The 72,089-nt window shown below is 33.7% G+C and overlaps 4 protein-coding genes, 2 long non-coding RNA genes, 1 other non-coding gene and 1 pseudogene across 11 annotated transcripts; 2 read left to right on the forward strand and 6 right to left on the reverse strand.

Moving 5' to 3' along the window:
* Positions 1 to 7,645: 7,645 nt before the first annotated feature.
* Positions 7,646 to 16,992, forward strand: LOC112029589 (uncharacterized). Of its 3 annotated transcripts, none has more exons than XR_010629631.1 (3): positions 7,646 to 7,980; positions 9,319 to 9,407; positions 16,121 to 16,992. It is a non-coding gene; the product is annotated as an uncharacterized LOC112029589 (long non-coding RNA). The 3 variants fall into 3 exon arrangements; XR_010629630.1 differs by lacking the exon at positions 16,121 to 16,992 and adding an exon at positions 10,593 to 10,849; XR_002884769.2 differs by lacking the exon at positions 16,121 to 16,992 and adding an exon at positions 10,596 to 10,849 and having other exon boundaries at positions 7,647 to 7,980.
* Positions 16,993 to 18,482: 1,490 nt separating this feature from the next.
* Positions 18,483 to 19,554, reverse strand: LOC112029592 (uncharacterized). The gene is made up of 3 exons (XR_010629632.1): positions 19,332 to 19,554; positions 18,628 to 18,691; positions 18,483 to 18,527 (listed from the first exon to the last, which is right to left on the reverse strand). It is a non-coding gene; the product is annotated as an uncharacterized LOC112029592 (long non-coding RNA).
* A 9,889-nt stretch (positions 19,555 to 29,443) lies between these two features.
* LOC112036684 (uncharacterized) lies at positions 29,444 to 51,506 on the reverse strand. The gene is made up of 3 exons (XR_010629633.1): positions 50,814 to 51,506; positions 48,657 to 48,736; positions 29,444 to 29,510 (listed from the first exon to the last, which is right to left on the reverse strand). It is a non-coding gene; the product is annotated as an uncharacterized LOC112036684 (transcript).
* LOC111990559 (uncharacterized) lies at positions 29,813 to 31,421 on the reverse strand (annotated as a pseudogene).
* On the reverse strand, positions 43,786 to 47,749 carry LOC111990564 (uncharacterized). 3 transcript variants are annotated; one of them, XM_065775123.1, is made up of 5 exons: positions 47,557 to 47,749; positions 46,304 to 47,239; positions 46,174 to 46,234; positions 45,999 to 46,060; positions 43,786 to 43,953 (listed from the first exon to the last, which is right to left on the reverse strand). In XM_065775123.1, exons 1-2 carry the CDS (start codon positions 47,562 to 47,564, stop codon positions 46,306 to 46,308), a joined length of 942 nt encoding a protein of 313 aa, XP_065631195.1. In that variant the 5' UTR covers positions 47,565 to 47,749; the 3' UTR covers positions 43,786 to 43,953; positions 45,999 to 46,060; positions 46,174 to 46,234; positions 46,304 to 46,305. The 3 variants fall into 3 exon arrangements, with proteins under 3 accessions (XP_065631195.1, XP_065631194.1, XP_023878118.1); XM_065775122.1 differs by having other exon boundaries at positions 46,174 to 47,239; XM_024022350.2 differs by lacking the exon at positions 43,786 to 43,953 and adding an exon at positions 44,105 to 44,337 and having other exon boundaries at positions 46,174 to 47,239.
* A 181-nt stretch (positions 51,507 to 51,687) lies between the features above and the next one.
* LOC136068224 (uncharacterized) lies at positions 51,688 to 57,534 on the reverse strand. The gene is made up of 3 exons (XM_065775103.1): positions 57,248 to 57,534; positions 52,876 to 53,502; positions 51,688 to 51,807 (listed from the first exon to the last, which is right to left on the reverse strand). Exons 1-3 carry the CDS (start codon positions 57,485 to 57,487, stop codon positions 51,688 to 51,690), a joined length of 987 nt encoding a protein of 328 aa, XP_065631175.1. The 5' UTR covers positions 57,488 to 57,534.
* A 2,330-nt stretch (positions 57,535 to 59,864) lies between these two features.
* Positions 59,865 to 65,938, reverse strand: LOC112033727 (disease resistance protein RUN1-like). The gene is made up of 5 exons (XM_024066505.2): positions 65,246 to 65,938; positions 62,183 to 63,275; positions 61,795 to 62,067; positions 60,584 to 61,684; positions 59,865 to 60,505 (listed from the first exon to the last, which is right to left on the reverse strand). Exons 1-5 carry the CDS (start codon positions 65,755 to 65,757, stop codon positions 60,137 to 60,139), a joined length of 3,348 nt encoding a protein of 1,115 aa, XP_023922273.1. The 5' UTR covers positions 65,758 to 65,938; the 3' UTR covers positions 59,865 to 60,136.
* A 1,250-nt stretch (positions 65,939 to 67,188) lies between these two features.
* On the forward strand, positions 67,189 to 67,737 carry LOC112033728 (uncharacterized). The gene has a single exon (XM_024066506.1). The coding sequence runs from the start codon at positions 67,189 to 67,191 to the stop codon at positions 67,735 to 67,737; it is 549 nt and encodes a 182-aa protein (XP_023922274.1).
* Positions 67,738 to 72,089: the final 4,352 nt, after the last annotated feature.

Below are 72,089 nucleotides of genomic sequence, written 5' to 3' on the forward strand. Positions count from 1 at the left end.
CATGCATTTTGTAATGCTTTGAGGAGTTGTTTTCAAAATATGGTTTGTGATTTTCAAAACTGTGATTTTTCTCAAAAATTGTGTGAGCCTCTGCCTGGTTCGATCGATCCATTCTGTTTTTCGATCGATCGAAAAAGTGCTTCAATTTGTTTAAAAATGTCGGATTGATTCGATCGATCGAATGTGATTTTCGATCAATCGAATGTTGCGAATCAGGTTTTTTAAAACACTGTTTTTGACTGATTCAAACACTTTTTCAAAAAGTTTTTTCAAACTTTTCTTCTCTCTCCGACTAGGCAAGACTCCACAGTAAAATTTTTGTCGTTTTCCTCCGAAATTTTTGCAAGATTTCTCTTTCCTCAAGCCGATAAGACTGTTTTGCCCTTCCTTTTGAGTTTATTTTCATATTTTCATGCATTTTTCATGCATTTTACACTCAAATTTTCGGAACTTTCATATTTGGGATTTTTGTTGATTCACGCCCTATTTTGTGAAATTGATCAATGGGTTTTTGTTGGGACATGATATAAACTTGTTCTTGGTAGTTTAATTTGATCAATTTTGGGTTTTGTGAAAAATTGAAATTTCTAGGGCTTGTAACTGATCCGATTTGGGGATTTTTGTTCAATTAGGTTTAATTGATGAAATTGGCTTGTTGTTTTGATGAAATTGGTTATTCTAATCTATTTTCAACCTTGTGTGATGATCAATTCATCAATTTGTTTCAAAATTATCATGTGGTTTGTCAAATTTTTAGGGTTTTTGTTAGAAATTCTATGTTTAAGCCAATTTTGTGTAATTGAACTTTGTTTACTGCATTAGTTCATGCATCACAACATTGTTGTTGTTCATGCATCATATAGATTTTTGTTCTATAATTTTTGTGCTAACTTGCAGTCTGCCCTTGGTTTTGTTTTTATTTTGTTCTTTTGGTTTTCTCTTTGTGTCTTTGTCCTTTCTATAGCACTATGCCTAGAAAGACTAGGGCTCGTAGGACTATTTCTTCATCTTCTCCACCTCCTCCTTCTTTTGACCGTGAGAAGTTTTCGAGTGAGAAAAACTAAGAGATTTTTGAGAAGCTAAACCTTAGGAGAAAGATTTGGGCTGAGCGTTCTGTTCTCTTAAATGAACTTGATCCTGCCATTAGGGCGAACTTTGAGCGTTAGGGATGGTTACCTTTGGTGGATATTTCTAATCCTCCTCCACCTGCTACCTTGATTAGAGAGTTCTTTTAGAACATCTCTATCCGCGTCTATGATTCTAACACTTTGGTAAAGAGTTGGATACGAGGCGAAGAGTACACCATTACTCCTCAAGTAGTGGCTGATGCTCTAGGGGTACCTTTGGTCCAGAATCCTGTCTATCCTTATGATGAGTCTCCCGAGTTGAGTGATGTCTTGTCTTACATCACTGGGTCATCTATCCAGTAGGGTTCTGATCCTAGGATCACCTCTGCTGAGCTTTCTGAGCTGCACTATCTCTTCTTTAGGATAGCCTGTCATTCTCTCTGGCCCATTTCTCATGTTCACACCATTCCTCTCGAGCGGTGTGTATTTTTGTACGCTCTTGTTACTGATGCTCCTATCAGTTTTTCTCATTTGTTTCTTCGTTCCTTGAACGAAGTTTATAGGAGTTCATCTTCTTCTCATGCCCTTGTTCATCCTATTTTCATTCATAGGGTTTTGCTTTATCTTGATCTTAGTGGTTTCCCTTCCTCTGAGCCTGTTCATGTGATTGCTCCCATAGGTGTGTCTTTCCTTAGACAAAGGGCCGCTCATCTTAAAGCTGGTTCTAAACACCCTGGTCTGAGCCTTCTAGTAGCGCACCTCCTCCTTCTTCTTCTACAGGTCCTGCTGGTGAGGATGTTCCTGATCCTGATGGTGATGCTGCTGCTGCTGCTGTTGCTGTTCCTCCACCTCCTTCGGACGACTTTGATGTACGTCGTACCTTGGAGACTGTCATGACCGTTCAAGTGGCTCATGGTCAGATTTTGGTGGACTTGCTTGATGAGATTCGTGCTCTGCGAGCCGACTTCGCGCATCTTCATTCACCCTCACCACCTCTTTTTGATGATGGCTTGTGATTGCACTTTGGCATTCCGTCACAAAAAGGGGGAGTAGAGTTTTGACTTGTAGAGGGGTTTTTGTAGTTAGGGGGAGTATTTTTTTTGTATGTGAGGAGCTAGTGGAGTTTATAGATTGCATATCTAGGTGCTTCACTTTGTATATCATTCTTTTAGGATACTCATATTAGGGGGAGTAACATTGTTTTTGATATACATGATATATACTTGATTCTTGTTGCTTTGTGATTCACTGCTTATTGATTTATATTTATGAGTTGTTCATTGATATATGTCTTTATTGTGTATTGTGTGAATCTTACAAGAATGTTATACCTGTTATTTTACTTTTTTCTGTCACACATGCGTTTATGCATTTGTTAAGTATTTCAAGAATATACAGGTTGATTCAATTGAGCTGCTGTCTACACTTGCAACTGATGGATAGTAGTTAGGATTGAATTTGAGTTTATGAGCATTTTTTTTTAAAGGGCTTTTTACTTGTAAACTTCGAGCTTTTAATTTGTGTTTTGTCACGAATTGCCAAAGGGGGAGTTTGTTAGGTTCTAAAGGTTTATGAATTTATGTATTTAGAACTCTAATGTGTAATATTGGCAAACCATAATCAAAACAATGTGTTTAGTCTTGTTTAGGCTTGCTCAAAGTTGATTAATTATTATAAAGTTGGAATCGAGAGGCTGCAGATGCATTGGTGCATTTCGGCCTTGCTCGATCGATCGAAGGATAGACTCGATCGATCGAATCTCGGGTTAGATGCGTTTTCTGTAGAATTTCCAACTCAGCCCTAGCTCATTAAACGTTTAGGGTTTTATGCTTTTGCCCTAGGTATATAAGGCAAAACCCTAGCCACGTTTTTAGAGTTGCTCCTGTTGTATTGTTGCTCATACATTGCTGTTTTGTGTAAATATCTTGTGAGATCTAGAAGAGTTTTCCTTTACACAAAGCTTAGGGTTTTCAAGGTAGAGATTACTTCAGCATCTTGATGATCAACTCGGTTGCTGCCTTTGGAGCTTAAAGAATAACAAGCGTGGGTGCTTGTAGCTGATTGGAGAATCTAAGAAAGAAGGAGTTCGTAGATTCGAAACTTACACGTGGTCGTGTCAGTAAGTTCTATTGGTAGGTAGCATTAGGAAGTCAAGCGAGGAGCTTGTAAGTCCTTTTGTATGAACTTCGATTCTTTCATAGTGGATTCAAGTTTGCCTTGAGGATCGATGGGTCAAATCCTCCCCAGGTTTTTACCGTGTGGTTTCCTTGGTGATCATATCATTGTGTTATTTATTATTCCGCCGCTATATATGTTTGATATGATTGTATGTTTGTGATAACCTAGAATTGCATAATTTGACTAAGTTAATCACTTGGCTAATTAACTAGGTTAATCCAGTTGTGTTTTAAGAGGTCTAAAACCATTCAACATCAAATATATGAATGTACTGGCTTGAAACAATGATTTTTCAGATGTTTAAGCTAGTATTGATGTTTCCACTAATAAAGTAAAATATAATTAAAAGATGTTAAAAAAAAATATTTAAATAGTCAAGCGAGGAGCTTGTAAGTCCTTTTGTATGAACTTCGATTCTTTCATAGTGGATTCAAGTTTGCCTTGAGGATCGATGGGTCAAATCCTCCCCAGGTTTTTACCGTGTGGTTTCCTTGGTGATCATATCATTGTGTTATTTATTATTCCGCCGCTATATATGTTTAATATGATTGTATGTTTGTGATAACCTAGAATTGCATAATTTGACTAAGTTAATCACTTGGCTAATTAACTAGGTTAATCCAGTTGTGTTTTAAGAGGTCTAAAACCATTCAACATCAAATATATGAATGTACTGGCTTGAAACAATGATTTTTCAGATGTTTAAGCTAGTATTGATGTTTCCACTAATAAAGTAAAATATAATTAAAAGATGTTAAAAAAAAATATTTAAATAATTTACCGTGTGGTTTCCTTGGTGATCATATCATTGTGTTATTTATTATTCCGCCGCTATATATGTTTGATATGATTGTATGTTTGTGATAACCTAGAATTGCATAATTTGACTAAGTTAATCACTTGGCTAATTAACTAGGTTAATCCAGTTGTGTTTTAAGAGGTCTAAAACCATTCAACATCAAATATATGAATGTACTGGCTTGAAACAATGATTTTTCAGATGTTTAAGCTAGTATTGATGTTTCCACTAATAAAGTAAAATATAATTAAAAGATGTTAAAAAAAAATATTTAAATAGTCAAGCGAGGAGCTTGTAAGTCCTTTTGTATGAACTTCGATTCTTTCATAGTGGATTCAAGTTTGCCTTGAGGATCGATGGGTCAAATCCTCCCCAGGTTTTTACCGTGTGGTTTCCTTGGTGATCATATCATTGTGTTATTTATTATTCCGCCGCTATATATGTTTAATATGATTGTATGTTTGTGATAACCTAGAATTGCATAATTTGACTAAGTTAATCACTTGGCTAATTAACTAGGTTAATCCAGTTGTGTTTTAAGAGGTCTAAAACCATTCAACATCAAATATATGAATGTACTGGCTTGAAACAATGATTTTTCAGATGTTTAAGCTAGTATTGATGTTTCCACTAATAAAGTAAAATATAATTAAAAGATGTTAAAAAAAAATATTTAAATATTATAAAACATGTTATTCATGGTAATATATGGGTTAATGTACTTTTAGGCTATTTGAGCTTATAAAATATGTGAATTTTAAAGTACATGTTTATAAATTTATAAAATAAATAAATAAATATAAACACACATATATATAGCAATATTCTCAAAAATGATACTTCGTTATTAACTAGTACCAAAATACTTCATGCACCTAGCCAAAGGGAAACAAAATTGAGGCATTAGTTACTTTTATGGGGGGTTTGGGCTATTGGGGTTTGTAGGCCCTAGGTATATTAGACCTAAATTTTTCTTCTAGAGCTACATATCTTAGAGAGGATCTTGACTTTATATTGGATCTTTTGCGCCTAAGGATACACTTATGTATTTTGAATATATACTTTTGGAGTATTTGATGTGTAGTATTATTTATAACCAACATTACCAGGCCAAAAAGATATTGTAATCAACATTACCAAGTCAAAATAAGAAAATAGATCAATCATACACAATAACACAAACATTTAGCTAAAATACTCCTCTATTAAGGGGAAACCATGGGTATACTCCAAATAAATTCACTCCTATAAAAACAAGTTAAAAATCATTTTCAAGTTTACTCAACTGAGATCTTGAGTTACTCTAGATACAATTTTTCATAGTTGTAGCACCCAAAACCTTAATTTTTCTCATTATATATGTGTCTCAACTCTCATGGCCCAAAAAAAAAAAAAAAAAAACCACACGCTTTTCTTTACTCTCACACACCATATCACAGTACTGTAATACTTTCATGCTGTTTTGATTATGAAAACGCAAAACAACTACATTTAAAGTAATTAGTATTGCAGTAAGAACAAGCAGAAAAAAATGCTCAAATAAGAAGATCAACAAGTGATACCCATTAGTAATGTCTTTCCAGAGAGCTCGGCCACGTCACTTAAAGCCTTTCTCCATATCTGCACCTTCTTCTTCTGAAACGGTTTTCATGTTCAGCAAAGGCCACAGCAAAAGTCTTCTTCTGATGCCGCACAATCTTAGGTTCCACATGGTAGAAAATGGGCAACACTGTCAACCCTCCTCTCCTCCTTGCATTCAAGGATCTTTACAAGTTCTTCCAGGCACCATGTGGATGATGCATAATTTTTAGACAAAATAACGACTGCTATTCTTGATTTCTCGATTGCATCCAAGAGTTTCAGCGAAATGGGATTTCCTGGCTCAAGTTTTGTATCATCCTTAAAGGTCTTAATCCTTTTACCTTCCAAAGCACGATATAGATGGTCCGTAAAATTATTACGGGTGTCTTCACCTCTAAAATTGAGGAAAACGTCATTTTGCGGTTGGGGTTTAGAACAAGGAGAAGAAAAAAGATGATTGGACGGTTTGAGTGGTGGAGCAGGAAGCCGTTGGTACATACTTAATACTAAGCGAGTTAGAGTTGAGATTCTAAGACAGACAATGTCATGTGTATTCGAACGGAGTTGGCAAGTAGCAAACAAACTATACCAACGGGAGAGATCAAAGAGACGATGGGATACTAGTCAAAGCCATTGCACACCACTAGTTAAGCTTCCTATAGATAAGCAATAGTGGTGCTAAAAAAACACTCTCAACTCTCACCTCTCTCTCAATCAAAAAAAGGAAACAAAAACTCTCACCTAGGAACAAAAACTTTCACCTGAGCTGCTGTCCTTCACTACCATCAAACATTTCTTCTTAATCTCCATCTGGACCATAATTCTCTATTTCTTCTTGATCACCTTTCAAAACTCTTTGCCGGCAGAAAACCCACATCAAAAGAACATTGAGGTGTTGATGGAAGGGAATGCAGTTGAATTAACTGAGTGAAGAGAAGGACTGAAAATGTGGAGAGGTTAATTGAAAAATGGACGTTTAGGATTTTAAATAGTAGATGGAATATTTTATGGAATCTTTTAAGGAAGGGTCTAGATTGTCTTTGTGTGGAATGTGAACCTAGCTGGATTTTTTTTTAAAATTTTTTTTAGAGATATCATCTAGAGTCTGTTTGAATAGTACTTATTTTGTTGAAATTAAAAACTGAAAACACTGTAATAAAATAATTTTTAAATGTGTAAATAAAGTCGTGGGACTCATTTTTAATGAAAAAATTGCTAAAAAGTGAAATTTATAGATCTCATGAACAGTGCACAAGACTCACTAATGTGCTGAAAAGTCAACAATATACAGCTACTATTCATAAACAATGCATTAACAATAGCCATGTCCCTTGAAATGAGTGTTGCAGCAGAGAAAAAAAATATAAGAAAAATGCAAACGCAACCGTAGAAAATGTGTATCCAAACCAACAACTAGTAGGAAGCAATTACATTTTACAACGTGTGTGACAGTGGTGGGATGGTTGTTGTAACACCTTGACCCCAATTTTATAGTTAACATTTGTTCAAGTGGTTAATTATTATTTTAATCACTTACTTTCTAAATTAATAGAAGAGTATTTAATAAATACATTATTTTATAATGTCATTGAATAAGAATTGTAGAGATTATAAATATTTGAATGGCTAATTGTATTATGTATATATATTACGTATGTACAAAATTATATTAAGCAGTTTAAGTTATTAGATATATATTTGTTGGTGTTTAATAAAGTGTATAAAGGTAAGGGTACATATATATATATGTGTGTGTGTGTGTGTAAAGTGATATTATTCTTGGTAGAAAAGTGTAAGTGTGAATACTAAAAGCTGAAAAGATGAGTTATCCTTTCTTTCCCTAGCAATTTACGTGAATCACCCAAGATATTTTGCTTGACTTCTTGGCTGCAGAAACTTTCTAGGTCTTCTTGCTTTGCTTCTTTGTTTTCTTCCTTCTTTGTTCTTATTGGCTACACCTTTATGTCTTCTTTGACTTTCTCAAAGAAAGAAGACTCAAGAAGCTCTCTACCTCACCATTTCCCACGGGTCCATGCAAATCAGAAATTTGCACCTTACTTTATTCTTTTTCTCTCAAGGAAAGAGCTAGGAAGCTCCCTTAAGTCTTCTCTCAACCCCACGGGTCAGCATCTCAAAAGGAAAATTAAGCTCCATCTCATTTCTTCTTCACACTCTCTCAAAGAAACTAGAAATTCAAAGACTCTCTCAAGCTCTACCTCTCACACCTACGGGTCCAATATCAAAGAAAGAAAAAAAACTCCCAACTCTTCCCTCCCTCTCTCACTAAAACCATATATCTCACTCTAAGGAAGAAATTAAAAGTTTAGCCCTAAGATTTCAGCTTCAAAGCTGTGGGTAAGTAAATAAAAATCTAATCTTGTCATGGTATTTTAATGGTGGTATGGTTTGCTTTAATTTCGCTTCTATGTTTCTCTAATAGGATTGTTAGAAGTTGGTTTTTGTGGTTTGTAAAATTGGGAAGCTTGTTAGTCTATATATATATATATATATATATGCTGTTTTAAGAAGCTTTGAAACTATGTTTGTGAATTGTTGAAGGTAGATTAGGGTTTTTACTAATTAATGATGGTATATGATTAAGGAAGTAAGGAAAACTTAGGATAAGTACTATTGGTGTTACTACTGGGATTTGTGTGGTATTCAATTTTGCTTTAAATGGTTAAATGACTGTAAATAAGTGTTTTCTAACATGTTTAATGAGTGCATAAAAATCCCCATATGAAAACAACATCCTTTGATAATTGTTTGTGAATTTACAAGAAAATGTTGCGAAGCTGTCACTGTGACAGATTCTGTGTTTATGCATGATAAATTATGTATTAAATTGTATATAGTGGATTTGGATGCTAGGGTTATTTTCTGTGTAAGCTAAGATATATACGGTTGTCATGGAAGTGGTCTCACAGAATTTGGATTAATATAAAAATAATTGATTAATTTCTAAGTTGCATGAAATTCTGTCAGGAGAGATTTGAGTATGCAGTATTGTATGATTTTTAGTAAATTATGATTTTACGATTTGACTATGAAATTTTTATGGTATATAGTGGACATACAGGGGAGTTTCTCTGTAAAATTGCATGAGGTTTGGACGGGATTTGTTGGCCCGTTTGCATTTTATAAGTTATGTATATGCTGCTGGGACAAACAGTGAACAGTAAGGGATATGCCTAACTTTGAAGATTTAATTCTAAAGTTAGGGTGAGTGATTTGAGTTATAATTTATTACACTCATCATTTGATATGTCTAAATCATAGATTAATTTTTTTATAACTTGGTTTAAGGTTTAGAACTCAAAGGAGGGGTTCTAAATCATTCTATTGCATTTTCATGTTGCTGTCTTGTTCAATGTGTTGTATGTTGCCATGCGAGTGTTTATGGTTACATGACAATGCTTAAAACAGTGTATATTTATGCATGCATTATTGTTCTAAGCTCAAAGTACCCTTTGAAATGAAGCTGGCTCTTTCTAGAGTTATGAGATAAATATGAGAATGATGGTATTTCTTTAGGTTGGTACATCATTTGTTGATGTGTGCATAATATGTTTGTGGGAACCTCGTTGAGGTGGGATTAGGATTTCCTTAATTTTAAAAGATAGGCTTTGAGATGAATGTGTAAGTTTATGATAAGGAAATTATGGATAGTAATAAGTTTTGATTTCGGTTTAGGTGTTACCAACTGCCAGGTCTAAGCTCCTTCAACTTTAGGCTCTCCATTCCTCTGCTTTCAAGTAAGGGATAAGTTATATGAGCATTTGGTAAGTCATGAGTTTATTTTAAAGTATGTGATGCATTAAAAAGTTTTGATTAGAGATATGGCATATAATCATTATTCTTACAAAGATATGTTCGTGAGCTTTCGAAACCTTATGTATATGATTTAGGCATATTGATGCTATTACTAATTCCACGAACATGATGTTTAAAGAAAAGAATGGAAATGCTATTATTATGAAATATTATGCAAAATAAGAAATTTCAGTATGATGTAAAGTATGAAATGTTTTCGGGTTATGTCCTCTAGTGATTTGAACTCTGCTAGTAGGGGTTAATTACTAGCTTTTCATGGAAAACATTATCTGATTGGCCATTTTAAGAGGGACTGGCTCTGCTATACCCGCCCCTTGTTGGTTACGGCCAACTTGTGGGGGAAGCCAACCTACCCCCATGGTTGGAATATATGTATTATGATGTGATCCTGGGAATACCTGGCATTGTGGGGAATGCTGGATGCCTAGCACCGTGGTGCTAGAAGCCTCCCAAATAAGTATAGACTTATCAGATATGGAATAATCAATATGTTATGAACAGCTATGTTATGTTATTAATCAGGAGGGAATTATTTTGTTTAAATGCATTGTGAAAAGTAAAAGCTCATGGCAAGAAGAAGTTTCTGATGAAAAGAAAAGCTGTTCGTTAAATATAAAAGTTTCTGAAGTTTTGTTGTGCTATAAAGATAAAGCTTCTGATGAAAGTACAAGTTATGTTTAAAAGTTATCAGATACCTGTTCTTTATGAAATGTAAAACTTTATGACTATGAAATTTATAATATTTTTTGGGAAAATGTTTATAAAGAAAGATTTTCTTATTGGGTCAAGATGTTTCTAGTTTAATACAAAGTTGTCGATTATCTGATTTAAGTTAAAATGATTATTTTGTGATGAGAATATACATATGGTAACTTTGTAGGAAATGAAGTAAGCTTAATCCGAAAGGTTTTGGTAATATTAACCTAATAAGGAAAAAGGAGAACAATTATTTTCTATGAAGAGTGTATAAGCTATTATTATGAATAGTATAAAATACTATGCATGGGAAAAATGTTCTCCTATTCGAATATTCATAGAATGAAATGATTTGATTTACATGCATCCTTATTAAATTCTCATATATCTTACCTTTACTGAGCTGTGTAGCTCACCCCTTCCACTCTTTCAATTAGTAGGTTTTATTTTGGAGCAGAGGGAGCCTTAGTCGAGTTTTAGAAGGAGCTGGTTTTAGTTTTATATGTATAGATTCTAAATTAACAATATGATGTTTAGATTTGTAGCATTGTGTATTTTAGGATCTAATAAAAGTGTATACCTTAAAGCATTAAGAGATATATTATGTGGAATTTAGAATTTGAGTAATTGGTGGATTATGTTATTTTTTGAGTACAGTGTAGATGTTTTGAATGTCAAGTGAAAAGTTATATTATTTTCATGGTTTTAAAAATCGGTACGGTGAAAGAACCGGATTAGGGAGTGTTTACCGGTTTTATGGTCTGATCGGGGTCCGACCAGTGGTCGAATCGATGATGTCATAAATAATAAATAATTATTAATTAGAAAAATAAATAAATAATTTTATAACTAGTCATTTTAACTAAAAAATTTAATAATAGTAAAACATTAAATATTAACTTACCAACTTTTGGACACCACTTAACAAAATTCAACCAAAAAAAAAAAAAGAATAAGTATTATACGCATGGTTTTAAAAATCGATATAGTAAAAAAGTTGAATTAGGGAGTGTTTATCAGTTTTATGGTCCAATCGGGATCCGACCAGTGGTCGAACAAATAATTATTAATTAGAAAAATAAATAAATAATTTTATAACTAGTCATTTTAACTAAAAAATTTAATAATAGTAAAACATTAAATATTAACTTACCAACTTTTGGACACCACTTAACAAAATTCAACCAAAAAAAAAAAAAACCATAAAAAGATAAAGTGTAACAATTACAAACCATTTTTAGTTATTTTTTAATTTGTCAAATAACCAAAAGAAAGTCACCAATGGGTAACAACATCATTGCCCACTTGATACTTTTTTCCCACCTATCCTACACTTACACGTTTATATCACATCCACCACACATTTATTCAAACTTTCAAACAACTCTCTGGACAAATAACTCTAGACTTAAGAGTTTCTTTCCTATTCACTTTTTGCTAAAGTTTCATTTCCAGATTTCCCTCTTCAATATGCTCTCCCTCTCTCTGTTTGCCTCATCAATATGGGTATGTGCAAGTGCAACTATGCAAGAGCAGAAAACAAAGGCTGAAGCGGAGTGTGGACAGATAAAATCATATAAAATTTGCTTTGTTTTGGGGCTCCTTCCTCATCGCAAAGATAAGAGATCTGATGTTTTTGGAGTCACTGTTAGTGTCTTAGGCTTCACCACTTCAAGCTTGAGAACATTTTCAAAATCAAAATCTCTCATCTCAAATCCGAAACAAAATCTCTCTCTCTCTCTCTCTCTCTCTCTCTCTCTTAAAAAAAAACACAGCATCTGTAGTTTTAAGGAAGAGCTGCTAAAAACCGATTTAATCGTGCTGATTTTCGGTTTTCTCGGTTAAACCGGCAGTTTTCGGTTTTAAACGGTTTTTCTTCTATTTTCGGTTTTAAACAATAACCGGACCGGATTAGTGTCCGATTCCCGGTTGAACCGGCCGGTCCGGTCCGATTTTTAAAACCATGATCATTTTAGCAAAGAAACAAGAATGAAAATGAAGAGGAAAGCTTTTGTAAAAGCTTTTTCTGAAAGTTTTGTAAAAGTTAAGTTGATTCTTGTTAACATCAGGTTTAAGCTTGATATTAGCATGTCGGTCATGGTCACAAATCCGGGTATCGGGTTTGGGGCGTGACAGTTGTTGTTGATTGTAGTGGATTTTTTTTTTAAAGAATTAGTCGATATATTATTTTATTATAATAGATATATTATTTTATTGTGTTATTTATATTATTTTTTTGTGTTGAAAGCTAAAAAAGAAATAGTGCCAACAAAAAAAAAATTGTTTTTTAGTAAAAAAATTGTATAAGTATAATTTGGGGTTAAAAAATCACTTGTTAATACTAGACAATTATTTGCTATCATGTGGTGGTGGCAGCAACGGTGGAAGAGTCAGTGGCGGTAGCAATAGTGGCAGCGATAGCCGTTATGGGTGGTTGTGATTGTTGTTTGTAGTAGACATATTATTTTATTGTGATATTTATATTATTTTATTATGTTGAAAGCTAAAATAGATCCACTACTACTAGATGTTTTGTAAAATGAGTAGGTAAAATAGATAAATAATTTTTTGTTGTACCAAATTACTAAATTTATAATTCCACCGCTATGAATGCTCTAAGGAAAAAAAATATCATGCCCTTTGTACGATAATTATTGAAAAGAAGCGAGAAAACTATTTATTAAAAGAAAAAAAAAAAAAAAAAACTTGGAGAGTGTTTGGTTTGATGAGCTTTGAGTTATATAACCAAGACTCAAAAATCGTGGGCCCTACTTAAAAGTAAAGTAGGTTGTTAGGCTTAGTTTTTGAATTGAGTTTTTATAACTCATAACTGAGTTAGGTTGGGTTTGGATTGCACTTTTTTGGGTATGACTTTTTTTTTAGTCTTATGTATTGTTTGTGGGACCCACAAGTATGAAATTTAATAAATTTTAAGTTAAAATTGGGTTTCACGATATAATTCACACATTTAAAAATTATTTTGTTATAATATTTTCAATTTTCAATTTCAGTTTTCAACCATAAGCGATATCCAAACAGATTAGAGTAATTAGAATTAAAAACAAGTTTTAAGAGTTTTTAAAGAGTGTTTGGTACATGTATTTGAAAATATGTGTTTTATTATTTAAAAATATGTGTAAAAATACGTATAAATAAAAAAAACATATAAAAATATATTTAATATTATTTAAAAACTGAAAAAATATTTCTGAGTAGATATACCAAATACCCCTAAAATTATTTAAAATTATTGAGAACTGAGTTGTAGGCATTTTCATATATTTGGTAATACATGGGACCCGTAGTTAGACCACACGTGTGCTCCACCACCCTTTTTATCTTTTTTTTCTTTACTTTTTCTCCCTCCGTGCTGATACTTCTCTTCTTTCTTTCTTCTCTTATTTTTTTTCTCTTTCCTCATTTATCTTTTCTTGTTTTCTTTTCTTCTACACGCTGGGCTCTTTTCTTCTCTTATTGTTTTTATCTTCTCTTATTTTTTTTCTCTTTCCTCATTATTGGCTTTTTTTTTTTTTTTTTTTTTAAAAAAAAAAAAAAAAAAAAAAAAAAAAAAAAAAAAAAAAAAAAAAAAAATTTTTTTTTTTTTTTTTTTTTTTTTTTTTTCACTCTGGTTGCTTCTTATTCTTCTTTCTTTCTTCTGCCTTCACACTGGTGATGGCAAAGATGGGGATCACACTAGTGATGGCAAAGATGGCGCAGAGATGGCGGAGGCCCAATAATGATATTAGAGTTTTGGATTAAAGTCATGATTTTCGTTTTAATCGGTATAAGATTTGCTTTTTTTACTTGATATTTGATTTTAGATTTTATGGGTTTTATGGGGTAATTTGCTGAAATTTAATTTAGAACAAACTTAAAACCCAAATCTCATCCTTTCCTATAAAAATAAATAAATAAAGAAAATCTATTTTCCCAAAATAGATTTCATGATTTTTCAATTGTTCACTCAAGCGAATTCTGCTGAGATTTCTTAATCGTTTCAGCAACATCGTCCAATCGTTCGCTCCGCCACGCAAGCCACTGGAGTCATTGTCGGATCCTACGTTTCTTGATCTCAAGGTTTATTTCTCTTGATTTTTTTTTCCCCAAAATGGATTTCGAGATACTAACTTTTCATGTAATTTTGAAAATTGGCTTTTAACCCTTGTCATTTAGATGTATCTACTCTATCTTTTGATGTGAGAAGTAGATAGATTTTCATGAAGTTGTACTAGTTTTTGTGGGTTTGGATCCATGTTTATGTTTTGCGCAAATATGCCTTTTACTTTTCTTTTTTTTTTTTCACACGTTTAGCTGGGATTTTTTAGAAAATAACTACAAAACCCAAACAATATTATTAGTTAGGCAACGTTTCAAACATATTGCATTTCTAACAATTCGACTTCAGAGGAGTCGATTTTACTGTTCATATCACCTATTTTTTTGGGCCACGTAGATAAAGAAATCGAGTCCTTTATTCTCATTTTTTATACATAGAAATCGACTACAGGGAAGTCGCTTTCAACACAAAGAAAACGACTCCAGTGGAGTCGTTTTCTTTGTATTGAAAACGACTTCACTGAAGTCGATTTCACTCTGTAGAAATTCAAAGATCATTCACGTTGTGACCTTCAAATCCAAAACGGACCCGAGCGTGTTGGTCAGAATCGGCGCCTGGATTCTTCGTGCTTCGCCGTCAGTATTGCTAGGTTCGTCGGCGCCTGGGTTCGTGGGTTCGTCGACGCCTGCTTGCTCGTCGGCGTTGCTCGTCGGTGTTGCTCGTTGCTGGGTTCGTTTTCTTTGTATTGAAATCGCCTCCACTGAAGTCGATTTTTATGTATAAAAAATGAGTATAATGGACTCGATTTTTTTATCTATGTGGCGCAAAAATAGGCGATATGAACAGTAAAATCGACTCCTCTGAAGTCGAATTGTTAGAAATGCAATATGTTTGAAACGTTGCCTAACTAATAATATTGTTTGGGTTTTATAGTTATTTTCTAAAAAAAACCCGTTTAGCTCAGCAAAACTGAAAGTACAGCTACTATTTAGGCACTGTTTATATAAATAGTAGTTATATTATTTGACTTTTTAACTCATTTTCAGTCACATCGGTGGGTTCTATGCACTGTTTACGAGACCTATAAACTTCACTTTTCAGCCATTTTTTTTTTATTAAAAGTAGATTTCACGGTACTATTCACACATTTAAAAATTATTTTATTACAATATTTTTAGTTTTCAGTTTTTAGCAAAATAAGTTGTATTTAAACGGACCCTTTATTTAAGTTCTTCCAATCTTTCTATTTGTTGGGTGTATATTGCTGTTAATCTAATGAATTTTGAGTTCTGTGAAGCATATATTAGCATGGAATAAAAGACAAACTATGGATGATAAAATCTTACTTTTTGGACAAAGATAGACTAAACATTGGCCTGAATTAGTGTTCTTTGAAACAATGAACCCATTCACACGTATATATGTCACACCCATAAAGTAGGAATTTTAATATTAGTCAAAAGATCTGTTGGTTAGTGCAAGAAATTTTTAATATCAGTCAATAGTGCAGGAATTTTTTAGCATGGGCTCAAGGCATTTGGCCATGATTGGCCTCAAGTTTATTGATTAATTGGAGCTATTGGTTAGGATCCAAAATTCAAGGATTGGCCATATAATCTTACTTTGTGTCAAAGCCCTTTACAAACTCATTGAAAAGTTGTACTAGCATTTTTAGCATGTACAATGATCTCTCTGTAAATTATAACATCATGTTTATTGTGGGTAAAGAAAATGCAATAGAATTATAAGTTGATAACTGACAAAGTTTGAAAATTCTGGAAATTTTCCCTTTCATCTCTTTTCCTTGGAAACCCAAATTCTATGGATAAGTAACATAGAAGACATTATTTGTTATTTTCCCACTCAGCAATATGTGGCTCATTCTTTTTTCATTTTTTGGTAATTCAGGTATTTTTTCAAAAAACATACAAAGAGTCTAAAGATTCATGTCAGGACATTACACCCTTTGCTACAACTCACCAACCAATCTAATGAACAAGATTCAAATGAGACAAGACCAAGCAAGGGAGAGACTATAAGTAGAGACAAGCATGATCACTACCTAGATTAAGACAATTATATACCAATAATGAAATTTACAAAACTCATTTCATGAAACCCCCAAAATACAACAAAAATACAGTAAACCCACTTAAATTTCCTCTTAAATAGAGCAATTCAAAAGTGACCCAACTGAAAAATCTTACAAATCATGTTAAATAAACCATAAGTCTTAGATGTTATCAAACTCTAAAGTCACCATCCTTATCTCCATCTTTGTGCGCACACAATGAACCACCAAGTCACCAACCCATTGCCACAAAAAACCCATCAAACCCACAGAAAACTTATACCCTCAAACCCCAATTAAAAACCATACACAACATATGTTGTTGCTGTGGAGAGTGGGATAGTAGAAAGGACGATGACAATGGCAGGAAATTTTGCGGCTTGTGGTGGCATATGGCGGCCTATGGTGGCATATTGCAGCATGGGTAGTGAGGTGCTAGGTGTACTTCTTTGTTCTTGAAGACTTGAACAATAGAAAGAAGAGGTTTGAGATTTTGATTTGTTTTGATTTCTGAAATAGGATTATGTGTAGAAAGATGTATTTAATTTTTTAGTTAAAGGCTGACGTGGCGTTATATTATTGGTGGCATGATTCAAGGGGTTTATGCCACATTCGAACAGAATTTAAACTCTTCTAATATATAGGAGTACTATCTTACATGATCTTATGTTAGTATCTTAATATTCTATCCTAATTGATTTTTAACTTCCCTTTTATACTCTTGAAATTTTTCAAAATTTTCGTATTTTTTACGCTTTAAATATGTGTCCATATCATGAATGTAACAAAATATTTCATTTCTCTAATGTAACATACATTAGTACATGTCGTTGTCGGGAATTGGGAGTTCACACGCCTTAATTCAAACCTAGATCCTTATCTCCCTCATCACCAGTATCATCTGTACTCAACTCAACATGATCCTTAAGTGAGACATTGGAAATTAAGTAGGTTTTGAACCCATAACCACATCATCTACCTATTCTTATGTAAAAAGAAAATATGAATTGAGATAGAACTCATTGGCATAGTTGAACCTTGCAATAAGTAAAGTACCATGGCACGGGACAGGATCTAATCCAAAACTATGCACATAAAAACAAGCTCAACTTGGTAAGAGCTAGAAGTATATGTAAATGGAACAAAAACTTGGAAATGTGACACAATTAGAGATACATGTAAACACAGAATAAAATGCAAAGAGAGATGATATATATTATATAAATGCAAAAACCATATCATTATGGAATTCATAATGCAAAATAACATTCAAAGTAAACATATGATGTGTCATGTGTCATCCTGAACCTATAAGCAAATTTGGCCTACCAAGCAAGAGGATTGCAAATTACAACTTGTATCTTATCTCTTGTCCAATAAAACAGACAAGAAAGGAGTACAGTCATCTTAGTCTCACTATTAGTATAAAATTAACTAATCTGATCAATGGAGGCTCCAATTCCCCAGTAGTCTAGAAAGCTGATTATTTTCCTACTCTCTACATATTGCATGATTAAGTATTTTCTGAATGCCTACATTAATTAGCTCAACTAAGAGTCAGTTAACAAAAAGGGTTTGAAAGTTCTAAAGTTAATTTTCCTAACACTTAAAAAAATGTTTCTTTCCCACTCTTCTTTTTATGGAAGGGGTCCAAGAAAGACCAACACATAATTAACACAACTGCCAATAATAATCTAGAAATTTTATAACGAAAGAGACATTGTCCTGTTTAAGCTGAGTATCGCAGCAATTACAATCTCTTGGAATATGTCGCTACTTATGATCAAAATTTAGACGCTACAACATGATTATCTATTTCTCAGTATAACATTGATGATAAAAGTATTTCATGAATAACAAAAAGTAGATTCATAATATAAAGAATGTTGATTTTTAACTGTTTACTTTGAGATGAAGTTTATTTCATTACCTATATATACTATACTAGTATGAAAGAATGAAAGAACTGAAAAAGTGCATTTGAGCCAGAGCCTTATAAAAAAAAAATATCAAATAGCTGAAAAGCATTGCTTTAGAGAGCTTACTGCACGTAGCAGAGTCCTCCAGTCTCTTTCTCAAATATCCTACAACAAAATCACCAAATCCATTAACTTTTAACACGCAAAACCAAGCCTTATCTGCACTATTCATACAAATTATTCGACATAGTGGAGAGGAAAAAAATAAAATAAAATAACCACCTCGTCAAGCAATTTTTGCTTGGCCTCTACTTCTGAAGAATCTCTGCGAGAATAAACACCATATAAACAAAATTTCATACACCCGCAAAATAAATAATGAATATATAAATACATATCAAAGCAATAAATTTACCAAACAAAACCTTCCCACTATACGACCCACACAGCAACGGCATTTTGCGCATACACTCTTCTCCTTAGCACAACCTACATCCACATCAACCCAATGCCTAAATTCTAGATTAACCAAAACCCAGTAGCAAAAAAATAAAATAAAATAAAAACTTTGTCCAAAATTCAATTCAGTCCAATAACTTACAATTTATTCATTTCAGTCTTATTACTTTTACTTTTATTCAATGTGTTCATTTGGTTAGTTGTTTTGGAAGCTTAAAAGAATGTTTTTAAAACTCAAAACTCTGTTTTGCAACCACAACTCCTCATAGTTTTTTTTACAAACGCATCCGTAATCTTTTTTTTTACAAACGCACCCATAATCTTTTACTAGAAGTTAGAACTGAAATGAATAAATCAAAACACAAAAGTTATAAGACACTTGAATCTTGGGCAAAATCTGAGAGTGCAATTTGTAATTTAGCAAAACATATATTAAAATAAAGTACATTGATTCAACAAATCAGAGCTACAAATGGGCTATTTAGTTTGTATATTCCAACACAAATTTGAAAACTTGTAAACAATGTTACTATTTTTTCTGTGAAAGAAACACAAACCACGACAGAGATTATGGTAAGCCTAACGATCGGCGCGTTTTGTCAAAATGTGGCAGAGGACTTGTACACGAACTATGAAGACAAGAAGAAAAAGAAAAAGGGAAAGGAAATACCATTTGGCAGGGGACTTGTACTTTCCGTAACGGCGCTTCCATTCGATCTGCTCTTTACAACATAGACACACACCCGTAATCTCAGAATACGGCCTAAACTTTCTGCCAACTTCCTGTCATAAATATGAATTAGTTTTCCTTGGTAAAATGTTTTCCAGAGAAAGAGAAATCGACTGTTTGTTGTAGGCGTTGGGTATCCAAGTGAATTTGTTTTGGTGCTTTGGGGGGCCCTGCCTGCTGCTCATTTTTTTTTTTTCTGAAAGAGCTTCTGTTCTGGTCTTCTGAGTTTTGGTTTTAGAGTACGTAAAACGACGAGACGTTTAGTCATTTACTATGGCTGCCAGGATTTTTTTTTTTTTTTAATTGACAAAAAAATTATAATTATTTTACATCTTATGTACCAAATACTTATCATGAAAAACTAAAATATTTTCTATTTTCTCACTTTTAGTTTTATGTATCTTCTCAACATTTTTTATCTTTTCACTTTTTTATATTCTCAACTAAATAAATTCTATTTTTTTTTAATAATAATAGATCGATAATTACAATGAGATAAATTTTGAATTCTAACAAGTTAAAAATAGTATAAAAAAATTACCAATTAATTTATAAGACTATGAGAAATAGTAGAGAAAATTATTGATATGTTGGCAACAACACCACTTCGTAACTACAGAACTATTTCTTAACCAAAATTCAAAAACCAAAAAAGGGTCTCTCCCTACAGCTCTTTTTTTTTTTTCTTTAAAAATGAGATTACAGAATGTCATTGGGTGCAATAATCAATAGTTATGTACTAGCACTTTTAAGTTTTAAGATTAAAACTTGAAAGTTCACTTTGAATCAAAAAATTTATTAAATTTTAAATTTTTAACTTTTTACTTTTTTTTTTTTTTTTTTTTTTTTTTTTTTTTAAAAAAAAAAAAAAAAAAAAAAATTATTTTACATCTTATGTACCAAATACGTATCATGAAAAATTAAAATATTTTCTATTCTCTCACTTTTAGTTTTATGTATCTTCTCAACATTTTTTATCCTTTCACTTTTTTATATTCTCAACTAAATAAATTCTATTTTTTTTTAATAATGATAGATCGATAATTACAAAATTTTGAATTCTAACAAGTTAAAAATACTATAAAAAAAATTACCAATTAATTTATAAGACTATGAGAAATAGTGTAGCAAATTATTGATATGTTGGCAGCAACACCACTTCGTAACTACAGAACTATTTCTTAACCAAAATTCAAAAACCAAAAAAGGGTCTCTCCCTATAGCTCTTTTTTTTTTTTCCCATTTTTATTCTCAGTAAAAATGAGATTACAGAATGTCATTGTGTGCAATAGTCAATAGTTATGTACTAGCACTTTTAAGTTTTAAGATTAAAACTTGAAAGTTCACTTTGAATCAAAAACTTTATTAAATTTTAAATTTTTAACTTTTTACTTCTTCTTCCTTTTTTTTACCTTAAACCTTTACTTTTCACACTAAAATGGTAATTGCATAATGCCAACTATTGAACCATCCAAATCCCAAAATGCTTAGGGGCCCATACCATTTCTACTTGGGCAAAAGACTCATTTGGATATAGTAGGGATGGGAATGGGACATAACGCAGCCCAAGAAGTCACATTATGGGCCAAAAAAATTATCTTGCCAAGGGACAAAATCTGAAACCCATACAAAACAAGAAGGGTCCAGCAAAGATCCAGTTTTTAAAGTAACATGGATGTTTCTTTTGCCACCAACAAAATAGCGTGTGCTTCATCTCTATTTGCCAATCCTCTAACATGAGAGCTGGTCCAATAATGGCAAATGGGCATTTGAAAATAAGATGCTTTAGGGTCTTTAGCTCTATCTTGCATTGAGGACAGATGTTATTATCTACTCAAAACCTGGTAGAAGAGAAGGTATCTCATGTGCCGGGTGCATACAAAACTTTTGTCCCAGTAGACAGGGTGGCTTTAGAAGAGAGAATTGCTAGAAATTGCTTAGTATTAGAAGATTAGACCATGACTCCTATTTCTAAGATTCAAGCATCCCAATTACTGTTCATTATTGCTTCAAATATTTACGATCAGTAAAAAACAATGTAACCAAAGGAACTATTACAACTTCTCCAATTCCTACATACTACATAGTAATGACACGAGATGTGTGCATCAAATGTGCCCTTACGTCAAGATAATACAAATAGTCTACATCTCTCTCATCTTTTCATCTTTTTATTACCACCAAAGCCTTTCTCAAAGCTAGGAAATGTCAAGCAGTCCTCACACGGAGAGTAACTCCATGTTCAGGTACAATAACCAACCTTAATGCAAGGGAGTGTTGGTATGCTGGCGATAGTGAGAAGCAAAACTTGGATAGAATAAGAGATAAAATCACCTTCAGTTCTGTCATGGCAAAGTGTTGGCCAGCGACAAATCCACGAGACCCTACTCCAAATGGCATATAAGCCTATGGAGTCTTGCAAGCCCCAACAATTCCATGAGCAAATCTTTCCGGATTGAATTTGTGTGCATCAGGTCCCCACAAATCATAGTGCTGTTGCAATATTGGGATTGGAATCGGCATGCTTATGCCTTTTGAGATCATAATGTCTTTGAATGTTATGTCTTCCAAGGCCGTTCTGACCACAAAAGCCGCAGGTGGGAAAAGACGCAATGTCTTTGGATCACCATTGTCAACTGCCATCAAATACAAGGTTAGCGAACCTATGTTAATGTATGGGTGTGTCAACTCTCATGAATGAAATTTCATCAGTGTCGAGTACATGGTTTAAAATTTGTGAAGCATTGCCGTTAACATCTCCTTGTAATATTTGGTAATTGATGTGTTAAGTTCATTATGTGTGAAATTAAATGAAAAGATGTTTTGAACCTCAATGGCATTATTATAGGAAGAATATTCAATCATGTTACTAACCGGCCACTAGAAGTCACTTTTCAATTGATACCTCAATGGGGCATGAAAATTCATTCTTGAAGGTTTTTTTTAGGCACCACCTTAAATTCTAAGGAAATCTTGCATTTATATCAACAGAAGCATCATATATAATGCTTCTACATGCATTTTCTTTTCCTCTTGTTTGCTAGGATATACTAAATTGTCATGCATCTATATGTAGTGGAAGTTTTTTTCATAGATGATAATTTGATAAAATCCAATAGAGACATAGCAGTATAAAATTCTACAACAACCACCACCAAGCCTAAATCCTAGCCAAGCCATAGTCTGAAGGGAATTGTTAAATGGGAAGTTATAAATAATGGTATGCCTAATTAATATAAAGCTTAATACGTTGAAGCACAGAAATAAGTTCTAAACTTACTCTTTGTTAATATTCCAGAAATCCACATATTAGATGATGAAATAATTATCATTTGTGAGTCAAGGATTTTATTCTTGATGTTTGTATTCCCATAATTTTAGGTAGAGTAGACTTTTTTTTTTTTTTTTTTTAAATGTAAATAGACTGGACTTACTGTAACCCTGTTGATATTTTGAATTGATAAAAGATACCAGACTTGGTTCTGTTGTTTTTCCAATCCCGTGGAGGGTTTTCTACATAAATTTTTGGTGTTGTATTCCTGTGATTTATGTTGGTTATTGTGCTTGACTAGTTTCTTTAAAAGTGTCCATTAAATATGCACCCAAAAAAAAAAAAAAAATTTCTTATATATTACTCTCTTCCTCCTCCTGTTGATCATCCATTGGCCTCCCCTCTGGCTGCCTGTCCCATCAGAGGTCATATCCATGCTCAAGTGGTTCACCCTGATCGATGTCGCCCTGCCCAGGGGTTACATCCCCATTAATGCGGCCAGAAGGGTTAGGTGAGCGTATTAAGTGTGAAGGTGACAACTTGCTCTGGGCTTGTCCCCACCTAAAATTATCCTCAGTATGCCGAGGACGAAGAGGTCCTCGGTGTGGATCCAAAAAAGAGTCTCCCTTTAAATTGGCCTCGGATAGTCATCCTTCCTCGGCATGGGCCATTTGGGCCTGGCTTGGAGTGGGCCAAGGCTACTCGATTTCCTGGCCCCACAGTTATTATACATTATATTTTCATAATTTCTCTTGGTGCCACTAAAATTTTTAATTTTTAATTTTCTCATTCTCCTAAAGAGATTATCATGATCATCAAACTTATCACATAATTAGAATTGCATTATGCATCAATGCTAAAATTTTTGCATTTAGAACATTTGATGTGAGAGGTTTTTTGGTATTTGGTGTGCCAAATGCCAAAAATTTGGCATTAATTAGTACTTTATGCCAAATATATGCTTTATACAATAAGTTTGACATATTAACTTTTAAAACATACCATTTTTACTTTTTATTTGTTAAAGAAAAAATAGGGCTTATGTGTGTAATCATCACCTTATGTCCTATGGTATATTGTCACTTGGGCATTTTTGGTAATTCTATGGGTACCACTAGCGCACAATAGAATTTTACCACTATTCAACCTCATTTTTACTAAGCTAATTGATAATATTATTATTTAATATATTATAATGGAAACAATTACTTCTTATATAACAAGTGTATTATAGTAAATTTTGACCAACTACTTTTCATCATATCATTTTTTTATTAACCAAACAAATAAAATTTATGACAAAATTTATATACAGTACCTTAGGTACTGTTTTTTAAGTTCCCCTCTTAAAACTCTACTATGTGGCTACTTAACTTTAAAAATACATTTATATCCATAAGAAAAACGCCACATAGCAGAATCTTAAGAGAGTGACCTAAGGAATAGTACAGAAACGGAGCCAGAACTTTGAGTTAGGGAAACCTCTGAGTCTACTACTTTTGTAGGTAAGAACAAAATTATTTTTGTTTAGAATTTTTTGAAGGGCCTGTTATTTATTTTAGATAAAATTAGTTGATTGAGCTTAATTTTGTTTTTAGTTTTACTGGTAATTTTTGTTGTTGAGCTTTTTTTTTTTTTTTTGGGGGGGGGGGGGACTTGTATAGTTTGTTTTAGATATTAGATCTATAAACGTTTTTATGGTCACTAAAATGAGGAAAATGCTAGAGCTGCAAGTTTTTTATAAATTACTTATGTAATAAGTAGTTACCTATAAGTAAGAAAAAATGATGTGAGTGGTGTGCTCATATGTGAACCAATAAGAATTTGCTACTAAAAAAGTTTGTAAAATTGTTATAAAAAATTTATGAGTATAACATTACTCTTAAAAGAATCAATGGTATTATTAAAGGGAAATAAAATATAATTTTATAGAACAAAATTGTTAAAATTAACACACACACACACACACACACACACATATATATATAATATATTTTTAAAAAAATTTAGGGGGGGCCATTGTCGCCCTAGTCCAAAGGTAATTCCGCTCCTAGAATAGCACTTAAGTACTATACCTAAATCTTGCTCTAAATATATATATATATATATATATATATATATATATATATATATATATTCCATTTTATGTACCAAACACCCATGTTGAAAATTTATTATTTTACTTTTATTTTTTCAACATTTGTCATTCTTAAACTTTTTCATCATCTGAGATAATTAGAACTTTTTTTTTTTTTATATAAAAAGAATAATAATTTAATAATTATAACGAGAGAAACCTATCATCTATATTGAAACCTATCATCTATATTGAAAATTCCAAAAATTGTCAACGACTGCAAATAATCCCGAATTTGTGTGTAGCACTAGTGTATTGATATGACACCACTTCTGTTTTTTTATTCCACCACTGTTCTCTGCTCTCTGGAGTCAAAAAGAAAAAACACCGCACCGGTCCGCACGGTAAAAAGGAGTGCCTCTGCAACACGCAGCAACTATAAATTCTCCTCATGCCAGACCCTTCTCCAAATGGCATGTAAGCCTGTTGAGTCTTGCAAGCTCCAACAATCCCATGAACAAATCTTTCTAAATTGAACTTGTGAGCATCAGAACCGCACAGATCACATTACTGTTGTAATATAGGGATAAAAATCTGCATGTTTATATCTTTTGAGATCTTAGTGACTTTGAATGTTAGATCTTCCAAAGCCTCTCTTGTCACAAAACTATAGGTGCAAAGAGGCAATATCTCTAGGATGACCATTGTCAATTGCCATCAAATATGTCTACCATGTATGCAATGTCGTCAATGTTGAGTACATCGTATCAAAATTTGTGAATCATTGATGTTAGCTTGTCTCTGTAAAATCTGTTGGCTTTGCAAAGGCAACATTGGATACTATAAAAGCTATAAGGAAAACACTTTCAAAGAAGATGAGAGAATGAAGACTAAATTAAATACAAAATGCAAACAACTTTCATTTGAAGACAAATGAAGAGCAAGGTTGCTGCCTGCTACCTTTTACATGAGAATAGAGAACTATCACTTCCAACTCATACCTTCAAACTATCTCGCTACTCCCTCTATGTTATTACCTAACCAGTGACACACAATTTGTCCCTATTCTTGTAACTGTTTCTGTTTACTACGTAGAGAATTCTAGAACAGAGAAGATCTAAAGACAAACTGTTATGGAAGACCAGAAGCAGAGGCACCTTTTGGTTTACCGATATCAACAATTTCATGTAATTGATGTGTTAAGTTCTCTATTTGTGAAATCAAATGAAGATAAGATTGAATCCTGATATGGAGTATTTCACAAAGAATATTCAATCATGTTACTAGAAGTCACTTTTCCTAGAAGATGTTAGATGATACCCTCAATGGGCATAAGAATTTTCTGGCAAAGACTTAAATTCATAAGGAAATCCCTCTATGGGACATTTGCTTCCAATCCCATAGATGTAGCAGCCTGTCCACCCTTTTTTAAAATGCTTATCTCAAAGAGTTCACAAAGCAAAGATCAATTCAACAATAATCTTCCAACTTTGATGCATATTCCAAACAAAAGCATCACACCAGATATGTTTACCAAACTAGAAGCAAAAAAATCCAGATAAGCAAATCAGATTTTAAATAGTCCCAGTTCCCAAACTCATCAGGACCACAATCTCTTCTAATTCTACAAGTCTCTTAAAAATAAAGTTAACAGATTAAGTGCATTCATCAGTGTTCAGATAAATAAAAATAAATAAATTTAAAAACAAGACCCTTGGAATAGATCCTTTCAACACCAGACAAGACCTTATGAAACAAACCCTTCAACTTTTCTCGTAAGCATCTTCAACATTCCTTTTGTCTGCAGCAACCATCATCAATTCATCAATATTTCCCCAGCAATATTTCATTAATCTGAGAGCATAAAAAAAATATACACATGTTATGAACCTCTTGAACATAGAATAATAAAAGAACTTGCAATTTCAGTTCCAATAAACAATGGGAAATTCAAATGATTATATATTGATTATACTTGAACAGGACTAGTTCTATAGGCTCACGCCTCACCATGATTACATATTGATACAAAGAATATTTTTAATTATTGTATCAGTTTAATGCAGTTCCATTGAACTATTTTTCAACCATCACAAAATATAACATATTGTTATCAAGCAACCCAACCACTAAAAGGTGCTCTATACGACAAGAGTTACAACATAAATAGTCAACGATTACTTTTGATCAGGCTCATAAACAGTGGCCAGACCAAAGTCTCCAAGCATAAGAACTTCGTTATAATCAATTAAAGATAAAACACAAGATATCTTGGTGCAAGACACTAGGACTATGGCAGTGCTCATGGCATACCTTCACATGATGTAACATGATCCTGTCAAACGTTACATTAAGCTTACTTATCCCCCAAAAAAATAATTTACATTAAGCCATGCTTAATGATGGTAAAATAAGCTCTCCTGCTTACTGGTACATCTGCATATTGATGAATGTGATAGGCAAAACTAGATTCCTAATCCATTTCAAGACCGATAATCTAATTAATTGATGCCCTAATCCAACAGATACTTAATGATTTCATATATCCCAAAAACATTATTCTTATCAAACACCGAGGTTGAGACATTGTTGCTGTAAACAATATATAAATTATCTAAAATCAATAACAGAATGTAACAAGTGAATCAACCAATGGTTTCAAAGCTGAAAATTTCTCTGCACGAGGTGTCTAGGACACCCAATTCATTACACCCAAAATTCAGCTGAGTATTATATGAAAAATCATGTATACATCAATACAAAGAGGTGGATGTCAAATAATTTATCAACCAAATAACTATAAAAAAAATACTATATAACATTAAAAGAATATCATCCACGAATCAATATCGAAATATAATACTTGGTTTAGAATTATTATCCCCGCACAAGGCTGAAACCCAAATTCAGGCAGTGACACTTACTATGTGAGAAGAATTAAACAGGAGCTTTATGCCTTTATACTTAGAATTCATAGGATTGGTGGAATCCGAGCCCCATTCTTAGTGGAAATCACTTGAAAATAAAACACAAGAATGAGAACTACCCTTTTGGGAATCCATTAAATAAAAAAAAGAAAAAACCAAAACCAAAAAAACAAAAAAAAAAAACAAAAAACAAAAAACGCCACTATCTGCAACACCATGCAATCCTTTTCTACCCATAAATCCAAACTAAGTTATTTTCCTCATGTCTTTCTTTCTATCCAAACAAACACTGTGCAACCCATGAATCCTTTTCTACCTATAATTACCATCTGGCTTTGTTGAATAAAATCATTTACTTAGCCACCAAAAAAAAAAAAAAAAAAAAACTTCTTTCCTTATAATTATAATTTCTTGAGAGGCTTTGTTGAATAAAATCATTTACTTAGCCACCAAAAAAAAAAAAAAAAAAAAACTTCTTTCCTTATAATTATAATTTCTTGAGTTTTCTTTCCTCCAGAAAAGTCTAAGGTTGGCTATCAATGTGTTTATAAAATCCAAACTCAGCCTAACAGTGTAGTTTTCTTTCTTTTTTTCTTCTTTTGAGAAAAAAAATTGTAATTCTCATTGATAAAACTTTGCTAAATCAGCACCACCTACTTTTACATTATAAAAAATTCTAGTACCAAACACTTTGCCACAACTCTCTTATGTGACTAATTGAGAGTGGTGGAAAAAAAAAAATAATGGGCTTATATAAAAATGATAGGTAGCTAATTATAGTCTGCCACATAACATAGTTGGGGCAAAGTGTGTGAAGTAGGTTGTGGCCCTAGAATTGTTATTACATTATATATTCATTTGCCAAACCAAACAATTGACACCTTCAAACTCAGCCTAATGGTGTAGTTGACTGGTATTAAAACTAGTCTTATGGCTAAATATTTTACTCAAGAGTATGTCAACCATAATAAAGAGACATTTCCACTGTTGAACAAGTAATTTCCCCACTATAGTTAGCCTAGGGTTACTTTGTCAATGAATATCTTGTGTTACAGTTTTATGTGTATTATTCAATTCAGTTATGCTCTCCTTTTAAAATAACAACTAGTGACTTCTTTGGTTCACTGCTGGAAGCTAGCTAGCTTTTAAAAATTACAGAAGTTATTACAAAGATAACAGAAAATTAGAATTTAATGGCAAAAAGATAATAGAGAACTGCATTTTTCTTATAATCTTTTATCAGTTTGTTGGAAAAATAGTATGGAGTGAATAAGAAATTGATGTTTTCTATGTTCACTTGAAAATGTTATTAAAAGTGGTGAAAATCCTGAGTCCCACATAGGAAAGGAAATAGATAATATATGAGTTTATATGCTCATGAGTTGGACATTGGGTTGAGCTTTTGGCATATAAGGACTGGGCCTACTCATTTGGCATTGACAATATAGAGAGTGAGATTTTCCTGAATTCAATTTGCCAAGGATGAAGTTTGCAATTAGAGAGAGCTGATCAAATTTCTTTAGTATTGAAAATAATATTTTATACGGAACTTAGATTTGGATTTGAAATTAATAGATTTGAAAATTGCTTTCAGGATTGTTTTCTCGTCGATCATGGTCTGGACCTTCAAGACCACCTCCTGCCGCTGCAAATTCAAATCTTTTACATGAACTACATAATTACTTGCTTCTCCAAATTTATATCTGCATAATAATTTATTTGCCGTATTGCTCTTTAATACTTTAATGACATCATCATGAAGCCAGAATCTATTGTGTCTTCTAAGTTCCTCTGATTCCTCACAGATAATTTCTCGATCCATTTTTTGTAGTAAATCATAAGGACTATAGTTGTACAAAGAAAAAGAGAAAATAAATCAAGGTGTAAATGCACTTTTTGTCCCTATATTTTGGGGTCATTTCTATTTTGGTTTCTACATTTATATTTTACCACTTTTAGTCCCTAAACCAATTAACGTGTGTTATTTTAGTCATTTTCATCAGTCAACAGACGGAAATAGCTAATATGACTAATGGACTGATTAAAATAATATTAAAAATTTACTATAGCTCTCATTACTCCTGCCACGTTAGATTATAATTTAAAATATTTATTTCTCAATTTTAACAAAAAGAAAAAATGTGAGTTAAAAATTAAAAAAAATAAATAAAAACCCAAGAACAAGAACGCAAGGTGGAGAAGGGGATCTGGTCGAGCATGAAGAAGATGAAAAAGAAAACCATGGTGACTCCACCACCACTTCCTCCTCTTGTTTCTTCTTCTTCTTCAACTCAGCTTCAACTTCAGCTTTCTTCAACTTCTTACTCTGCTTCTCTATCTTCAGCGGTGCGTTAGCCAAGCTTTCACAAATGGCTTGGAGCTTGGCGTCCACCGAGGAATGGAGAGGCTGGTACTCATCGAAATCGCCGCCAATGCAAGAGCCATGGTGACGAACGTTTGAGAAGTTGAGCTTGGCAAACAAGAACCATGTTGTGGCTATTGATTTTGTGGGTAAAAGTGTTGGTTTTGGAGGTGGATTTGGGTTTGGATCTAGCGGATCTGAGATGGGGTTAGTTGGTTTAGCCCAATTGAACCTAGTTGCTCGAAACCTATAAGGTTTTGAGTCAAGAACCCATTTGAAAACATGTGGGTCATCGAGGTGGAGCAACGATCTGAGCATGAAGAAGAGGGCTACATTTGGGTTGGGACTGAGGGAGAGAAAGAAAGATAGTTGTTGTAGTTGTAAGAAGGAGAAGATCTAGGTTTATGAATTCAGTTTCTGGATTTATGAATTTTATTTGCTAGAGGTTTTGATTGAAAGATGAGAAAATTCGTGTTTGAGTTGTGATTTTATATATCTGGGTTTTGTGGTTTAAGAAAATCTGAGAAGATATGATGTTAGGTTTGTGTTTGTGTTCTTGCTGGAGATCGATTTGTGTTTGTGTTTGTGTTTGTGTTTGTGTTTAGTTGACAAGAAAGGGCAAGAAAATTTGGACATGTGTTCTTATGTTTAAAATCTGGGTTTGTGTTCATTGGTGTTCTTGTTGAAGATGAACATAGATCTTGATATATTTTTGCATTTTAATTTTGTTTTTTCTCAATTTTAAATCTGTTAAAAATTAAGAAGGTTAGTTTTTTTTTTTTTTTTTTTTTTATCTAATAAATGCTATAGTAAATTTTTAATAATTTACTTATATTTACTGTTGTGGATGTGTTTATATTTGGCTTAGATTTTTTTATCAATTCTATTATAAGTTTGTTATCATATTCCGCACATTAATTGTTTGATATAAAACTTGAATTGGTATTTTATATCTGGAGGTCTAAACGTTCAAGGATGTTTCATACTCATATTGAACTTTCAAGCAAAATTGCATTCCACCTCTACTTTAGAAAAACTGATGCTTTGACAGAAAAGCAACGCTTCCTCATCACAAAAGCTGCTGTACAAAGTTGATTCAGCTTCTTGTCCACACGGTCACATAAAGCAGCTAGCACTTCACCCTTTTGTTTCGGATAATCATGCCAAAAACCAATGATGCAGACTTCTTGGATTGGGAAATAGCCACATTTACCTTGTGAATTGAGTCTGACCTTGGAAGCTTCCAAGTAGCTGTTGACTTACCTCCTACTTGCATATTTCTCTCTTGCACTTCCATAAACTCCACTCTGTACAAGTCTGCCCGAGACCAAAGATCTTTATGGGAAGGTGCATAGTTGTTAAAGACCAGTTTATTTCTGTATTTCCATATCATCCAGCAAGCTGAAATCCCTCAAGTGTGAAGATTGCAGCCAAACGGCTTGGGCAAAAGAGCACTCCAGGAACTTCTACACCATGCTGAAAATTTAACTTCCTCTTCAATCTCTGAAAGCCATCTCTGTCTAGCTTAGTCTCAGAAAGAAAGAGAAATTTGGAATCTTCTTCGCTAACCAAACAGCGGAGCTCCTGTACTGCCTCTGGGATCCAAGCCGAGGGCAGTTGAGGCTTAGAATTTTCATGTGGGGTAGAAAGAGCAGGTGGTATCTCCAGTGAAAGAACAATCAACTGAGGTCATTACACACTCTATAGCTTGTTTTTTGGGAACCTGTGATTCTTGTAAGGGACAATCTGTGAGAGCACGTTTGATATGATTCAAGGGGTTCATGAGCTTTAGAGGGTGAAAAAGTGTTTGGATGTCGCAAGATTCGCTTCCACGAACGTAGAGATCTAATCTTTTCGTTCGGATAATCCTCAGCAAGATTTGGGGATATTTCCATCTCCATATCATAATTTGAAAAAACCCCAGATAAATCTGTTGTACCCAACTCAGCTGAGGTTGTTTGAATTTCGCCCAGAGACGATTTTTTCTCCTTATCCTTAGTTTGTGACTCCAAGGATTTATCCAATCCCTTAGGTGTCGGATAAAATCTGAATTCAACATTTTCCTTTGAGCAGTTATTACCCAAAAAGCCTCCATTCGTGATAAGTGATTTTTCCGAATCATGTGAAGGTTGGATCTTTATCAAAGCGGGTTTTGAATTTGAAAAAGAGGTAGGGACAGCAGCACTACCAGGTTTCAAATTTAAAATTTGATAAAGGGTCCGTTTGGATAGCACTTATTGTTGTTGAAAGTTGATAAAAACTAATTGTTGCTGAAAACACTGTAGCAAAATAATTTTTAAATGTGTGAATAGTGCCGTGGGACCACTTTTAATATTAAATATTGCGTTAACAGTGCGTAAACAGTATGTGAACAGTGCACGCACAGTAAATTTTGTCCCAAAGTCAAAAAAGCCGGCCAAAAAAAAAAAAAAAAAAAAAACAGAAAACGCAACTTAACTTTAAGTAGAAAAAGTGCTATCCAAACCTTACCTTTGTGGTTCCGAAGATACCTGGTTTCCGAAATTCTGGGAGGAACATCCAAATTGGTATTAGCTGCTTGTAGATGAGAGTTCTTTGTTTTCCATTTAATTGTTACTTACTGACATTTGATTTATGGCGTAAATGACACTTATAGTTCATATATTTTAAGGTCATTTTTATTTAGTTCCTACATTTATATTTTATCACTTTTAGTTCCTAAACTAATTAATGCGTGTTATTTTAGTCCTTTTCATCAGTCAACAGACGAAAATAGCTAACGTGGCTAACGGTCTGATTAAAATATTATTAAAAATTTACTATAGCATTTATTAGATAAAAAAAAAAAAAAAAAAAAAACTAACCTTCTTAATTTTTAACAGATTTAAAATTGAGAAAAAACAAAATTAAAATGCAAAAATATATCAAGATCTATGTTCATCTTCAACAAGAACACCAATGAACACAAACCCAGATTTTAAACATAAGAACACATGTCCAAATTTTCTTGCCCTTTCTTGTCAACTAAACACAAACACAAACACAAACACAAACACAAATCGATCTCCAGCAAGAACACAAACACAAACCTAACATCATATCTTCTCAGATTTTCTTAAACCACAAAACCCAGATATATAAAATCACAACTCAAACACGAATTTTCTCATCTTTCAATCAAAACCTCTAGCAAATAAAATTCATAAATCCAGAAACTGAATTCATAAACCTAGATCTTCTCCTTCTTACAACTACAACAACTATCTTTCTTTCTCTCCCTCAGTCCCAACCCAAATGTAGCCCTCTTCTTCATGCTCAGATCGTTGCTCCACCTCGATGACCCACATGTTTTCAAATGGGTTCTTGACTCAAAACCTTATAGGTTTCGAGCAACTAGGTTCAATTGGGCTAAACCAACTAACCCCATCTCAGATCCGCTAGATCCAAACCCAAATCCACCTCCAAAACCAACACTTTTACCCACAAAATCAATAGCCACAACATGGTTCTTGTTTGCCAAGCTCAACTTCTCAAACGTTCGTCACCATGGCTCTTGCATTGGCGGCGATTTCGATGAGTACCAGCCTCTCCATTCCTCGGTGGACGCCAAGCTCCAAGCCATTTGTGAAAGCTTGGCTAACGCACCGCTGAAGATAGAGAAGCAGAGTAAGAAGNTGACAAAACCCTACAACAGACTCTAGACTTAAACGTGAGTTGGGAACAGTTGGAAAACTCACTCACACCTAACTCTAGATTCTGTAAAGCTCTTGAACATATGAATAAGTAACTCCTGAAACACAATAACATAGCAATATCATTGTATGCAGAAAACTTAATATGCATATGGAGCAAAATAAGCATGATCAAGCAAAAATGAACATAAGCATAAAAGCAATAATTCATGGCAAGATCAACACCAGTAGTCACTTAAGCAAAAGTGATTACTATGTTCATTCACACAAGGAACGAACATCCAGACATGCAAAAATGATGAACTCAATTGAAGAGTATCATTTGCAAGTCCAACACTCAACCAATGCATACAAACATATATGCATCTAGGAACAATCCTACACGGGCACAAGAATGTTGTACTTAAGATAATGCAAGGCATTAACAAGTACCAAAACACAAAGCACAAAGGCTGCATATGCAAAATTTTGCAAATACATGGCACAAACCATAAAAGCCTACAAATAGTGCATAAGAACAAGAAACAACCCTCAAAACTTACAAAAGCAACAATGGGTACAAACATACAATCAAACAGTGCTTAAAGCTGAATAACATCATACTATATAAGTGCTGAAATAAACAACTACCACCACAGTATTTTGAGTTATCAAGGTTTTATATACAGAAAAACAACTTAAAAAAAAAATGATGAAGAAATCTCCCCCTCAAGAGCTGCCCCCAAAGATTCTTCCCCTTTTTGACCGGAATGGCCAAAGGGTCACTGTTTTAGCTTTGTGAAAATGCCATCAACTTGAGCTGCTAACACATCAATTTGGTCCTGCATGACAACCAATCTCTCCGACTGCTCTTTCTAGCCATCTCTGAGGGTCTTTTCCATTTCCGTAAGACGTTTGTGAAGATTATCAAAGGGCATTTGCAACTTGTCAGGCTGAGGGGCAGACTGAGGTTGTGTAGTGCCTGGTTGCTCAGAAGTAGAGGAAGTAGGAGAAACTAGATGTGCACTCTTTGGAACTTTGGATGAATGACTCTTGCAGGCCTGTAGAGTGAACATAGAGATTGGTCGAGGACGAGCAATCATGTTCTCAATTGAGGGAGGAGTAACACCTTCACGTAGAACGAAGTTCATAATAAGACTACAGAATGGAAGGCACCCTCGTGCTACTGTTCTGGTTGCAAATATGGGCACAGATGTCAATGGTGGTGCCAGTGATGAGATCACATAGAAATTGAGCCCTTCTAAGATTTATATACACCGTGTTGGTCAACAAATAAAGGTTTGAAAACATAATCAGTTTCAATGTTGTCAACTCAGGTGAAAACTTGGTAGTATTAATTAATATGCCTGTGCTGGAAATGTCATGGTCAGGACCAAGAATTTGGAGAATGTCCTGAATCGCTGGAGTACGATCATCATACGGAGTAAGGTCGGCATCCGCAGGTCATGTGATTTTGAGGAGTTCAGCTATGGTGTCTGGATTAATGATGAACTCCGTTCCTCTTACCAGACAATGTAGTTCACTTTCAAGATCAACTGTGTTGGCGAGACATTCCTTCACTAGTTCAATCATCGAATCAACAAAATTTCCGAATAAACCTGCCCAATCTTTTGTCTCGAAGATCCGAGGGACCAAAGTTGTGTACAAAGTGTCAAATCTGACCTCCCGTTCCACTATAGGAGTTCCCCGGTCAAAAATGTTAAAGTAGGCATCTTGGTGCTGAGGAGTTCTGAATAACTCAATATTGAGTTCAGTAGATGGCTGTGAGGAAGACCGTGTTCTTTTTGCAACAAGCACTATTTCTTCTTCTGACATCACCTCTTTTCCTTTCGAGAATTGTCGAGACATTTGTAAGATAGCAAACACACAGAAGAGTACCAAATGCAATACCACAAAGAATCAACAACAACTTGATTAGATTCAGTTAAGAATGTGAGAAAATTTCACTTTAATCACAAACACAAGAATCAGATCAACAACAAGATACCAGATGTCTAAAATGAAACACACTCCACACATAAGCACAAAAACTATAAAGACCATAGAACCATAGACAAATGACCCACGGCCACATATAGAGAGTACCACATAAATCTCAAACCCATATGTTTAAAGAGAAAGAGAAACTCTATCAAACGAACAATGCTCAGACTAGAGACAAACATGCTGAAGTACAAACAAGATATAAAATAAACTCAGCAACAAAAGAAAATAACCTCAAACAAACAAAATCACCATTTTAGGCAAACCCATATTTGAACACAATATATCGCATAGTACATGTGCAATGTTCAACACAAGAAAGTAATGGTTAACATAGTAAGAATGAAATGAGGGAAAGAAAACCCATACCTTATTCTTGGAGTTTTATGCAGAAATGATGCAGAGATAAAAGATTTTTCAGTGAGAAACGAACTGTTTGAGAGAGAAAGTGAAGAAGATAATGAACAATTACTAAAAATCGAGGGAAAACTGAAAAGCAATTTTAAAAACTGTCTTCAAAAACGCAAAACACGCGTTTTTCGCGACTTAACCAAGTCGCCAATAAGTCGCCAAGGCAAGCCGCGAAACACTGTGAAGGTAAGATTCTAGAAAAATCTTCTAAGTGTTTTTCGCGACTGGAAGGTTTAGCCGCGAAGGAGTCGCGAGCTGAGCTGCGAAAATCTCTGAGTAACCCTCGCGATTGGACTTTCCACCCGCGAACAAACCGCCAAAATGAGTCGCGAATAGAGCTAAACTCAAACTCTAAAAATTTTCTAAGTCTTTTTCGCGACTAGAATACTGACTCGCCAGTAAGCCGCAAAATATCTCTGATTGAGCTCGCGACTGGGGCTTGCGACTGAGCTAACCCGCGACTTAGTCGCCAAAACAGGGCAACACTGTTTTTTGAAAAAATTTCACATTTTTGTAAAAGCAAAGTACTTTCCAAAAACAAAACAAAACACTCAAAAATCTTTTTGTGTTTGACCAACAAAGATTGAGCATGTGAAAACACATTTAATCAAGTACAATCACACAAATGAATATGACATTCATTGAACATAGACTTGTGTGTTGTGTGTGGATATCAAAAATGAGATAGTCCTTAGTCCAATGTGAAGCTTCAATGATCAATTCAATCAAGGCATACATAACTAGCACTAGATAATGTGACCTATCCCAATTATAGAAGCATGCATATATGACCTCCCACAAGAACTTGATATCAATACTTTGAAGCTTTTCATTTTGGCTCCATATTCAACATATCATTTGCCATTTTTGAGCAAAGAAACTCTCATTGAGAGATAGATGCCTGAAATTTTTGATATTTCAATTGATGAGTTAGCCTTTGGTTTTTTGAGCATCAAACATTTTATTTTGGTCGTTTTCCCTTTTTCCTAGTCAAATACTAGTATGTGCGACAGGCTTTTGCAACTCTATATCTCTTTTCATTTGGATTTTTACATTTAGAGAGCTCTTTAAAAACATAAAAATAAAAGTGGGAAGATATATAAGCATGAGTCTATGCATGTCACAATATCAACAAAACCATTCACTAATCATTCATGACAAGGTTGAAGATCTATTTACAACAATCACATAGATTTCAGAATTTCTTCCATAATGATATGAGTGCATGAGAGACAAGCTAAGCTCGTTAAATGCACAGAGCCATTAGTACAAAGATACAAGGCTAAACATGCTTTGAGACAGAAACTCAACAAAGTGATCAAACTTTTTGAATTTTCAACTTTTTATGTGTTTTTGGATTTTTGACACGAAAGCAGTAGAAGAATGATCAAAAACAAGAAAGATGTAAAAGCATTTTAAACACAAACAAACCACAAATTAAACAGATACTCAAAAACACAACGCAAATAACCAATCATATCCACAAAGCATTGGAAGAATTGATGCATGGACATGTTATAATGCTTATGCATGAGTACCCTTTGTCACCCACACGTCACGTGCGTTTGGAGTGATATCCTTGACGGATCGGGTACGAGAGTTAGGACTTTCAAACCTCCTGTTGAAGCTCTCCAAGCAAGTGGTGAAGGCGCCAATCATTTTCATCACGTCCGTCATTCCGGAATCACAGTTTTGGCTCCTTGATTGCTCACCACCCCAAGACCTCAAATCGTTTCTTCTTCCTCAGGACTGAGGTACACTCTCATTGTTGTCTACTCTTAGCTTTTGACAGTTTGGTCTAGTGTGTCCTTGCAATATGCAATAGTGACAAATATAGTTTATTCTAAGACCCTGCTGCTGTCTTGGGAGAGATCTTCCTCTAGCTCCAAATTTGACTTCAGATTGATTTTGGGATTTGTAAAACATCCGTTGATTAGCCATATTCTTTTTCTTTTCAGCCTCAACTATCTTTGGAGTAGACTTTTCAACAGCCGTCTCTTTGTTTTTCACAAATTTTACTTCCTTGGTGACTTTGGCTGATGAGCTGCTCCCTCCAGTATATCCCAACTCGGACTTGTCTGAGGCATGTCTTTGAGATGAAATAACTTCATCTAGCTTCCTGGAGGAGACCCTATCTACCTTGGCATGAGCTTGTACTACCTCTTGCTCGAGAAACCTCACCTTCGTGTAAGCTTCTGATAGCTCACCATTCAGTGCTTCAATCTCACACTTTGCCTCCTTATATCTAACCAGCAGGCTTTTGAAATCTTCCTCAGCTCTCTTCATTTTCTTCACGGCTGCCTTTGCCACTTTTGTATACTCTCCTGATTTCTCAAGAAGTATTGCGTAATTCTTTTGAAGGCTGGATCGTCTTCTTCTTCTTCTCCCTCTGATTCTTCAACAATCCCAATGGACTCCTCATCAAAACATTCACCCAGCTCATTCACAAGAGTACTCAAATCATCTGAAGATCCCACATGTGCAATGGTCATGAATGCTGAGTAATTTCCTTCTCCGTCACAGCTTTCTTCAGAGTCAGATTTTGATGAGTCTGAGTCACTTAAAGTAGTGGCATAAACATTTCCTTTTGACTTCAAATAATTTGGACATTCCTTTTTGAAGTGTCCATGTCTGTTGCACTCGAAGCACGCAATGTCTGAAGGAGATTGAGACTCCTTCCCTTCTTTCCTCGTAAACTCTTTCTTATCACCTCTTGAAGATGAAAATTTCCCTCTATTAAATGGTTTCCCACTGCCCTTCATCTTCAGAAATTTTCGGAAGTTCTTTACAAGATATGCCACTTCCTTGTCCACTCCATCTTCTTCGGAGGGATCATCCATTCTTTCAGTGATGGTTTTGAGAGCAAATGATTTATTCATCTTGTGTGAAGGCAGTCCCAGTTCATATGTTTGGAGAGATCCAATCAGCTCTTGAATTTTGATCTCATCCAAGTCTTTACTCTCCTCTATGGCTGTGACTTTTGCTCTAAAACTTTCAGGCAAGGACCTCAAAATTTTTCTCACCACCTTGGTATCTTCAATCTTCTCACCAAGATTGAGTTTAGCAATGACAATTTCGTTGAGCTTCCCATAGAATGAATCAAACGATTCATCTTCACCTATCTTGAGCTCTTCAAATTTGGTGGTAAGCATTTGAAATTTTGTATCCTTCACCTTCTTAGTCCCTTCATAAGTTGTCTCCAAAATTTCCCAAGCTTCCTTGGCCACTGTCATGTGAGATATCCTGTGGAATTCATCAGGAGACATAGCACAGAAAATAGCATTTAAAGCTTTACTATTTGCATTGACTACTGCAAGAGCTGCCTTATCCCAATTGGCCTTAGGAGCCTCTGGTTTAGTCCAACCTATCTCAACCGCATCCCACACAGCTTCATCCATAGAACACAAAAACGCCCTTATTCGGACTTTCCAAAAAGCATAGTTATTATCACCAAAAAATGGTGGAGCAGTAAGAGATTGAGATCTATCCATCTCAACAAAGGGTCAAGGATCACACTTAGGTATTAAAACCACAACAAGTGTACCCGCTCTGATACCAATTGAAAGTTCAATATGGGTATGAAACACCATTGAACGTTTAGACCCCCAGATACAAAATACCAATTCAAGCTTTATATCAAACAATTAATGTGCAGAATATGATAACAAGCTTATAATAGAATTGATAAAAAATCTAAGCCAAATATAAACACATCCACAGCAGTAAATATAAGGCAAAGATAAAGGAAAGAAAGATGCAAACACATGGACAACACACGATGTGTTATCGAAGAGGAAACCAAAGTCCTCGGCGTAAAACCTCTCCGCCGCCCTCCAAGCGGTGATAAAATCCACTAAAGAATATAGTTGGGATACATGAACAGCAGAAAACCATCCAAGCCTAATCTACCCAAGTACCTAAGCCCTCCAAGCTTCTTGCTCTAACGAGGTTACGCCGAACCTATTTCTTCTTTAACTTGCCGGATTCCGCTACTTGACCATAGCATCAACCAATGTATATTGGTTCCTTCCCAAACTACTTCCCTAAGCACCAAATGGACCTTCTCACAGACGTGGGTGTGGTGAGATAAGAGTTTGGTAAATGACCTCTCAAGGGTATGACAATGGAGAGGAGGAGAGTAGAGGAATTTGTAGAGTCTCTTTAGGTGAATATTGGGGATAAGGCAATCTTATTTTTCTCTAGGTTTTCTCTCACAAAATTCTCTCTAGAAGCTCTCTAAATATGATGGGTATAAGGGTGTATATATAGTAGGGTGAGAAGGGAATGCAAAACGTCAGTTTTTTGCCAAACAGGGCAAGTTGGCGACTTAGTCTCACGGCTTGTCCAAGTCGCGAGTTCAAGTCGCGACGTAACGGCCTGGCTAGTCTAGAACTTTTGTCTTGTAGTGTGACAGCTGGCGCGACCCTTCAGCTTCCCAGTGTGCCTCTCACATGCCAGCTTTTGGCGGCTTGCCAGTCGCGATCCACCCGCGAGCCCTAGCCGCGAACCTCTGTTTTTCTTGCAGACTCTTGAGCTTTTCTTCACAATTTCTCACACACTACCCTTACAATTTTTCCACCTAAATACAGGGTTGCTAAATGCTAAATTACAAGCAAATTGGTCACGGAATAAAGTCAATTAAATGGTTGATTAAATTCAACCTTACATTGTTGAATCCTGAACTTGTGGAATTGTTAAATTCTGACAGGATTTGCTCATTGGAGGTTGCATGGACCCTTGAAGATTTTTCTTGTATTAGAGAAAGTTTTGTTTTTATTTCTTTTTCTAATATTTATTTACGATGTAATCGTGTTGCACTAACTCTGGTTAGTGCTGCAAAAGAGGAAGAAAAGGTCATTGTTTGGTTAGAAGAATGCCCCTATTTTCTCTTCCCCATTGTACAAAGTATTTTACAGTAATAAAGCCTACTATCATTTCTTCTCAAAAAAAAAAAGAAAAAAAAAAGAATGGAAAACAAAGAGATTATTAGGACTCAAGAGGAGTATAAAACAAAACAGAAATGACCATACCGTGTACATGCTGAACATGGAATTGCTACCATAAAAATCTGTCTTTAGGACAACAGGTGATGATTAGCTGATGTTGTTTCTCGTCTTTTTGGGTGATTATGAAGGTATTACTAATTAAATGCTCTTACATCATTTCACTTTTTGAATACTAAAATTCTGTTTACACATATCACAGTTTTAGCAAGTGTTCTTGACCATACATACATTCATCTACTTGGATGCTTTTTTCTTGGCAACTCTACAATTAGCAATGCATTATTCTCACAACAAAACTCAGAAGCATGGCATTGTTGAATTTTGATGATTTTCCCCTTCAGTATTTTTTTTTTTGGAGAATATCCCCTTCAGGAATTTTGATATTGTTTATATGCGGAAAGTGGTCAAATTTTCATGACCTCTCTTTTCCTTCTTAGAGCATCCACATCAGTGCAGCTGAAAATTTAGCTATTTGGCACTACAAAAAATTATTTTATCTATTTTACCTACTCACATCCTACAACAGTGGATCTATTTTAGCTTTCAACACAATAAAATAATATATCTACTACAATAAAATAATATATCCACTACAATAAATAACAATTACAACCACCCGCAACCGCTACTGCAGCCACTATCGCCGCCGCCGCCGCCACCACCAACTCTTCCACTGCCACCGCAATCACTACCTCTGCCACGAACGCCGCCACCAACTCTTTCACCGCCAATGCCACCGCCGCCATCACCGACTCTTCCACTGCCACCGTCTCTTCCACCGCTGCCTCTGCCGCCACCACATGATAGCAAATAATCATCTAATGTTAACAAGTGATTTTTTTAACCCCAAATTATACTTATACATTTTTTTTATTAACTAAAACAATTTCTCAATCATCATGATAGCAAATAATCATTTAGTGTAAAAATAATATTTTATTTTAACCCCAAATTATATATATACAAATTTATCTTTTGATTAAAAAAAAAAATTCAATCGTCATGATAGCCTATTATCGTCTAGTATAATAACATTATTTTTTTTTTTAAACCAAATTATACATATACAAATTATTGGTTGATTTTTCTTCTCTCTCTCATTATTTTATTTTAGTCTCTCTCTCTTCCTTCTATCTTTTGTTCTGCTCTCTCCCCTTCAAACCCAAAACCCATGGTGGAACACCATTACCAAGCCACCATGGCCGAACCACTATCACAGGCCACTGCAACCCACCACCATCACAAGCCATTGCAACCCACCACCATCATAGGCCAAACTTCCGTCTTCTCTCCATGGGTGGATCTGTCGTTGGTCTCTCAAGTCTAGCTCTCTCCTCTAGCTCGTAGGTCTCTCAAGTCCGCTTAGTCTGGCTATGATTCATGGGTTGTGACTCTCTCAGTGATGGATGTTGGCCATGGGTTTTGCTAATGTTTGCTTTATTTATTTTTTCCTAGTAGTGGTGGGTTTGATGAGTGTGGGTGTGGTTGGGTTTGTGACTAATATGGTAGTGGTAGGGGTTCCCGTGGTGGTAGAGGTGGTAATTGATATTGATGGTGGTGGGTTTGATGAGTGTGTGTATGGTTAGATTTGTGACTGATGTGGTGGTGGTGGTGGGGGTTGTCGTGGTCGAAGCTGGGTCTATGGCAGCGTGTGTAAACAGCGTAGGTCGGCAGCATGGGTCAGGGGGGCGGCGGCTGAGAGGTCAGAAAGTTAAGAGAGAGAGTTGAGAGATTGTGAGAGTTCTAAGAAGAAAAGAAAAAAAAAAAAAAGGAAAAAATAATATTTTAAGTCGGCTGAAGGAATAAAATTTTAAGAGCACATTCATAGATAGGTGTGCACTGTAGCAATAAAACTAAAAAAAATAGGTTTAGCTCCACTGCTGTATAGCTGTTTTTGGTGTTTTGGTGGAGCCAAAATAACTACGTAGCTATTTAGCTGCATTGCTGCAAGTGCTCTTACAAGGGCATTTTTTAACACCTATTATCATATTGTACCCCACAATATGAATTGGGTCTATAGTTAACCTTTTTTGTTCAGGCCTGGTCTATCACATAGCTAAGGCTATAACCCCCCTCTATATATATATATATATATATGCGTGCGCACACACACACAAATATATAAATATATATATATATTAGAAATAATTACAATATACTGCTAATCCCGCACCTCAAACCATTTTCTCCCTCAACTCCCACACACTTTGTGCATGAGAAGATGCCAATTCAATTACAAGGCCTTTGGCACCCTACTCTATATTACTTTATTGAATTTAAATTTTAACAAATTTACCATTGGATTACATTTTCTTTTTTATATTCTCTATTTTTGCAAAATTTCCAAAAGATCAAAAATCAGTAGCTATGTCATTAATCAAATGTTTAAATTTCATGTTTTTGTAGTTTAAAATTATACACAAAAATATGTTTATAAATCGAATAGTAAATAGCATCTAATTAATACGAAATTTGACATGTGTATTAAGAATTAAGTTGAGTGGCCCCTTGACTTGAGTAAAAAAATAATATAGAGTTTTTATTTAAAGAAATATGAAACTATGTAAGGAAAAAATGTATGTCATTTAATGCTAATCTCATTCATACAAGACTTTTAATTACACAAATTTAGATTAAATAATCAAATATGAATATTTATTATACTACGATAGTCTTTTAGAACATATTTGTTAAAAGCAATATCCATTCAATAAAAATTTCTAAGAATGCTTACAAGTTACAAATATCATCCTTCAATAATAACCAACCGAGTTTTGCTACAACATTGTAACAATATTTAATTTTTTGCAATTAATGTTGTCATATGCTATAATAGAAGCTCTTCATCAAATACCTGCAACCATCCATAACGAAATTTTTGTTATTCATACTACCTTCTATATCATCTTACATTTTAGCTTACTTAGTTTTAGTGAACACCCTTTTAAGCAAGAAAAAAAATCAATGTTAGGTAACAAATAAAAGACCCTATATTACCATTTCAACTTTCCAAGCATGACTATCAAATAAAATTCTAAATAAAAATAAAAATTGAAACAAAAAGCAAACACCCAGTTTAGATATGTTGAAATAACACAATGAAGCTAAATTAATTGACACAATCACATGGTGAACCTGAAATAACACTTGCAAAAATATGATACACTTAAATTGAAAAAACATATAAAATTAAATCCAATCAAGCAAAAGAAGTAGAATCCATAACTTGGAGTGCAGCCTGCATGAAGATTTAGAGGAAAAAGTTTAAAGTTGCGCATATTTGCAATTTTGAAAATCAAAACTGAGAGGTTTTATATATACCATCATTGAAGCAACCAAAGTCCAAAATAGCTTTCATATATGCAAAAGACCAAATTAGAATAATTTCTTTATATTTGAGAAAGATTAGATATCCAAGAACTTAAAATTCATATCCCTAATCCTTTTTTCTCACCTTTTTCTCAATTCCTTTGAGAAGAGAGGATAAGGAGTATGGACATTTTAATAAGCTAACAAATACAAAAAATAAAATTTTGAAATCACTACGGTTGCTTTTATGATGTCTACCAATGGCTTAGAGTATCTGTTGTACGCATCAATCCATATTCTCAGAACTAATACCAACTTTGAATTTTCCTTAAAATTACATCAAAATATCAATAAGGTGATAAAGAAAATATAAAAAGGGAACATTCTGTATTAGTAGTGACCATGAATATTGATTACATGAGATAGTGAGAAAACACTCACCTTTGTCATTTAACACTCCACCAAATGCCAATTCATATAACAAGTCTTTCTAGAAGATAAGCAAGAAAACAAACTTCAACTAATGATTCTTCATAACAACTGGGAGGCACGACAACTCTACAAGCGATATTATTATGCATTATATTATTTGCCGAAGTGTAAATTAGTTGTATCTTGTTCTAACCATTGTGCATAAGTAACTCTCAATTTCGCTCATGGACAAATCTAGATGTTCTGACCGTGCGAAATCTTGCAAGCTTAAGGAAAATAAGGGTTTGTTGCTCTTTTCCACTACATTTATTGCATTTCTTTTTTTACTATTAATGCTTGGGTCCTTTTGTTCTGTCAGGTTTGTCATAGAAACTCTGAAAGTTTCTTTTGGTTGATAATTGCTAAGCATTATGTTTCTGGTCTGGTAAAGCGGCATAGAGTTAGTTTGTTCTTTATTATAAATGCAGTGTGTTCTAAAGTGTAATAATTCTATTTTCAAATTGATAAAATTTACGTATCTATCATTTATGAAAAAAAAAAATTGATAAGACTTGGCAATTCAATATGTTCAAAAATTTTATGATTTTTAGTGGCCAAGATGTTGTTCATCATGGATGAAGACATGATCTAACAAAGGGAGCTTAAGCAAGAAGGCTAAAGTACTTAAAGAATTGTTGGACAAACAACTTATCAACACATTGTGGACAAGCTGTCATGAACTCAATGACACGGCCTAAGCTTCACAAACATGACAAACATGCATATAGACCAATATCAACAATTTATCTTCTTTTTTTTCTTTCTTTCTTTTCTTGAAGAATTAAGACATTATCCTCAAAATGCAAAGCTCGGCCAAGCATGGCAAAGCATAGCTATTGCCATGACAAGAAGCTAACCAAATCCAAACACATCAAAAACATTACCATGACCTATTACATAACTAAGATAAGGAAAAATTATGCATAGAGAACAAAAAATATAAAATAGCCCTTTTTGGCATTTTCACAAACATGTAAATGCATAAGCACTCTTACAAAAAACTGAAACTTTGAATGAAAAAATTTTGCCCATCCCAAATCCTATTTACTAACTCAATCACATGCAATTCAATATTATCTTCTCAAATCATAAAATCAAAAGAAGAAAGAGGAAAAGAACCTTATGGACATTTGCTTTCATGTTCTCGAACCTTGAAAATCTGACCTCATCAGGATGTTGTTCTATTAAGAAAAAACAGAACAGGAAATTGGAAAAAGTTTATCAAGAAAACACAATCAAATAGAAGGAATGAATGAATCAAAGTGGGAAAAAAAAAGGTTACCAAGAGATTTACCTGTTGTATGTGTGATCGGTAGTCTTTAACCAATCCCCTTTTTATTTTTTTCCTTTCTTGACTAAACAAAACATACCCTTAAGTCTTTAGTCGAGAATACAGAAACAAACCAGAAAGTAACCAAATTTACCTTTACTTTTTTACTTTAGTATTAATAAGCGAATCCAGCCTCTGCAACTTCACCTGCTGCTTAAACTTATTGATGAAATCATCAACCTTGGCATCCAATTCTTCATCCTCAGTTACACTAACTTTCCCTTCTCTCACTGTAGCAGGCCTGCGACTCTGAATATTGTTAATATCTTCCTCCTCTTTATAGTGAAAAGACGCTAACTTTACACTCGACTTCTTTATCTTCCTCGTCAGCTTTGATGGTACCTCCCCAGAGGTTGGCGTTGCATCAGACTTGCTCGTGTAAACATTAGCCCCCTTTAGCTGCATGTATATCTCATCCAGGCTCCGTTCCTCTTCTTCTTCTTGTTCCTCATCTTGGGATAGCTCATCCAATTTTTCTAATTCTTCTTCTTGTTGCTGATGTTGTTGGAAAGTGTAATGGGTGTCCGAATCTTGGGTTTTGTGCAAAGTGGTGGTCTGGGATCGTGAAAAGTTGGAGTCTTGGAACAAGTAGTTGTACAAGTTGATGGACCGAAGCCTGCGAATCAGAGAAGGAGATCTGGCAGGAGATCTGGCGAGCTTAAAATGTAAAGACTTCTTTATCTTCATCGCCAGCTTTGTTGGTACCTTCCCAGAGGTTGGCGTTGCAACAGACTTGCTCGTGAATAAATTAGCCCCCTCTAGGTGCATGTCTATCCCATCCAGGCTCCGTTCCTCTTGTTCTTCTTCTTCTTGTTCCTTATCTTGGGATAGCTCATCCAATTCTTCTAATTCTTCTTGTTGCTGATGTTGTTGGAAACTGTAATGGGTGTCTGAATCTTGGGTTTTGTGCAAAGTGGTGGTCTGGGATTGTGGAAAGTTGGAGTCTGGGGACAAGTAGTTGTAGAGGTTGATGGACCCAAGCCTAATTTTTTCGCTGATGGACCCAAGCCTGTGAAGCAGAGAAGGAGATCTGGATAGAAAGAGAGAGCTTCAGTTTCACAACTCAAACTCTCAAAGAAGCTCAACAAATCATAATCATAGTCCATAATCGCTAGCTGAATAGCAAAAGTTAAAAGGTAATAACATGTACATGTCAAATATCAATTACATGGCATAATTTTTCTATTACTAATTGAATTGAAAAAACCCAAGAATTTTTTTTTCCCAAACAGATACTTGACCTAGAAAATATTAAAGAATCCATATTTTGCCCCCTAAAAATCAAACCCATGAAAAGGAAAATAGGTTTTGAGGAGAGGTGTGGATCTAAGACTAAGAAATACCAACCTGAGCATTATTTTGCCATGAAAATCACTGCTTTGTCTCAGGTTGTATGATTTCTCCTCTCTCTATCTCCCAAGGTTTTCTTTTTTGGATAGAAATTTGATTTGAGGGAGTAGGTTCTGGAACTCTCTCTCTCACTCCTTTCGCTCTCAGTTTCTCTCTCTTCATTTAGTTATCATCCCCAACCAAATGCACCGTACAAAAACTTAACTAAACCAAAATTACTGTAGAAAGAGCACTCACTCTTTTTATATAGTTAGTAGACATAAATAATGCTCCCTCCGACTCATTTTTTTTGTTCTCTATTTTATTTTGAGATGTTCCAAAATATTGTCCTATTTCTAAAAATAAAAGTCATTAATTTACTAATGTTCTTATTATACCCCTATTAATTTACTAATTCAATTTTTTAATATATTTTTTTAAGGGTAGTTTTAGAAACTTATACATTTTTAAAAGGTAGACAAGACAATGAATAATGTTCTCTTTTCAAACAGGACAAAAAAATTAGGACGAAGGGAGTACTTAATTCATTAAATTTTCAAAATATATAGTCATGTTAATTTTTTTAATAGGAATTGTAAGTTACAACCAAGTTTGTAGCCAAACTTTATATTATATTTTTTAATAGGACTTATATTTTTATTCTTATTCTTATTTATGATATCACATTTGCATTCTTAAAATATGGAACCTCTTGAATATTAAAATTTTTTTCAAAAACAATTAACACATTTTTTTCTTTTGAAAGAAGCACGTAAAATTTTAAGGATACCAAAGCTAATTATATCATAATTTTAATAATTTTCTTAAGAAAAAAAAAGTATTTTCTCAACCAAAAAAAAAAAAAAAAACAATTGAGAGGGGGGCACCCCATGTGGTGGCTCCACTCCTGTCCCAAACATATTCCTCTCTCTCATCAACTGCACAATTTCACGTATACATTATGGGTTAAATAATTTAACATAGAATGACAATGACGTGTATAAGCAGTATATATTTTAATTTTTAATACAATCAAAACTTAAACCAAAAATTAATTAAGTATTGCGGTCAGAACAAGTAAAAAAGGATTCTCATTAAAAGAAAATCAGAAGTTTTACCCTTTCTCTAAATGCTCTCCAGAGATTTTGGTCAGTTCTTTTGAAGCAACTGTCCACTTGTCCACCTTCTCTTGGTTCTCCTGGAAACGTTTTACGTGTTAGGAATTTAAACTAATGCCTAGAACCAATAAGACGTGAAAACAGAGATTAAAAAAATTGCGTAAAGAAATAATTGCACACACAGATTTACGTGGTTAAGCAATGTGCTTATGTCTATGGAACTACAAAGATTTTCACTATGTCAAAGAAAAATACAACAGTGACATTACAAATTTCAATTCATCAAACCCTAATTCTCAAGCAACATTATTTATATCCTAAACAATAGCATAGCTAAAAATGGGCCAAGCCTCCACTCTATAAACTAAGCCTCACATTATCTCCCATTTAAAACTGTAATATTTCCAAGTCGAGTTAGGTATTAATCGGATCAAAACAAAACTAGAATCCACATAGCACAACACATTTATTTATTTTTGGGTAGAAAATGGGCAACACTCTTATCCCTCCCTCCATGCATCAAACACAAATTCTCCCGAGCACTACGTGAAAAACTTTGAAGAAAATGATGATCGCCGTCCTCCCCATCCTCGATTTCTTAATTGCATCCAAGAGTATCTTAGAAATGGGCTCTCCCATCATAACTTCTTTATTGTCCTTGAAGGGGATAAGCTCGTGATCTTTCAAGGTATAATATAGATAGTTGGTAACATTATTATAGGTGTCTTCACCTCAAAAATTGAGCAAAACGTCATATTATGGATGTTGGTGCTTGTTATTTGGTGGTTTATAATCAAGCAATTGTGATCACATATCGGAATTAATTTGTAATTAATCTATAAACCGCTACAAAATTAATTTGGACTCGTAAAATCATCGATTCTCCCAAAAGCTTAAAATCTAGGTTGCACGGACACGCCATTTTTGGCGTCGTGTCGGTGTCCGACACGTATCGGACACCGGAACGGCCACGACGCGCCAGATTCCGGTGTCCGGCGGTGTCCCTTTTTTTTTTTTTTTTTTCGCTTCTCCGACACGGCTCCGACACGGCTCCGACGCGGCTCCGACGCGGCTCCAACGCGGATCCGACGCGTCCGACGCGCGGCAGTGAAAAAAAAAAAAAAAACTCACAGATTCTGCCCTCTCTCTGACCTCTGCCCGCTGCCGCTGCCCTCTGTCCCTCGCCGGAGCTAGATCGGGCCGATCGGAGAAATCCATAGACGTCGACGCGGTGCCGGCGTACCCTGTCCCTTCCGATCGGCGAGCTCCTCCTCTCTCCTTCTTCTTCTTCTTCTGCTTCTTTTTCGTTTTCTTTTCTTCGCAGAACCAGCTGCCTTCTCTCTTCTTCTGTTCATTTAAACTTTTATAATACTTTTTTATATATTACCTCTTTGTTTTGTGTGTCACCTGCCAACCCACGTGAAAGCCACTTTCAAACTTTCAACTTCAAATTTTATATTATTATTTTGACTATTATTATTAGTATTTCACCGTAGCCTATTTAAATTTTTAGTTTGTATTATAAACATTTTATGTATATTATTGTATTAATTTGAGTGTTAATTTATTTATTTGTAATTTTTACATAATTTAAATTCTAGATATAAATGTATTTTATGTTTAAAAATATTAAAAAATATGCCTAAATATAAAATTTAATTAATTATTTAACCGCCGTGTCCCCGCCGTGTCGTGTCCTTATTTTTCAAAAATTGCCGTATCCCCGTGTCCGTGTCCGTGTCGTGTCCGTGTCCGTGTCCGTGCAACATAGCTTAAAATATTAGGAGATAGTGAATTTTTTCATTTAATCTTTATTCATTTAATCTAACAATCCCCCTTCAAATTACCAATAAATGGGAGGTATGGTGGACACAAGAGATTGAACCCAAAACCTCTTTCTCTGATACCAAGTTAAATTACTGATTCTCCCAAAAACTTAAGCTATTAGGAGATGATGAATTTATTCATTTAACCTAATAGGGCTAAAAAAAACTAGTCCTTTCAATATTTTTGGGGGTGAACCATCTTAATGTGCTGGTTATTTAATAAATAAATCAGAAGCATATGTCAGCATCAATTTCATATATCCTAAACAATCAGGTGAAATGTATTTTGTCTAATGAATGAGAGTGAGAGAGAGGGAGGGAGATGACTTACCAGCAGGTCACTTTGGCCAAGTTGAATTTCAGTTTCATCAGTCTTCGGTTGATCAATTAGCCTTGGAAATATTTTACCTTCAAAGTCAATGTTAGAAAATATTTTTCTTTGAAGTCCTTCATCAACATGGTATTGTTCATTTTTTTTTTTTTGATCCTCTTGTTGTTTACAAACAAGCTTTCGATTCTCTGAAATCAAGTTGCTGCAGTGTCTTAGTTCTTGCTCAAACTGCACTTGATCCTGCTGGTACAAAAGTTGTAACGCGCATTTCTGCACTATCACACCTGACCAATCACTCACAAATGAGGCCTCAATGTGGCTGCAGTGTGGCAACATATTCTTAAATGGCTCTCCTGGTACGTAGCATATCCAAATGAATTCACCTAGATTAAGTAACCACGTGATTTCTTCTTTATTGGTGGAGAAAGCAATTTTCTGATTGTCGACATTAGCCATACTCGTTTGGCATTGACAATATAGGAAGTGAGATTTTCCTGATGCCAGATTGCTAAAGATAATGTTTGGATCCCCATGGATGGAGAAAGAAGCATACAGAACAAGTCCCATCCAATTACTATCGTGGGACAAATTTGAGGGTAGGTCAATTGTCACCGAGTGTCCATGATTCGGATGACTAAACCAGTCTTGAATTTTACTTGGAGGGAAACAAAAATTATACGAAGTGGATGGATGAAAGTCCTACAAAAGAGTAATACCGCGTAAAATTAGAGAGAAAGCTAATCATATTTGTTTAGTGTTGGATATAATATTATATAATCCTTGTTTGGTGGCATGTTTTGTGCGAACAAATCCGTATAAATACACTTAGCAAAACCAATAGTTCATATAAATGTTAAAGGTATTGCCAATTTTACTATAAAATTCTTACAAATTTAGGTGACAAATCTGACGATAGCGAGTCCTTGCTGAACCACTCTGAGATTTCACTTTGAAGAATACATTGATTGAAAATGCTACGGTTGTTATAGCGGTCCTGCAAGACATATCAGAAATGATAATCAAGCTTGACTAAGTTTGTGTGATGGTAATATAGTTATGAGCCCAACAAACACCTTGACCAAGAAAATTTTACCCACAACAAAAAGGATACTACCAAGGGTGGCATTGCTGTTACTGAAACCAAATCATTAATTAGAAGACGATAGATTCAATTTGTATTTAGAAAGACTTAAGTTGTCAATAAATGAGGCTCAAAAGTCATAAATGTTCCTTGTCATATTCTAGTTTGAAATCAAAGTTCAAAAATAAAATATATTACTAATTAAAGAAAGTTTATATTGCCAAGAGTCTTATAGCTCAACTTATTGGTACTTTTTGGTGTTTTCATGAAAGCATCCAAGATTCAAATCTCCCCTGTTCCAATTATCAAATTATCAAAATTCTAAAAAATAGTGTAGTTGGAGAAAAGTATATATAATTGAAGATTTATTATTATGGAATTTAGGATTCATGTCAATAACATAATAAGTAAATTAGCTTTAATTACTTTTTGCGTTGTATTTAAAAATCAGTGATGCTAGAGTCTTCAAATTGATGCATCTCCCATCATAAAATAGTAATTTAATATTTATAACATTATTGAGATGGCACCAATGATCAATCACATTCATTACTACATAGTTTGTAGGCCTTTTTATAAAAATATTTGTAGTAGTTTTAATACTTTTCTTTGACTAGTGAAATATCAATTTATAAAATTTATGTGATAAAATTTATAATATCTCTAACATCATCAAAAGCATATTTCAAGGAACATGTGGTATTAGGTCTTATAAAATTTTCGAAAAAACTTGTTACACACACCATTACACACGTGAAAAAGCAAAGTACGATTTCCACAATTGGGAAATTGTTTCAATTGGTTTTTTGCACAGGTAAAAGTGTGTGTATTAACGTTCTTGTAATAAACATTATTCTAAAATTTAATATGGATCATGAAGTGGGAAGCCAATCTCAGTGGAATAAGATCAGGTTTGTGTTAGAGAAAGAAACCAACACCTTTACGTTAATGTTATTTGCACTATTAGTATAGAAATCTTACCAAGGCGGCAGTTTTGTAGAATTGACCATAAGAATAGTGACCAGAAGTTCCACTAGAGCCACCACTGCCACTGAATTGATGAGGATGATAAAAGGGAAATCTTTCATAAGATGTGAAAGGACCATCGTATGAGGTTATGCATTGTACCATTCTACGTGTAAATTCTAATTTTTGCCGGTATACAAGATCGACCCCACACTTTAGCGCCGATACAGCCGAACTATCGCTCACAAATGAGAATTCAACCGAAGTGCATCGACTCCATTCAGGTGAAAGAAACCAACATGGAATGAATGATAACCAAAGGAATCCACGCTGATGTAATGATATTATTACGTCCTCTTCACTGATGCTATATAATGGATTCATACAACCCAAGTTGGTCTTCAAATGACAAACGATGATAAAAGAAAATTCTGAACCTTTCATAGGAACGGAAGTAGGATGCTTTTGAAAGGAGAAAACAGCACAAAATGCAAATCCCATCCACTCAAGATTGTCATACAAATTTAGAGGTAGCTCGATTGTTACTGATGAGGATCTAGCAATATTTTCATGTTTAAACCACCCTGGGATTTCACCTTGAGGCAAACATTGATTGAAAGTACCAGGGCCCTCGTAGTGGTGCTGGAAAACATATCAAAAATGTTAATCAATTATGAGTCAATTTGTATAAAGAACATTTAGTTTGTCAGTAAATGAGGCTCTCGTAAACGTTGCTTCTCGTATTCTAGTTTAAATCCAAGTTCAATGCAGAAATTTATTGTTTATAACAAGGTAAATTATATATATATATATATATATATATATTAATTTTATAATTTAGGACACATCAATTTTTAAGGGTCATTCAGAAATAATTAAACGATAGAAAGTATTAAATTTGTAGAAATTTTTTAAATGTATTAAATTAAAATTAAAGGCCACAATTAATTTAGTAATCAACTAAAATTAAAATAAATGTATTGCATATGGAAATATTTAGTAAAAATGACTAAAATATCTTTAAAAAATACAAAAGACTTTCAAATAATTTTCTTGATAATATATGTTAATAGTTAATTATAAAACATAAATAAGCATAAAATTTTTATAATAATCATTCATTTAAATTTTTTAAAATAATTTTATAATAATCTTTACTTGATCGATTTAATTTTTTTTTTAAATTCACTTTAAAAATAAATCCTTAATACTTAAATTACAAGTAGATTTTACAAATAAAATAAATTTATTAATATTTAATATATTGAGAGAGAGGTGATATAATAAATCAAAACACTATTAATCTCCATTAAAAAAAAAACTAAAAATCATGTAAAATTAAAATAAATATAATAATGCTTTCCTTCTTTTTCTTTTTCTTTTTTCTTTTTTCATTATAAAACCCAACAACTCTAACCGGTTTGTTGGTTACTATACCAAACATTGTTCTTGATTAAGGGGTCTCAGGTTCACAATTCACGACCCATATCTCAATTATTAGAAACCCTTGACCCAATTGAACCATAATTATTTTTCAAAAAAGCCTTGACCAAATTGAACCAGCATACCATTTTGATAGTTTTTTTATTCGACCACTGGTTCAGGAGGTTCTTTTCAGATTATTTAAATATCTGGTTCTCTCACATATAAAAATAGCATTGTCAATTCTCAATTAATCTGATCAGACCAACTAGTTTGGTTTGGGTTTGAAGACCATGGTTGTGGGAATCTGTAGCCAATTAGGGGTGGGTCATGGTGGTGCGGAGATATTTGTGTGTTTTTTCTCTTTTTTCTAGGTTTTGAAAGCTAGATTTTCTTATGGGTATAAAACATGAAAAATGAATTTTTTTTATTTTTTTACTTCAGAGTTCTGGCTTGACTTGCAGCAATGCTTCATTAGTTTGGTCAAGTGGGTCAAATTTTGCTCAGTTTAAGCCAAATTAATTCAACATGAAAAATAAATAACTAAAAACTAAAGATAGAGAACTTAGAAGTCAACATTTAGGCTTAATTAGAGTTAGCACCAAATATTAGAAACCTACACCTACAATTTGCTGGAGTGTACCAGACCATGAGGCATTTTCAATAGAAATTTTATTCATTAATATAAACCTCCTAGTAGGAGTACGAGACTTTTGTTATATATATAGACTTCTAAATCCTAATAACCCTGGGAAATAAAATATAATAACTTAATAAACTACCAGGATCTAAAGAATATATATATACACACACACATATATAGACCAATAAAAAGACAATTGAATTACAAAATAAAATAAAACTAAACTAGTTTTCTTTTTAAGCCTCCCACATCATTGAGTCAATGGACTTTAGATTGTTCTTTTTTTTCTTTTTTTTTTTCTTTTTTTGACAACTATAATATTTAAAATGTAAGCATAAAAGACCAAATTGTAGTTATTTATTTTAAGCATAGGTTTTTATGTGTGCACTTGAACCCACAAAAGAGAAATAATTTAATAAAAGTCTCGAGTTAATTTAATCCAGAATCATTAATTCTTAGGGACATAAAAATTTCCATTTTTTTTTGCAACTAGTTTTTTTTTTTTTTAGAGAGTGAGAGAGAGAGAGAGAGAGAGTTTTCACAACTAGTTAGGTGCCCATGCAATGCACAAATAATTTTGTGAAATTTTATGTAAAACAGTTTTGAAGAATGTTGTACATATATTATTAAAAAAAAGTTAACTAAATTAAAGTAAAAAAACATATACATTTTGACATATCAAAAATTAGTTTAGTAGCTTCACTGCACATTTGTAGCCTTCTCAAGGTAAGATTAATTTTTCTAAAAAAAAATCATGAAACAAAAAATAAATGCAAAAGAGTAACAAGATTATAAAAATCATCTAATTTGTGTTGTGATCACATTGCATACCATGAAATAAAAGTATGCCCAACTCTTTCAACATCTTCTACTCAGCGATAGTGCAATAATAAGAAATGGTGTGGGCAAGTGTGTATGAATGTCACTTATAATTGATTTAAAACCATGGTAAAATATGGCTTTACATTTCGCACCAAATTAATATTTTCTCTACTTATACACTGAATACAAAAACTATTCAATCAAATAACCCAAGCCTAAATCATATTTAAGCCCCTAATTTAAAAAGAAAAAAAATTACCCGTTGGGATTTCAATGGCTTGATGGTGATGGAAGACCAGTATAACGAAGGTAACAGCTCCTCATATTCCTCTCTCTTCTCTTAAAAATGATTTTTCAATCTCAGGTCTGTTATTTTGGTAATAGTGAAACAGTGCATTTCATTTAACAATCTACAACATTTTTATGTCTTTCTATCTTTCATTAAGACCTTATCTAGTTAGTTATTACTATTAGTTCTTAATTATTATTATTTTTTCTTTTGTTTTTAATACTAAAATTGTGGGTATACTAAAAGGCTTTTTTTTCTTTTTTCTTTTTTTACAAGATAAAATTTCTACTTTAGCCTAATTTAGGTGTATATATGTGTGAAACTCCCTTCTGGAGACTTGAACCCCGACCCTTACCCCCAACACCCCATAAGCATTTATACTTATGGAGTGATCACCGCACCAAGGGTGTGCGGTGGTTATTAAAAGACATTAAGAAGAGAGAAATGTGTGTCGTAAGTTCAGGAAATTAATAAAAGATTAATAAGATAATGGTAAAAATACGTTAATATGAACTTTTGGATAATAGTAAAAAAAATTTAATGAAACGAGATAAAAAAATGCTAAATACAAAATTAGAGCGCCATATGGCAGGACCTCGTGCATTCTCAAATGAGATCTCTGCTTATATATATATATATATATATATTGAATCTCAGGTTTTTCATTTTGGTAATAGTGAAACAGTGCGTTTCATTTAACAATCCACAACATTTTCATATCTCTCTATCTCTCCTTGGGGCCTTATTTGGTTAGATATTACTATTAAACTTTTATTATTATTATTATTATTATTATTATTATTATTATTATTATTTCTTTTGTTTTAATACTAAAATGGTATGTTAATGCGTTTCATTTAACAATCCATAACATTTTCATATCTCTCTATCTTTCCTTGGGGCCTTATTTGGTTAGATATTACTATTAAACTTTAATTATTATTATTATTATTATTTCTTTTGTTTTAATACTAAAATGGTGAGTATGTTAATAAACATGAAGAAGAGAGAAAGGTGTGTTGTAAACTCAAAAAATTAAGAAGAGATTAATGAAATAATGGTAAAAATACATTAACATGAACTTTTGGGTAACAGTAAAAAAAACTAAATGAAAAGAGGTTAAAAAAAAAAAAAAAAACTAAATGTAAAATTAGAGAGCCACATAGCAAGTTCTTGGAGAGAGAGAAAGAGAGAGAGAGAGAGAGAGAAACCTGCAAATATGGCCTATGTTTTAGCCAACATTCAAGGCTGCTTGATATCTTGCCTAAATAAAGAGACCCTTGACTTGAACTTTTTGAAGTGCCTGCAGCTATTACTTGATTTGAAAATATTGTTTCTCGTGAAGTACACTCCCCTTGTATAGTTTCATTACTTGGTAGAAGCTCTGTCACGGGAGTAGGCCTCCTGCAAGCATCAAAAAACATATCTATGATTTGACTAACAATTTTCATATCTACTGCATCGAAGTGTGGTAACAAAATACTTGTTGAAATCCTGCTTGTCAGGGGCGCCCAATATTATTTGGAGCCTTCTTAAGGCAAAAAATTTATTCAAAACTTTTAATATGTATATATTAATTAAATAAAATTATTTAATTAATACTGATCAAATCAAAGTTAATTTGATATATTAAATACATAATTTGATGAATAATACCAACTAAACTAATGTTAATTTCAGGTAGAAAATTAAATATCATAGTTGAAATATAAATATTAATAAAAATATATTACGATTAAAAAAATAGTTAGGTAAAGTTAAAATCTAATTTTTAATTTTATATCTTATTTTTAAGAAAAGTGTGGATATTATTTGGTGTGTGGCTTTGTCGGATATTAGTTTACAAAAATTAAAGTCTCAAACTATTAAAAGAGATTAATCTATAATTAATGATTTAACACATTTGCAACATTTTTTTGAAAACATTTTTGAGTTTCAATTAAGTTAGGGTTCTATTGGTCTTGTACGTTGAGTGGGGCCTTTAGCCTAGGCCTTGGGCCGGCCCTGCCACTTGTAATTGAAACCATCATTTTTCATCTGAGTTGTATACAAAGCAAATATAGTGAAACCCAACCATCTTGAATGATCATGCAAATCTGCAGGTAACTGCGTTTTTATGGCGGGCCCATTTTGATAAGCAAACCAGCGTGGTGGAGACGCAATCTGAGGAAAGATATAATCAGGCAGATGGTTTCGTGCCCAATCCACGTGTAAAATTCAGAAATATATAGCCTTCAAATGTTCAATGGATGAAAGAACAAAACACGTACAAAAATAGTAAGTTTAAAGATAAAATTTTTTTCGCAATTGCTAGTTGGCGTAGGCTTTACATGTGTGAGTGGAAGTCTCAGGCAAAGAAAATAAGGAAATGCTAAGATTTACTACACCTACAAGTGTGTGAGTGGAAGTCTCAGGCAAAGAAAATAAGGAAATGCTAAGATTTACTACACCTACAAGTGTGAGTGGAAGTCTCCCGCAAAGAAAAATAAGGAACTACTAAGATTTACCACATAAAGCTTGCAAAATGATATGGTAATAAATATAATCAGTAGGTTTCAACCAAATCATAAATAAATATTTGAACATATATCTAAAAGCTAAAACATAGCGTTTAATATTGCTACGCTCCTGTTGAGTTACATCAGCGTCATATCATCAACTTATATTTAATATTTTTTCTTTCCTTTTTAATTATTATTCTCCTTATTAATTTCCCACTTTACAATTACACATTCTCTAACATTTACTTACTTTTACTTTTTTATCTCTCCATTACTCTATACTTTAACCTTATGGTTTGTCCATCTTTCATTTTCCTTTTATTTTGACTCTTCTTCTTCCCCATTTTTTTTACTATAAAAATTTGTTATTTCCTCTTTCATTCAATCCATATTTTTCTCGCACAAAAAGGTGAATACTCTCTCTCTCTCTCTCTCTCTCTCTCTCTCTCTCTCTCTATATATATTCCTTCTCTTGATGGATTTTTAATTCTTTATTACACCTCTAATTTATATTGATGAATTTTTATGTTTAATCTACTATAGGTTGATATGATTGGTTTATATTTTAATTTTTATCTATTTTTATTTTATTTCTTTTGTTTGTTACATGTTATCCTATGAAATTACAAAATGATTCAATGGTACTCTAATATATAGCATGACTTGGATAATTTGGTGTTTATAACTATACATTTTCTTTTGAATATTCTTCTACTCATCTTCTTTTATATAATTTTGTTATTTGTCTCATATTCTCTTCTATAAAAAAAGGTGATTATTCTCTCTCTCTCTCTCTCTCTCTCTCTCTCTCTCTCTCTCTCTCTCTCTCTCTCTCTCTCTCTCTCTCTCTCCATAACAAACTATACAAAAGTTTGAATAATATATATCACTTGAAAAAAAAATAGTATTTCTATCTTTTATCACCCAAAAAAAAAATAATTAATAATATCAATCAAATTAATGCACCTAAGTTTTTCAAAAATGCTAAAAATAATATAATGATATATTTATATTTGTAGAGATAAAGAGATGAAAAATAATTTTAAAAATAATACCTCCAGTATGTTTTGGAGAATAGATCATACATTATACCACATTATAAAATAATTATATATTCTGATTAATCGCGTGGATCTGTGACTAGTTGTTATAATTAGTAACATGTCTATTTGGAGACTCAAAATAGTAAAATTTGTAATGCCTATAACACTACTCAAAAGATAAATAAATTGAGGATTTTTTTATTTTTATGGAATAAATTGAGGAATTAATATTACATAATATATTGGACTCAAACTCATAATTTTATACTTTGGATAAAGTGGAGTCCTTATATATATTATATTTACTCCGAATTAAAGTCCCTAAAAAAATATAGGAAGAGATATGATAACAATTTTGAATTTAGTGATATAGACTGATAAGAGGAACAGACCTGACACAATCTAGAAAGCTGTGACGCCTTGAGCTCTCCACGGAGGTCATTAGGGCTCCCAAAAATATTTTGGTCTAAGTTCTGTAGAAATTCTCCCATATCTTGCTTATATAGAATACGCGCACCACACTTTTTAATCTCAATATCCAGGCTGTTGGTTCCAATCAAAGGGTAATGCAGCTCCGTTCGTCTAAATGTTTTCTAAACCTCGCATGCGATATATATAGCCAAAGTCCAAATGAACCAACATATATTTCCTTACGAACCTTGAAAGCTATAAGATCTCCATTTATGTCCAAACGACAATAAAACTCATGAAAGTATTTTGTATCCTCTCCAGGAGAAACGTCGTTCGTATGTGCTGCGACTACAAAAATGACACATAGAGCGATTCCTTTCCAATTTTTATTACTGAACAGATTTGAAGGTAGTGGGACTGGTCGAAATGACCCAAGCCTCTGGTGCTTGAACCACTCTGGAATTTCATTTTGAGGTAAAACATGGCAAAAGCCTTCCATTTGATGAATTTGATCCTGTAAAATATTAAAAACAACTGTAAAAGATGCTCATGCGTGTGTGTGACAACTGACAAGTGAGAGAGAGAGAGATACCTTCACGTATCTTTGCCATAATAGGTGTATGTCTAGCAAAGAAACCTCAGCAATTGTGCCATCTTCATCCTCGGCCAAGCCAAGGCAAGTAATAATAGTGAATCCTGCTACACCCAAAGTCCATACAACAACTTGATTTGAATAATTTTCAAGCGCAGTACATCCTTGTACTGAAACTAACCTTGTACTTAATGGAACATATGGCAATGATTTAAGCTTGCTACAATGATCCAAGAAAAGAATTTTGAGCTTTGAAAGTCGAGAAGTGTAATCAGGCAAGCATATAAAATTATTTTTGCTCAAATTCAAATACTCTATTGACAACAAGCAGCTAGGGTCATCAGGGAGTGCCAACAGATTGCAATCGCTTAGACTTAGAGTTACCAAAGTTCTTAATTTTGAGAACGAATTAGACAACAACAGGTTGATGGGCTCTGGTTCAGGATTCCGGGCATTGTGGAAACAATATGTTGACAAAACAGTTGTAGCAAATATAGGAATTCTGAGATAGGTGTATCGCCATGCTAGGAAAGATAGAAAAAGAAATAAAATTAGTCGCCGAAAAGTGAGGGTGGCACCAATTGAGGATCCAATAGGAGAGAGCCCAAGCAAATGCCCTGCTTTTGGTGGTTGACACTTGCATCCTGATAGAGTGAGAATCTCAAGAGATGTCAAACTATGAATGTCACTCGGAAAACTCTTAAGGTTTTTGCAGTCTTGAAGATTCAATAAGGTCAGGCCAGTTAGACGCCCGATTGTTGGTGGTAGTTCTTCAATGGCAGTCCCATCCAAATAAAGCTCCAACAAGCTTCTCATGTTTCTCCCAATACGGGGAAATTTCTTAAATCTTGAACAGCGAGATAGAATTAAAGTTTTAAGAGATTCCAAATTGAGCTCAGATGGAAGGTTCTTAAGACATTTGCAATCTTTTAGATTTAATAGAATAAGTCTTTTAAGACCTCCAACAGAAGGGTGCAACTCATGCAATCTTGTACAACCTTGGAAATTCAGCCTCTCAATATTTGAGAATCCAGTGAAGTCAGGAGTTCGGGTTAAGTTTTGGGAGTCACTCAAGTCAATGAGCTTAAGCTTTCCCAACTTCTGTGATGAAAAATAAGCAGGGATAAAAAAAAAATTAAGCATTCAAGAACTTAAACTTTATAAAAATAAAAAATAGAGAAAAGAAAAAACAGCAAAAGTGAAAATCTTACACTAAATTCACTTGGAAGTTGCTGAAGACAACTGCGATGCATAATGAGCTCAACAAGTTCGCCAGGCTGAAAACTATTAGGCAATGATTCCAAAGGATAATCATGCCATTCCAACCAACATAACTCATTAGAAAGATAACTGAGGCAAGAAAAGTGCACCTTACAAATTTTGAGCAATCTAAGTTTATTCATCTTTATGAATGATTCAGCATTCAATTCTTCTTCTTCATCTGGAGGCAGTCTTAATAGCATGCCTTCTATATGTTTTGTTCCCTGGTAAACAAAAATGGTAAGATTAGTATAGCGCTAGATAAAGCAAAAACTTACATGAATATATTGTAGAATTATATACTTCTCTAAATTTATGTCTATAAAATAATCCACTTACAGTATTGTTCTTTAATACATCAAGGACGTCATCACAATGCCACAGCCTACTACGTTCTCCAGCTTCGTCTGATGCCTCACTAACAATTTCCCAACCCATTTGTTGTAATAAATTATGCATCCACAATTTTTCCCCCCCTACAAGAGTAATTAGAGATTTGTCGATGAGATTTTTTATTGGATTAATGCCTGAGAAGTAAGATTCTAGTATATCAGCAACGCGATTCTTCTCCTCTCCTTGGAAGAAACATGCAATATCTAAAAATAGTTTTTTCTCATCTGCCCCCAATCTATCAAAAGCAATTCTAAGTTTCTTAGTAGTTTTTTCATGGGGTATTGCTCTTAGCTGATTCTGAGCACTTTCCCATTCATTTTTTGTTCTAGAATACAAATAGGAACCCAAAACTTTAAGAACCAAAGGAATTCTCTGAGCATACTCGACAAAATTGTTGCAATATTCTACGAAATCATTCTCACAATGAGGTTTGTGGAAGGCATTCAGACTAAAAAGTTGTAGAGCTTCGACTTCATTTAGTCCTCTAGCCTTATATACAATTTTAATTTCATAACTTGCCAACAAATCTCTGTCTTCAGTAGTTACAATTATTCTACTTCCTTTGCCAAACAAATCACGCTTCCCCACTAATGTTTCTAATTGACTTCTTTCGCTCACATCATCAACAACAATAAGAACCTTTTTGTTATGCAGTATATCGCTAATAACTTGCATTCCATTATGCACATCCTTTACCCTTAATCCCCCTTTTCCTATATCACAAAGGAGTCGTTCTTGTAAAGTCTTTAAACCATGTGCTTTAGATTCCTCTCTAACATTTTCGAGAAAACTGCAAGCTTCAAATTGGTTAAGAATCTTATCAAAAACAGCTCGTGCAAGAGTTGTCTTGCCCATACCACTCTTCTCGCATATTCCAATAAAGTGAACATCAATTGATTCTAGATCTAAATATGAAATCATTTCCTCAACACGAGAGCTTATTCCAACAAGACCATCTTCAGTATCATTTGAACGTTTCTCTTTCAATTTCAAATATATCCATTGAACAATGCTTCGGATAAAGTTTGCCTCATGCACCCTACAAAAAAAAAAAATATTACAAAAATCTTTGTGTCAAAACAAACTAATTGGAGATGTAGCATGCAAACGTTGATGTTTTGCTTGTTCATCTCATAAAAGAGAGAGCTCTAAAATTGAACTGAACTAAACTACACAGTCGAGCTCAATTTGCTTGTCAAAATCCTAGGGCATGCAAGTAGATTATTAGTTCTCAGAATAGAAAACATGGCTTTTCATGTAAACTTGAAGCAGCAACTATTGTACTATTCAACATAGATGTTCTTTTCATTTTTTAAACCAAAAAAAAAAAAAAAAAAAACTGCAATTTAATTGAAATTCTGATTTGGCTATTTGAAACCTAAATTTCAACAACTAGAAAATCTCAATGCCATGTCATTTAGTACACAATCTGTTGACAATTTCTTTTCAAAACAAAAACAAAACAAAACAAAAAGAAGAAGAATACAATCCGGGTGGAGCTTATGTCCAATGGCCAGTGCCACTGGACACATCGCGATGCGAACACAATCCAAGACTCGAAACGTGTTCGTAGACTAAAAGGTCCAGTGGCCAACGGCCACTAGACACAAGCTAGACCTATACAATCCATACTATTGAGAATTGACCGAAGCGAAAATCATCTTCATTTCAAGATACTAAGTAGAAGCCCATAATACTATATTAAAGCGGGCTTGAATGGCTGCCCAAAGTACACATGATGTAGCAAATAGCATCACATATTGGGCCACAATTTATTCTTAAGTGAATGAAGGAATTTAACAAGGTTGCATTAGGATACTTGAATTTGAATTTAGATCTGGATTTTAAATCAATGGATTTAGAATGTCTTGATTCCATATTTATATTCTATACATAAGAGTATTTTAAATTCTGGATTCTTAAATCTATTGTTTGATGCTTTAATAACCTATAAATTGGATTTGAAATCCTCTCTTTCAAAATGACCAAATACTTTCATAATCTCCTAAATCTCACCTAAAACCTTAAAATTAGTGAAATGCTCTCAAAACCTCAAGAATGACAAAAGTTTCCCAAAATATCCCAAATCTATAAAAATAACCAAATAACCTTGAAACCCTACAAAATACCTTTGAAAAATTTTGAAATAACAAAAATCCTAGGGAAAAAATCTCAAATGACCGAAATACCTCTAAACTTTCAAAATAGCCAAAACACCTGTTAACCTATAAAATGACCAAAAATAACATTGGAACCTCCAAAATGATTAAATGTCCAAAAATAAATAAATCCTTACAAAATCCAAATCTATCGAAAATTGAACCTAAAATGGCCAAATTGACCTTGAAATTAAACCTCAAAAATGATCAAAATTTCCAATGTGATTGAAATAAAAATAAAACTACCAAGATGATAACCCCCCCCCCCCACTACACACACCACATTGTATGTCTTCTCTCTCTCTCTCTCTCTCTCTCTCTCTCTCTATATATATATATATATATTTCTCCCTAGTTTGCCAGCTAAACATATACATTTTTTTTTTAAAAATATATAATTCAATAGTTTCAATTAATAAGGAGATTTGAACTATGGACATTTTCATTACAAATATTAATAGGCACTAGTTGAACTATAAAACTCATAGCTGCACGTATATTTTTAGTGACAACTTCAAAATTTTATTTTATTTTTTTCAATAATTCAATAGATACAACAATAGTTACAACAAAGTTAATGGGGGAATTTTTAAATGTAGTTCTACTGTTTAGTTACAAGACTTTTTATGACAACCTAAACTAAATCTTGAAACTTAAATTAGTGACATCCTTTTTCTTAATTTTGCAATAGTATGTATGTAGTTCTGATTATAAAACTACATATAATTCATGCTTTTGTGGTATTAAAGATATTAACCTTTTAACATCTACATTTAAAGTAATTAAGTAATGCAGTCAAAACAAGCAAAAAAAAAAAAATCTCATCAGAAGCAAATCAATAAAGCGTTACCCATCCTTTAAACGCTCTCCGGAGAGATCGGCCACATTTGTTAAAGCAGCTCTCCATTTCTGCACCTTTATTGGATTCTCCTCGAAACGCTTTTCATGTTTAGCAAAGGCCCCTTCAAAAGTGTTCGTCTGATGTCGCACGTCAGTAGGTTCCACATGGTAGAAAATGGGCAACACTGTCAATATCCCTCTATCTCTGCATTCAACAATCTTTGCAAGCTCTTCCAAGCACCATGTGGAAGATGCATAATTTTCAGAGAAAATGATGACCGCAATCCTCGATTTCTCGATTACTTCCAAGAGTTCCAGCGAAATGGGCTCTCCCATCTTAAGTTCTTTATCATCCCTGAAAGTGATAATCTCTTTATCAACCAAAGCATGATATAGATGGTCGGTAAACTTACAACGGGTGTCTTCTCCTCTAAAACTGAGGAAAACGTCATATTCCGGTTGGGGTTTAGAAAAAGCAGAGGTAAAAGAGGATGGGACAGTTTGAATGCTGCTGGAAGCCATTGGTAAGTACTTACCACATAGCTTGTTTGAGTTTAGATTCTATATATGACAGACAATGTCATGTCTTCATAAGGATTTGCAAGTAGCAAGTAAACTACATCTTTTACAACAAGAAGAGAAATCAAAGAGAAAATTGGGCTCTGATCTACTTGTTGTAAGAGAGACCGGGAGTCTGAGAGAGTGAGAGGTGAGATTCTTAACAACAACAAAAAGAGACGGAGAGGTAAAAGAGTGGGGGGAAAGACACAGAGTGAGAATACAGCCACACACTGTTTGTCTTTCTTATCTGTGTGGGGAAGAGATAGTGAGATATTTTATATTTTTTAAACAAAAATTTCCAGAGCCACACACTTGTTCAGGTTACTTTGACATTTTTTTTTTTTTTTTTTTTGAGAAACGTGTTTTAGTTGAATACCTGCCACAATTTCAAACTTTAATATATATACCACACACTTGTTCAGGTTACTTTGACATTTTTTTTTTTTTTTTTTTTGAGAAACGTGTTTTAGTTGAATACCTGCCACAATTTCAAACTTTAATATATATAGTTTTTATTTTATGAAATAAACTTTTCCTTTTTTTGAGCGGAAATAGACTTTTCTTTTTTGAAGGCCTTTGAATGTATATAAATGTAATACGTGTAAGTGTAATGTAATTTATTGTTTCAATGTGTGCAACTGATGAATGGCATAAACTTTAAATACATTAGTTTTGGCTAATTATTAGTACATCACAAATTTAATAGAATATTTTAGATAATTAGTGGATGTTTATTAATCTTTGCAGTAAATTATGAGAAACATCTTCTAATCTTTAATCAAAATATATTTTTAACATTTTTAAATACTATTTTTGTTAAAATTTATATAATTATTTTATCTAATTTTATATTAATTAATCATAACATCATCGCGATGTGACCTCGATCGAATATCAAAAATCTTGAATCTCTTCTTTTACAGTTTATTGAACAGTCTGAGTTTCAAAACCATATATGCTAGTGGAAGCCATTGCACACCTAATTAATATAAATTTTATTATCATGTATTATCACAAAATATATCATTCATGTTTGATCTCTTCCATTCAAATCATTCAAGATTAGAAATTTCATATGAAGAGCCATCCGAAACTCCATACCTGTGACAACTAATCTAGCGAAGAGGAAAGTTTTAATTGATGACTCTTGTGATCACTGCCATCATGATCCAGAGGATGTACTTCATGCTCTTTGGCAATGCCCTCTTTTGGATCCTATTTGGAGTTCAAATCCTTGCTGGTTTTTTGGGCTTCAACTCAGTTTTCAAGTTTTGTGGATTTAGTACAATATCTGAATAAGGAAAGTAGCTGTTTGCACAAATCTCATGGACTATTTGGTTCCGTAGAAACAAATTGAGGACTAGCACCAAACCTTTTCCTGTGGAACAATTTATGCCCGATGCTCTTGCTGCACTTTCAGCCTTCTTTCGTGCAATCCCCCCAAAGCCTCCAAATTGTGAGACTCAGCCTCCCCAGCACATTAAATGGAAGCCCCCTAATCTTAACTGCCTCAAAGTGAACTTTGATGGGGTTGTTTTTAGAAAGGAAAATACGGCTAGAGTTGGAGTAATTATTCGCGATGAGAAAGGCCAGATTATAGCTTCTATGGCTGAAAAAGTACCACTTCCCAATTCCGTTGTTGCTCTTAAAGCAGTAGCAGCTGTCAAGGCTCTCAATTTTGCTACTGAATTAGGCATCTCATCTGTTGTGGTGGAGGGAGATTCAGATATTGTGATTAAGGCTTTGCTTAACGATAACATTTCATTTGCAGATCATAGACACCTAGTGGAAGAAGCGAAACTCCTATCTACATTATTTTCTTTTTGTAGGTTCTCTCATGTTAAAAGGCAAGGTAATTCTGCCACTCATCATTTAACTAGACATGCTAGACATGTTAGCCCTCAATTGATGTGGATGGAGGATGTTCTCCCCAACTTTTAGCTGTAACTTTAGCCGATATGGCTAGTATTTATTAAATTTTCCAGCTCCCTTTCTTAAACCAAAAAAAAAAATCATTCAATACATGAGAATTAAATTTGTCAGGTCACTTTGGAATTGTGAAATGGGAGTCACGTGTGTAAATGTCACAAAAATAAAATTGGACCTGTTGTGTAGATAGTACCCCAGGACTCAAATCAATAATAGTAAATAAGCAGAAATTAAATAATAAGCACACACAAAGAACACAAGAATTTATGTAGTTCGGCAAACTACCTACCTCCACAGAGACGACGGAGAAATTTCACTATAAAAAAATAGGGAGATACAATAGTGTACAAAAACACTCTCAAGAAACCCAAATCCCAATACACCCTAACTTTTTCTCACCTACAAGACAAGAAAACATTATTCTTCTTCTTATGCGGCTATTGCTAGGTTTTTAGGAATTACTCTCTCACATGGTTGCACTTGCTAGGTTATTAGGAATCAATATACTCACACGGCTACACTTAATACAATATATATATATATATATATATTGATATGTTAAAGTGGGCTAGTGACGTTTCCTAATATAACAAGAATTCGGTCAACTTGTGTTGACTTGGGCTTGGCAATACAAGCCACACGACCCACATCAACAAACCTCCACCTTGGCTTGAATTGATCAAACTACACGAGCAAACTCCTCCATCACCTCTACCTTAGCACAAGTTGCAAACATCAACCAAGTCTAAGTAGCTCTTGAACTTATTTGTTGGAACTGACTTTGTCAACATACTAGAGGATTCCCAAGTCTTATTCTTCTGTAGTGACCCCATCTCTTCTAGATCCTTGTAAGACAATGGATCTCCACTGCTAGTTATGAAAGCAAAGCAAACCATGTCTTCAAAGCCATATCTCAGTGGTGCTTTGTGAACCCGCTTCTCTCTACCTTTAGCAATTGAATAAGGCTCTTCTTGTTGCTGTTGTGGATCAATCTCAACATCACCCTTATCACTGGGTGAACTATTCTCGTCAAGCTCTACCTCAACGGTTAATTTCTCCTGTGAACTATCATCACATGTCTCTGCTTCATTCTGTTTCAACACAAAGGCTTCATCAAATATGACATCTCTGCTAGTCACCGTTTTCTCTGAGACTGAATCCCGAAGCCTGTATCCTTTAACACATTTTTTTCAAAACCAAGAAATATGCATTTTCTTAACTTTGAATCCAATTTAGAATGCTATCCACTCTGCACATGCACATAAGCTGGACAACCAAAGATTTTTAGACTTAAATAATTAACTGATCTACCTGACCAAACCTCTTTTGGAATCTTGAAATCAATGGCTAATGATAGAGATCTATTAATAATGAAGCATGCTGTGTTAACTGTCTCTGCGCAAAACACTTTAGGCAACCCTGCATTCAATCTCATGCATCTGGCTCTTTCTACTAAGGTTCTGTTCATTCTCTCTGCAACCTCATTCTATTGTAGAGTTCCTTTAACTGTGAAGTGATAAGTAATGCTTTTTAATTCACAAAATCTTATTAATTCTTTAGCTCTATACTCTAGCCCATTATCTGTTCTAAGGTATTTTATTTTTCTGCCAGTCTAATTCTCAACCTGTGCTTTCCACTTTTAAATATGCCAAACACATCAGACTTATACTTCATAAAATAAATCCATACATTTCTAGAGTAATCATCAATGAAACTGATGAAATACTGAGCACCAATATGAGAAAAAACTGATACTGGACCCCAAACATCTGAATGAATGTAGTCAAGAACACCCTTACTTGTATGAGAGTATATCTTGAAACTGACTTTATGCTGCTTCTTATACACATAATACTTTCAAAAGCCTAGCTTACATGTCTTCACCCCCTTAATAAATTTCTTTTGTGTAACTCTAACATACTATGTTCACCAATATGGCTAAGTCGCATATGTCATAATTTTGTGTCGTCAGTGCTGGACTCCACCGGAGTGGTGACTGCAACTCTTCCTACAACTGTGTTCCCAATCAATCTGTAAAATGTGCTTATTTTTTGTCCCTTCATCACCATCAAAGCACCTTTGGTAATCTTCATGATTCTACCATTTGATGAATATGAATAGCTCAAATCATCCAATACTTCTAAAGAAATTAGATTACTTTTAAGATCTGGAACATGTCGCACTCTATATATTTCTTTGCACGTGATTTAGACTGTGATCTATTCTTAGTGAGATATTTTATATTTTTTAAACAAAAAATTCCACAGCCACACACTTGTTTTCAGGTTACTTTGACTTTTTTTTTTTTTTTTTTTGAGAAACATGTTTTAGTTGAATACCTACCACAATTTCAAACTTTAATATATATTGTTTTTATTTTATGAAATAAACTTTTCCTTTTCTTGAGCGGAAATAAACTTTTCTTTTTTGAAGGCCTATGAATGTTTTATAAATGTAATACGTGTAAGTGTAATGTAATTTATTGTTTCAATGTGTGCAACGGATGAATGGCATAAACTCTTTTTTTTTTTTTTTTGAGAAAATGGCATAAACTTTAAATACATTAGTTTTGGCTAATTATTAGTACATTACAAATTTAAGAGAATATTTTAGATAATTAGTGGATGTTTATTAATCTTTGTAGTAAATTATGAGAAATATCTACTAATCTATACTTTTAACATTTCTAAATACTATTTTTGTTAAAATTTATATAATTATTTTATTTAATTTTATATTAATTAATAATGACATCATCACGATCTGACCTCGATCAAACATCAAAAATCTTCAATCTCTTCTTTTTAAAGTTTATTAAACAGTCTGAGTTTCAAAACTATATATGCTAGTGGAAGCTATTGCACACCTACTTGCTTAAGCTTCTTTGAGTTAAGATTCTAGGACATAAAATATAGGCGAAAAACCCATTTTCATCCCTACATTTTCACGCGATTTCCACTTTGATTCCTATATTTTATTTTCACTGCTTTTAGTCCCTAAAATCAAAAAAGCGATCTTGTTTTTGTCCCTACCGTTAGTGCCCTAATGGCAAAGTCCTAAGTGGCAGATGGAACACCCTATTAGCTGATGTGAAGATAAAAATATTATAAAAAAATATTATTTGGCATTTTTATATACCACGTCAGCATTTTAATTTTTTATAAAAAGCCACGTCAGAAAATTTAAACCAAAAAATGAAATAAATTAAAAACAAAACTTAAATCTAATTGAAAAACTGTTTAAAAAAAATTATAATTAAAAAAAAAAAAAAACACAAACACAAAAATAAGCTTCCCAAATCTCATATCAAATCAAATTTTCTTTAACCTTAATNAGGTCGCCGCTGTCGTCAAGAAGAAAACCCATCGCAAAGTTCCACCGATTCGGTAACTCACCATAGTCGCCGATTTGGTATGGCTTCGTTGTATGAACCCCACCACTGATTCGGTATTAGAGCCCAGATCAGTAGTTGTGAAGCCAAGATGACCCCAAACTCTCTAATTTCATAATCTCATCTCCGCTCAACTCAGACCCAAATGGCTCTTTCATCTCTCTATCTCTCATCTCAATGGTGCAAATCGTGGTGGAGATATGTATTCCGACGATGGGTTTGTAGGTTGTGAGTTTGTTGATCTGGGTTTGTGGGTTGTGGTTTTGTTGATTTGGGTTTGTGGGTTTGTGTAATGTTGTATTCCGATGTTGATTTTCTGGGTTGTGGTGTGCATAGAGGCGAAAATCTGGGTTTGAGTTTTGTGTTTTTGTGTTTGGTTTCAAAGTATAAGAAAATCTTGTTGAATGCTTGTGTTTTGTAAATTTTTATGGGCATGTCTTTTTATTTTGTAAATATGAGTGATTTTATAGTTTGGTTGCTAAGAAAATGCAAGAAAAGAAAAAGTAAATTTTTAATTTTTAATTTTTTGGGCAAGCTTAGTTGGGAAATAAAATGAAGAACACATAGTCTGAGTTCTTCATGTTCTTCCAAAAAAAAAAAAAGAACATGAAGAACGGGTGATAATCTCAGTGATTTTTAATGTGGTAACACATAGTCTGAGTTCCAGCGAAATGGGCTTCCCATCTTAAGTTCTTTATCATCCTTGAAAGTGATAATCTCTTTATCAACCAAAGCATGATATAGATGGTCGGTAAACTTACAACGGGTGTCTTCTCCTCTAAAACTGAGGAAAACGTCATATTCCGGTTGGGGTTTAGAAAAAGTAGAGGTAAAAGAGGATGGGACAGTTTGAATGCTGGTGGATGCCATTGCTAAGTACTTACTACATAGCTTGTTTGAGTTTAGATTCTATATAAGATAGACAGGGCCATGTCTTCAAACGGATTTGCAAGCAAACAGTGGCGGCGCCACC

The sequence above is a fragment of the Quercus suber genome, unplaced genomic scaffold (genome assembly GCF_002906115.3).
Source record: "Quercus suber isolate HL8 unplaced genomic scaffold, Cork oak 2.0 scaffold_105, whole genome shotgun sequence".
Lineage (NCBI taxonomy): Eukaryota > Viridiplantae > Streptophyta > Magnoliopsida > Fagales > Fagaceae > Quercus > Quercus suber.

Coding starts and splice junctions, on each gene's coding strand:
- LOC136068224 (XM_065775103.1), bottom strand. CDS start 57,487: ATGAAAATTGTTAGTCAAATCATAGATATGTTTTTTGATGCTTGCAGG. Junction 53,503..57,247: donor AACATAGGCCATATTTGCAG/GTTTCTCTCTCT, acceptor TATGTTTTCCAG/CACCACTACGAGGGCCCTGG. Junction 51,808..52,875: donor TCTACAAAACTGCCGCCTTG/GTAAGATTTCTA, acceptor TATGTCTTGCAG/GACCGCTATAACAACCGTAG.
- LOC112033727 (XM_024066505.2), bottom strand. CDS start 65,757: ATGGCTTCCAGCAGCATTCAAACTGTCCCATCCTCTTTTACCTCTGCT. Junction 62,068..62,182: donor ATGTATTAAAGAACAATACT/GTAAGTGGATTA, acceptor TTTGTTTACCAG/GGAACAAAACATATAGAAGG. Junction 60,506..60,583: donor TATGGCAAAGATACGTGAAG/GTATCTCTCTCT, acceptor AATATTTTACAG/GATCAAATTCATCAAATGGA.
- LOC112033728 (XM_024066506.1), top strand. CDS start 67,189: ATGCCCGATGCTCTTGCTGCACTTTCAGCCTTCTTTCGTGCAATCCCC.